Source organism: Oncorhynchus keta, chromosome 12, assembly GCF_023373465.1.
Source record: "Oncorhynchus keta strain PuntledgeMale-10-30-2019 chromosome 12, Oket_V2, whole genome shotgun sequence".
NCBI lineage: Eukaryota > Metazoa > Chordata > Actinopteri > Salmoniformes > Salmonidae > Oncorhynchus > Oncorhynchus keta.
This window is the reverse complement of record NC_068432.1, coordinates 5,865,001-5,924,058: the sequence shown is the minus strand read 5'-3', so window position 1 is coordinate 5,924,058 and position 59,058 is coordinate 5,865,001. Positions and strand designations below refer to the sequence as shown.

General features: G+C 42.8%; 2 protein-coding genes across 5 annotated transcripts; one reads left to right on the top strand and one right to left on the bottom strand.

Annotated features, from left to right (window-relative positions):
• Nucleotides 1-1,277: 1,277 nt before the first annotated feature.
• LOC118390903 (protein transport protein Sec24A-like) lies at nucleotides 1,278-24,755 on the bottom strand. 4 transcript variants are annotated; one of them, XM_035781649.2, is made up of 23 exons: nucleotides 24,640-24,755; nucleotides 19,580-20,125; nucleotides 14,408-14,569; nucleotides 13,487-13,561; nucleotides 13,190-13,362; nucleotides 11,113-11,294; nucleotides 10,883-10,985; nucleotides 10,409-10,535; nucleotides 9,973-10,082; nucleotides 9,599-9,711; nucleotides 9,237-9,355; nucleotides 8,969-9,024; nucleotides 8,570-8,776; nucleotides 8,179-8,302; nucleotides 7,787-7,945; nucleotides 7,351-7,524; nucleotides 6,873-6,983; nucleotides 6,158-6,333; nucleotides 5,313-5,450; nucleotides 3,528-3,632; nucleotides 3,181-3,273; nucleotides 2,830-2,933; nucleotides 1,278-2,462 (listed from the first exon to the last, which is right to left on the bottom strand). In XM_035781649.2, the coding sequence occupies exons 1-23, from the start codon at nucleotides 24,641-24,643 to the stop codon at nucleotides 2,348-2,350; spliced, it is 3,276 nt and encodes a 1,091-aa protein (XP_035637542.1). In that variant the 5' UTR covers nucleotides 24,644-24,755; the 3' UTR covers nucleotides 1,278-2,347. The 4 variants fall into 4 exon arrangements, with proteins under 4 accessions (XP_035637542.1, XP_035637543.1, XP_035637541.1 ...); XM_035781650.2 differs by lacking the exon at nucleotides 24,640-24,755 and adding an exon at nucleotides 24,348-24,521; XM_035781648.2 differs by lacking the exon at nucleotides 24,640-24,755 and adding an exon at nucleotides 24,106-24,519.
• Nucleotides 24,756-25,108: 353 nt separating this feature from the next.
• LOC118390904 (GTP-binding protein SAR1b) lies at nucleotides 25,109-40,700 on the top strand. The gene is made up of 7 exons (XM_035781652.1): nucleotides 25,109-25,292; nucleotides 36,167-36,242; nucleotides 36,977-37,096; nucleotides 38,178-38,243; nucleotides 38,331-38,434; nucleotides 38,742-38,873; nucleotides 39,118-40,700. The coding sequence occupies exons 2-7, from the start codon at nucleotides 36,185-36,187 to the stop codon at nucleotides 39,232-39,234; spliced, it is 597 nt and encodes a 198-aa protein (XP_035637545.1). The 5' UTR covers nucleotides 25,109-25,292; nucleotides 36,167-36,184; the 3' UTR covers nucleotides 39,235-40,700.
• Nucleotides 40,701-59,058: the final 18,358 nt, after the last annotated feature.

The following is a 59,058-nucleotide window of genomic DNA, read 5'->3' as shown; positions in this document are numbered from 1 at the left end:
TACGACAGGCAGCTGGGAAATATGAAACTTGGCTCCACCGCGGATGCAATGAACCACTTATTAGAAAAAAAAGCATTTTTAAAAATGCAATGTGTCCAGCCTAACATAGGAGTTTAACGAGCGCCATTAGCATTAGCTAGTTAGCAGCGCTAGCATGTTAGCGATCAAAGTGTCTATCCAGCAAGAATGTCGAGGTCAAAAACGAAATTAATCAAATAAATGTTATGTTACATACACATGTTTAGCGGGTGTAGCGAAATGGTTGTGTTTATACCGCCAACAGTGCTATGTTAAGCCATGCTGATTAATTTACTTTTAAGGCCAATCATACTGAATAGGCTGAACGTACATTTCTGTGACTCACTAGCCAACTTCAGCTTGCTAACTCAGTGACCGGTGCTGGGCGAGGAAATATACACCTTTCGGTTTAGTGTTCCCCATGGGGAAATCCGACTAGCCACAAAATTAACCCGTTTCCAGAATCATTACAGCCGGGTTGGTTTAGAAACCCCATTGACAATGCATGGAAAATGGTTGAGGTCAGTTTAGCCAAAGAATCACGGCTGCCGGGGATGGCGGTCAAATCAATGGTTGGTTATAAAAGTATTCCAGTATCGAGATCCATGATTCCCCTTCAAGTGAATATCAATCAATTCGAACTCATGCAATCAGGCAGTCAAAATGAAATATTTTAAGTAGGTACTCTATCAATTGATCCCTCTTATTTCACTAGGCAAGTCAGTTAATACAAATTCTTATTTATAATGAAGGCCTCGGAACTGTGGGTTAACTGCCTTGTTCAGGGACAGAAAGACAGATTGTTGTTACCTTGTCAGACCCGATCTCGCAACCTTTACGTTCTTAACCACTAGTCTACCTGCCGTTTCTCAGGCAAACTACTTCAACATCTATTAGGAATAAAACACGCAAACATTTTATATGACTATGGTTTAATTCTGGAAACTTCCACAAGAACAAATAATATCTTAAAACCATAGAACGAGACCAATACAGCAACAACCTCTGGCATTGTCAAATGTATAAACGTCAACAATTCATACCTTTCCTGCAGTTAAGTACAATAAGAGTGACACCTTTACAGTCACTATTTATTCGTCATTACTTAAGATATATCTTCTCTTTGTATCAGAAAACATTCTGATATGTTCGTATTCCTTTTCACACTAACTATGTTACGACAGTGGAATTTGAAAAGGTATACCATTTGAGACAACATCCATGTTAATCGTACTCTGCTCATTCATGACAAACCACAATTAAGTTAAAAAATTTCCGAACATTTTATTAGCGTCATGTCACCTTAATATGTTCATACTAAAATCAACAATTCTTTACCATAATGTAGTCTTTTCAATACACAAGTATCAATAAGCATGATTAAAAGATCACAATGGCTTTATGTCTGTATTCAAGAATGTCCCATATCCTATTATATTAAAATATTTCACATATAGCGTTTGTATTTAAACAGAGGTTTAATAATAAAAATGTCCCATAGAAGGCAATTAGAGAATTTAATCAGATCGGGATTCTCATATTTAACAAAGCAACGTCTTCAGAGGTGTCGAATGTCCATGACAAGTGAGAGAGAAGATAGACAGGAAATAAAGGTTGAGAGAAGGACAGACCAGACCCAAGAGATGACAGCATTGCATTGTTTCATCAACATTCAAAAGGCAGCAAATTATAACAAGGTTAGTTCGCCTTCAAACATCTACATTTCTGCCTTTGCATTAATCCTAGATTTGTTTGACAATAACCAAAATAAAGTACACATCTGTCCTTCACAACTAAAATCAGTAGATCATTATTATTGTAGCTGAGATATTCTTACGCTCAATCAAGGTGACATCCAATAATAAGTCCTTAAGGGCAGGCGATACTCCAACATTGCCTTTAGCATGATACTTCTATTATTTTATTAGCAAATACAACTATGCTTTTGATCAAAAGACTTGACATCCATAGCCAGAACTGTATATGAAAAGATCTAAGAAACCCTTGTTCTTCGAGAATAAACACTGATGTCCTCAATCATTGACGTAAATACCGTATCATGAGTTCCCTGGTTTCAACAAGTTGTCCCAGCTGGAAAATAGTCAAACTAGCAGCGAAATCAGACCTCGCTTAGTCACCTCTGTCCTTGTCCTGTTTACCACACAAAGTTTGATTCGTTTGAAAGTCTGCAGCTGGGGGAAATCTTCAGGAAAGGCAATGATACACACAAAAATTGGTGAGCCACAACTGAAGATCCTGTGAGAGGCAGCAAGCAGTCCCTGACAGGTTCCCACAATGATGTTCCCAGAACTGACTCAATATGCTGGGTTTACTTGGAGACTTGCTGTTGGATGTGGAGTAAAAACTCATAGTAAGACAAGGCAGACTCTGTCCGGTCCTCTATCATGTTCTGCAAGAAGCTGGCTTTCAGTGGACTCTCATCCCTGAACGGGAACAGAAAAGGAAGATTGGATCCACAACATTAACACACCGTCTCTTGCAGAATAGACCTGAGCCGGTTGACAGCTCAAAACTCCGTAGGCTGTCAACCATGTCAATGAGTTCAACCATATCTAAATACTAAGCATTCTATTTTGGCCTTTGTTTACCCAAGGAAATCAAACATTGTATGCAACCAAATTTCACCCTTATTCCCCATAGTGTGCACTACTTTTGACTAGAGCTCAACAGCCCTGGTCAAAAGTAGTGAACTCTAAGTGGAATAGGGTGCAATTTGGAACGCAGCCATGGCCTCTGAACTCTGGTGTGGCTTTACTAGACCAGAGCACTGGTACTGTTCCTAATGCCTACCTGATGACATGCAGGATGGGGAAGAAAGGCCTCTGTTCCCTCAGCCAGCCAATGAACGCTCTGGTTCTCTGGGACTCTGCAGTGTCCAACTCTGGGAGCATGTTCTGGGAGATTCAACACCATTATAATGAAATATCTTTATGGCACCCCTTTCAGGAAATCTGTTGTGCCGTTTTAAACGAGATGCACTACTAAATATATATAAATATATATATAACAAACAAACGATACTACCACATGTAAATACAGTATAATACACAGAGGTCCTGGTGAGCGATACAGAACCTTGACAGGAGCAGAGGAGCTGGGCTAAGAGAGTGAAAAATGGGAGCAGGTGTTTAGGTTCCTTACCATGTTCAGGGGCACAGCAGCGTAGTTTGGGAGCCCCAGGACTTGCGTGAGGAAGTTGGGGTTGCAGTTTCTTCCAATCCAGACATAGATCACCTGTTAGGACAAAGGAGAAGTCAGTCAAGATTGTGTTTATTTTATCCATCGGTCCGTTTCTCCAGAAAAATCCACTGTAGATATGGTTGCATGTCTATTTTAGGTTGTTCGCCAAATGACATTCCTAAAAAAAAATTGTAAATGAGGGCAAGCTAAAGCATGAGGGTGTAATGCATCAGACTCTGGATTATTCATATGTCAATGTTTGAATTGCATCTGTCCATAACAAATAAATGCATCATGGTCATATTAACCGAGCCAGCGTCCATGAGGAAGGCCCCATCTCTGCTCAGCTTCTCCACAGACAACTGCTGGACTCTGGGCTGGGGGATGGTGCGCTCACTGACGTTCAGGGCTCCCTGTGGTTGGAGAAGAAGAGGGAGATGCTAATAAAATAAAAGTTTATAAAGGGGAAACGTACAATATATCCACATGTCAGATGGAAGCAGAACCATGGATAGACAAACAAATGTGGACACCCCTTCAAATAGTGGAGTCGGCTATATAAAAATCCAGCACACAGCCAGACAATCTCCATAGACCAACATTGGCAGTAGAATGACCTTAATGAAGAGGTCAGTGACTTAACGTGGCACCATCATAGGATGCCACCCTTCCAACAAGTCAGTTAGTCAAATGTCTGCCTTGCTAAAGCTGCCCCGGTCAACTAGGTGCTGTTATTGTGAATTGGAAACGTCTAAGAGCAACAAGAGGCTCAGCTGCGAAGCGTGACACAGAACCCAAACCAGCTGCGCGCGTGAGCCTTCGTGCATACATTTATTTGTTTCTAGTCATCTCACCTCCTTCCAAGGTTTTTCATCGTTTAACTTATATGGTGATCGCATCTAAACTTTCATTGTATTACCACAACTACAGGCAAAACAGTTAGTCTTTCAGTCACCCACGTGGGTATAACCAATGAGATGGCAAGTGGGTACCTGCTTCTATAAACCAATGAGATGGGAGAGGCAGGACTTTCAGCGCGATCTGCATCAGATATAGGAATGAGTTCTATTTTAGCCCTTGGTGTCGCAGACGCTTGTTGGTGGGCGCTAGCAGTGTGGGTGCAATAATTGAATAACATTGCTTTCTTAATGTAATTTGCGACGCTCACGCACACGACGTGTCCGGTCTGGTCAGCATGTAAGGCCACAAGCTCACAGAACGGGATCGCAGAGTACTGAAGCTTGTAAAACCTGTCCTTGGTTGCAACACTCACTACGAGTTCCAAACTGCCTCTGGAAGCAACATCCGCACATTAACTGCTTGTCAGGAGCTTCATGAAATGGGTTTCCATGGCCGAGCAGCTGCATACAAACCTAATATGACTATGCACAATGCCAAGTGCCGGCTGGAGTGGTGTAAATCTCACCGCCATTGGATTCTGGAGCAGAGTTCCCTGGAGTGACAAATCACGCTTCACTGTCTGGCAGTCCAACGGACTAATCTGGGTTTGGCGGATGCCAGAGGAACGCTACCTGCCCCAATGCAGTGCCAACTGTCAAGTTTGATGGAGGAGGAATAATGGTCTAGAGCTGTTTCACGGTTCAGGCTGTTTAGTTTAATTGATAGGAAATATTAACCCTGCTGTAGCATACAATGACATTGTAGATGAATCTGTGCTTCCAACTTTGTGACAACAGTTTGGGGAAGGCCCTTTCCTGTTTCAGCATGACAACGCCCCCATGCACAAAGTGAGGTTCATAAACAAATTGCTTGTCGAGATCGATGTGGACGAACTTCACTGGCCTGCACAGGGCCCTGACCTCAGAATGGAAGCAAGCACCTGCAGCAATGTCCCAACATCTGTTATAGCAGCAAATGAGAAGGGGGGCGGAACCAACTCCCTATTAATGCCAATGATTTTGGAATGAGATGCTCAACGAGAACGTGTCCACATACTTTTGGCCATGTAGTGTATGCATTATATAACTTAAGACATGCTCAAAATATAACATTGTATAAACTATAGAGAATATAGCTTCTCATTATTGGCATTATCTATCTGCGTGAAAATCAGGGTTTCCCCTAGCCCTGACCTCGTCAGTCAGGTCGTCCACACGGTACAGCGCTGGGTGGATCATCAGCATGACGTAGGCCAGGGGCTGGTACTTCAGCTGACACATTGCAAACACACGGTCGTCCAGCCTGGTGCTTGTACCTGTTCGGAAGGCTTTCTGTGGATCAGAGAACAAAAACGACATATGAGCAAAGCATGAAGGAGAGAAACAAATCGCAGTAGCTGGGTCTTACATTATCAGTTGATATGACTACATTTCTTATGGTGTCTTGAAGCTGGTTTATGTTCCATAGCCTGTTTGGTGAGAGGTAGGTTTCCGTCCCAAATGGCATCCTATCCTCTTAAAGGTGCACTGCTTTTTGGGGGGCATTTCACCTCCTTTTTCAATCGTCTCATCGCTGCAACTCGCCAAAGACTTCGGGAGAGGCGAAGGTAGTCCTCCAAAACATAACCCACCTAACCGCGTTCCTTAACACCCGCCAGCTTATCCCGGAAGCCAGCTGCACTAATGTGTCGGAGGAAACACTGTTCAACTGGCGATCGGGGTCAGCACGCAGGCACCCGGCCCGCCACAATGAGTCGCTAGAGACAAGTAAAGGTCCACCGGCCAAACCCAGACAACTGGGCCAACTCTGCACCGTCCTATGGGACTCAGGCCGGTTGAGGCACAGCCTGGGAAATGAACCCGGGTCTGGAGTAAAGGCTGCAGCACTACATGCAATGCAGTGCCTTAGACCACTGCGCCACTCGGGAGGCCAATGGTGCACTGCTTTTGACTAGAGCCCTTGGGAACAGGGTACCATTTGAGACAAAGCTGTAGACTGCCAGGGGACTAGCCAGGGAGGGAGTGGGTGGATAGCGTACCTGTTTGAGCAGGGCGAGGATGTAGAGGGGGAACAGTCTGAGGCAGGCGGGTGCCAGGAGGCCAGGCTGCTGGATGGTGAGTACAGAGGTGCGGAAGGACGTCAGAGAGTCGATGGATGCGTTGGTCATCGCGTCCCTGGCGTCACTCAAACTGGCCGTCACAGAGCGATCCACAGCTGGAGAGCGAGAGGACACACATCAGGAAAAAATAACCAAACTCAAACCTCAGCTCTGTTTTTGTCTCAGGGATAGTGATTCACAAGTTACATGAAAGTACAGTACATGTTTGTAGTCATGGCCTTCATTTACAAAAGAGCAACCATTGGGTTAAATCATTTGTTACTTTATATTAGGGTAAACTATCAATAATAATGGTATAATATTACAGTAGTTTCTCTTTAACGACTAACATTTCATCAGTGAAGGAATAGACCTGGGTAAAACCGCCATCAACACACTATATGAAGATTAGTCCACAGTCAGTTTCATGTAGCCACTTGGATCCCACAAAGGTCACGGTAACCAGGCAACCATCTGATATCACTTACAACCATCTGTCCATGCAAATTAGGCAGCTATGGTAGGGTGGGGATGACAATCCTGCTCTCACTAAGAGACATTAACGATCACAGGATGATGGAACACACTAAGGACTTCACCGTGATGGTAATAAACATGCCTTTAATAACCACACAAATGCCAACAAACTACCTACCCATGCTAGCCAACAGGCAAGTGATGGCCTGGACATCAGCCCCAGCAAAGATGTCAGATAGGGAGTTGACAACAGGCAAACACATGGTGTGGACTCTGATTCGTCGCTCTCCTGTAGAAATACAACACCAAGCAACAAGTTACTGTTTCAGCATTACAATGGAAACAAAAAGTATTAACTCAATTGCACTTCAGAAAGAGCATGTTTACAATTTGGTATTCAGTTTAAAAAGTGTTCCATCTCACCCTTTCATGGCTCACGTTTACAAACATGGAATCCGAGTCCCAAATGGAACTTCTCTATATAGTGCACTTATTTTTATTTTATAGCCAGAGCCTTTTAAGTCCTGGTAAAAAGTAGGGCACTACGCATGGAATAGTGTGATATTTGGGACATATACAATGAGTCTCAACCAAGTAAATCCCACAGAAAAATAATGACACTTTTTGGTAAACCTCAGCAGCTCCAGACAGTATACCTTTGCTGGACGTGTAGAGCAAAGCAGCCTGGAAGGAGACAGACTGCATGTCCACCAGGTTCTCTTCAATGGACATCTGCACAGCGAAGCCTGCATCCGGGTTCACGTTGGGCAGAGACAGCAGGTCCGTGGAGCGCACAAAGAAGTTCCCATGGAACGTGTGGATGGACAAGCCTACATGGAGGTTAAGGGCTTTGAGTTGAATTCATTCCAAGTTAATCCTCCCAGATAAAGTAATCTACTGGAGCAGGGACAGACTCAAGTTCACAGGGTTAATATTATCCTCCATCAATGAGCATTGAGATGATCAGCAAATAATTTACACAGATTTCAGATGAAATAAGATGCATTTCCCTGAAGGGAAATTTGTTTCAAACAATTAAAGCTTTCACATAATACAATAAAACCAGAACAGTGAAAAAAAAAAAGTTGTCACCTTTAGAGCAGCGTATCCTCATGACAGCCTCGAAGCCGATCTTGCGGGTGAGGTACCTCTTGAGATCCTTCTGGAAGCACTCTACTCCGGCTGGATTGTGCTGCTGGTGGTAGGAGGGGTAGTAGTACACACTTCCCGCTGAGTACCTGGATATGCAACCTGACGGGAGGAGAGAGAAGATTGGCTGGATTCATGTGTAATCTCTCAAGGTATGATGTTCTATACACAAGGGGAAATTTGATTTGTCACCAGCAAGACACATACAGTAACATACACATACTGTAACATACATCAGAGACATGCACAGGGCACTGATTGCTTGTGGAATAAGGTGACTTCGTAAACAATCACACATTGTAGTGCAGGTGTATGCGGCTGAAGGCGCCACTCACCTAAAGAGGCCAGGTCACAGTACTGGGAGCTCAGTAGGAACAGATCCACAGCCACCTGCTGTCCTGAACAGTCCAGGGCCAGCTTCTTATAGAAGTCTGTGGCAGGAGAAAGGTGCTGGATATCCTGGGGAATCACCACACAACAAGCATCACAGACAATAGTTAAAAAAAATGGGTATAGTATGCAGAACACATTCCTGAAACCCCATCTTCGGGATTGAAGTTATCATGTTTCAACCATCACTGGACAAGAGGCATGCAACATGTTATACAACTAGAAATGTGTGTGCATCCCAAGTGGCACAGTATTCCCTACATATGGGACATTTTAGGGTGCAATTTCAGATACAGAATGTATAAACCAGTGTGAACCGGTCTCTCTAGTCTCTACCTTGGCAGAAGCCCTCTGGTTGGGGTCCTCTCTGGACTTGAGGGCCCCCACACCCAGACTGGGCAGCTGGGTCTGGAAGACGGACACACGCCCTCCGGTGGCCGATAGCAGCTTGAACGCTGCCTGCAGGGCTGGGCCCAGAGCACACTGGGTCTCCATGGTCTTGCCAAACATCTGGGGCAAGCTCCTCAACAAATCCTGCACCAGCTGCAAAAATAACACATTTACATAATGTTTTGAAATGCAAAACAGAGCTAAAGAGAGGCTTAGGCAAAACTAAGTTACCCAATGAGAGTGTGTCTTGATTAATTCAGGCAATGTGGTGAGTTGTTAGACAGATTTGAGTCACAACCTTTTCGTTTTACATTAGCCCGTCTCTGGGGAATATTAGCTCCTTACCTCCTTGCATTCATTGAGGTTCACTAAAAGGCTGTCTGGTGTCGGTAAAAATATATCTGGAGAAAAGACAGCACAGAAGTCCATTAGACTATTTTTTCAGTATTTGATCACTTCTAGGCGGTGAATTAGTCTACAGATGAAGCTTGTAAACGCTTGCGCCTCTTCGTTTTTTTCTTACAAGACAGAGCACAAATTGAACAGACCCCACACAACGCAATTTAAAGAGCTCCGGCCCATGTTCACAAACTTCTCTATTTTTCTCTCTCACCTTCGATGTCGGAGACTATGAGCATCTGTGGTTGGGACAGGCCCTCCTGGAGGTTGTAGAAGTGGATGGTGCTGTCAAATGTGATGAAGCCAATCTTTGTCCTCGAGTCCCCAGGGAGCCTGGAACACACAGGCATTCAGAAGGACTTGTTCAGCAGACAGTAACAGGACACTATTTTTTTTGTTAAAGCTACATTGTTTTGGGGTTATTGGAGACGAAACACTTTAAAGCTAGCAAGTTTTGACTAAAACTTCCGGACAATGTTAGTTTATGAAGCCCAGAACATAAGAAAATGGACCATGCAGCAAAGGCCTAATCAGCTTTTTTGTTAGTGTCTCAGTGGTGACGTTGATCATACATACGCATTGATGTTCTCTAGCAGTGACTGACAGACGACATCTAGGTATCCTGTTTCCACGGCATTGTGGGATACATCCAGCACGATGAGGTAAACAGCAGGCTGGGGGGGTCTCAGCTGAGTATGACAGGTTTCACCACGTCAATACATAGACTAACACGCAGACAAAACACGTAAACGTTTCCTAGAAAAACTGCAGCAAATTATTTAAAACTTAAGAGCATCATAAAGTCTGATGGAATCACTTCACGAACACAGCAGCACCCAGCTCACATTTGCATTTTATTAGCGGATTAAAGGGGGCAACATTCCACATAGATAAGAAATATTTTCAGGCAGAATATAGACAATCTTGAAAGACTACATATGTGAATTTACCATGTATTCTGATGGTGCAATGAACTCGAGGGTAGCATTCTGGACTTCAGGTCTTTTGTGTGGCTCGCCATACGATCTGCTAACTGGGTTGTACATGAACTCCTCTGGAACTAAACCAAACAAAGACAAAGGGTATCTTCAGTCAGAAAAGAGCAGCACCAGGCTTGTCCATCAGCACTAATATCGGCAGGTTAACGATATCCTGGACATTTAGGTCAAAGCGGAGTGCTTGAAAACCTTGATAGAGCATGGATGAAGTTAGTCCTTGTGGTGCTCGTGTGAATTTCCATTCTTTTTTTCAGCTTCAGACCAGCCCAACTTCACTTGGAACCTAATTTTAGTTTTTAAATAATGAACATTGGATCTGGTCAAAGGAAGTGCCATATATGGGGTATAGGGTGTCATTTGAGAGGAGCTTGGTGGCTGTGGTCCTCACCGTCGTTGACCCGGTAACACAGGTTACACTTCCATCTCCTCTGGTCCAGGAAGGTCACAAAGGGGTTGATGTACGTCCTGCAGGAGCGACACCTCACTATAGTGCTGGAGGTGACCACAGGCAGTTGCTGCAGTGCAGACAAACCAAAACAATTAAGGGCAATCTGGGATGAGTACATACATTTAAATGAAATACTGTATATGCACCCATCGGCTCTTGAATAATTTAACTTATAATACAACTAGTTGCTGCAGTGCACAGAGAAACAATAAGATTGTCATAGACTATCAATGCCAAGTTCCACACTAATCTTTAAAAAAAAAAATCTAATTACAATTCAGACATGATCACAGATGTGTAGATTGAAGAAAATTATTCTAGGCTATATGTATCCTTTGATCTTTCACCAGAAGTAGGATTGATTCTACTGAAGGTTGGGCATGTTTTGCATGGAGTGATTGGGCAATGTCTTACCGAGAGATCTTTGAAGGGGTGGAGGAGCAAGCCGAGTGGGAGCTTTGCTTTGTTTAACAGCGACTGGGTCTGGGGGATGCTGGTCAGGGTACTGCGGAAGACCCTGTAGTGAGAGGGAGATGCACAACCAGTACATATAGGGCCAAGTTCAAGCACATTAACACAAAATATTCAACATTGTGGTGGGAGGGTTGATGTTGAGAAACAACGCCAGACAAACTACTACGCACTCTGGGTGGCAGTTGATTTTCTGCAGGTCCTGGGGCAGGCAGGGCGTAGGAGGGGTGACTGGGCCCAGAGGGAGCAGGTTCCTCTCCTGCAGCAGGTTGACAACCCTCAGGGCCTCTGGGGTCTGAGACTGCAGACTCAAACCAGACAAGGAGGGGCTCAGTTGGGCTGGACCTGCAGAGGGCTGGGGAGGGAAATTAGGACAGTTAACCGGTGAATACAATGAACGAGGGCAGCACTTAACTTGGGTGCACCCTTGAAGGTCTGATCAAAAATTAGTGCACTTGTGGTGCATCCCTGGTCAGTTTCAATATTTCAGTCTATGCATGTCTTTTTTCAACATCGAGTTCATTTTAAAAACGTGTTCAATAGTCAGACATGCGCTAAGCTCTGACCGAATATCATACAGAAGGTTCAGCTATGAACTGTAGAATTTAAAGTGGAACTGACAGCATTTTAGCATCATGAAATATACAAATAAATTCATTTATACCAAGAAGTATTATTTTTTTAATCTTAGCACTTCGATATGGTCATTTTCACAAATCTATAGAATGTTTGGGAATGACATAGTAATAAGTAAGGCATTTGTGAAAATAGCAATAGAGTGGGAAAGCAGCTGTGCATTTGGACAATTAATAGACACTGCAGTAAATAAACCTAATAAAAACATCCGTCTTGATCAGAACCGGAGTCGACGCAGACCGGTGCGCCATAGCCAATCAGAGATTCAATAGGCATATATGCAAATAAGCCATTTGCAACCCGTGCCTTCCATCAATCACTTTGAACTGGACTGTGTGATTACAGGCAGTAGCAACACAATTTTAGATCAGAAAGCATTCGTCAAAAGCCACAAAATACACCTGAATGGATTTCTGCACATATGTAAATACCACGTAACCAAGTTACGCTCTCCTCCCCTCAGTTGCCTATGCACATCAACAAGATCAACAACTAATGCTAGCCAGAGCGAGATAGGGAACATAAGATAAACCCTCTAAAACATACAAAAAATAAATCAAAATAAAATATAGTTGGCTGTTCAAATTGCACTTTAACAATGTGGAATAAAATCATGCTCGTCCTTCTGCAGCTTGCCTGCCAATGCATGCTTGTACCAACCCACCTTTTGATAACTGAATGGGAAACTTGCTTCCCCTCTCATTTGATCGATGTCAAATACATTTGATTGACAACTAAAATAACTGTTATCCACAGTTAGCATTCATTCAAGCTCAGCATAGCTACCTGGGAAAGCGATGTACATTTCTTTCTAGCTAACCAAATGACACCTGCCTCTAGCTGTAGCCACTGAAAAAAGGTGAGGGGAAAAGGTCAGTCACACCTCCAATGACATGACATCCTCCCAGCAGCTAGTGTTAGGCGCAGGGTTTTTAGCTTACTAAAAAGATACACTAGCTCAGGGGAGTCAAACTCAATCGGCGCAGACATTTTGGAGAAAAAAAAAAGTGAATTTGCAGGTTAGAGATAGCCTATTTGTTAAAAGAAAGAAAGCAACTGTGTCCCAAACTGCCCATTGTTTTATTGGAAATACAGCCCTTTATGTCCACTTGTTTGATGCTGTATACAGCACTTTAATATATTGAAACTAAAGAGATGTGTCCAGCCTTTGCTGCTATGCTTGCAGATGTACATAATACTCTGCGGCCCTAATCAAAAAGGTATTTAGTAACTCCAAACAATCAAATCGTCACTATAGGTTTAATGCAACATTTAAACAAGTTTTTAATTTTTTGCACTGCATGGATCACCAGTGGGGTTGAATGCCAGGCCAGCTATGATATACAACGATAGATGGATAGTAGTACACGAATTATTGCTATAACTGCAGCCACCTATTCTCCCAACAATGCCTTACAGTACGTACATCATTAAATAGGTAAGTTATATTTCTAACATCACTTAGTTGGTTGAGGCATAAACTGGGATTTTGATATTTTTTTATTACTGATATTGTGATAGTCTGTTTCAAATCTGCAAAGTAGTTCAAACACTGTCAAACAAAATCCAAGACTTGAATTGGCAAAGCATAGAGATGGAAGTCTGGTCACTTACCTGCTGGTATGGCTGAGGATGGCTGTAAGGCTGCGTCGAGGGCTGCACGGGATGCTGCATGGTGGCGGCAGTAGGGGGTGCCGAGGTGTTCGTGTACCCCGGGGGTAAAGAGGGGTAGGATAGACCCATGTGTCGAGTAGGGGGGCCTGGCTGCTGGGGTGGGAGTGGGCCAGCTATAGGGACAAGCACCAAAACAAGACTCATGTCAGTTCTTAGTGTTGCTAGCAGTAAATCTAGGGGACTATAAAGTTATTAGTTATTCACTTCTGATTTTCTATAATGTAGTGGAGGACTGACCCATTTTAGGGCCCATCTCCAAGTGATCAAAGCTGTTGGGAACTTGAGCACCATTACCAGGTGTGGGCATGTGTCCTGTTACAGTGCAAACATAACATTTAGGGGTCAGAATAAAGATGCATTAAAACAAACAAAACACTACTACTTGTGTAAGCACTTAAAAGCCACAATCTGTACATTTGCAAAAACGTAGTAATTAGCATACATGTTTGTTATGTTTCAGGTCAGTTGTACTTTGTTTCAATGCCAAAGGGTTGAGAACATATGAATTATGCATTCAAGGTACCCAATTCACAGTCAAAATAACAGACAGTAAGACAATGTGATAAATTGGACACATGGGGGGGTGGAACAGACAGACAGACAGACAAACTTGGAAATAGTGTCAGATGTAAACAGGTGATATCTGAAATATCCATGGAAGTTCGAGGCCTTCTGTCCCTTACGAAACCATGTTAACAAATCTGATAGAAGACAATGGATCAAATGTGATCGTCATCAAAACTGCACAGGGTACACAACACACGGACAGCGACGGAACCACACCTGGACACTCAAAGTCATTCTCCTGGTTCTCGTACTCAGTGTGGGAAGCATAACAAGCATCACTCCCACACTGAGCTGGCATGGTGGGAAGACAGAAGGCAATGAGACCCAAAGGGGGTGGCTGTTGGGAGCTAGTTCCACTACTGAGAAATCCCACATTAGACCCCGCCACGCCAGAGGAAAAATAATAATATTTATACAATTATTGTACAACTACTGAACAAATAAACCACAGTACATATGTGGATAATTCAACAAGTAAGGTAAACAAACTAGGATCAGGTTCCCCTCTTACTCATTAAAAGGCTAAACTGATCACAGATCAGCACTCCTACTCAGACCTTTCATGCATTATCAAAACTGATATTTCCTTACCATCAGTTTTGGGGCCAAGGGGAGGGGTGGCATTGCCCATGGGGGGTCCAGTAGTGGGTGGGGTGGGTCTCACAGAGGGTGGGGGGCCGCCGTAGGGTGCTCTCATACCTGGCTGGTATGAGTGAGGAGCCGCCATGGGGTTCATCAGAACAGGGGCAGAGCCTGGACAACAACATTTAGCTACACATATCTCTTACACAGTATCCCATCACAACACCCATCAACTAAAACCTTGAACAATTGTTTGTTTGACATTTTGGGATATTACATCAATCATAGTATTGTGCTGCCAACCCAGACATCAACCTGGCTGTGGCACAATGGCTGTGGTCAAGGCTAACCTATTACATAACCTTAGACAAAACTGGCAACTATACATCATGACAATGTAACCTATAAGACATGGGGGTATATGAGAACTACCGTGCATTAGAGGGAAAACGTCCCGTGACAAGTAGCATTGTAACTAGAGGTCGACCAATTTAGATTTTTCAAATCCGGTAACGATTATTGAGGACAAAAAAAGCCGATGCCGATTATTGGAGGGCAAAAAAAACGATACCTATTATTGGAGGACAAAAAACCCTGATACCGATTAAAATCGGACGCTTTTTTTTTATTACATGCATTTGTGATAATGACAATTACAACAATACTGAATTAACACGTATTTTAACTGAATATAATACATAAATAAAATCAATTTAGCCTCAAACAATGAAATACGTTCAATTTGGTTTAAATAATGCAAAAACAAAGTGTTTGAGAAGAAAGTAAAAGTGCAATATGTGCCATGTAAGAAAGCTAACGTTTAAGTTCCTTGCTCAGAACATGAGAACATATGAAAGCTGGTGGTTCCTTTTAACATAAGTCTTCAATATTCCCACTTAAGTTTTAGGTTGTAGTTATTATAGGACTATTTCGCTCTATACACCATTTGTATTTCATATACCTTTGACCCAGCCCAGTCACTGACCAGGATGTCTTGCTCCCAGGCAGACTAAATAACTTTTTTGCCCGCTTTGAGGACAATACAGTGCCACTGACACAGCCTGCAACGAAAACATGCGGTCTCTCCTTCACTGCAGCCGAGGTGAGTAAGACATTTAAACGTGTTAACCCTCGCAAGGCTGCAGGCCCAGACGGCATCCCCAGCCGCGCCCTCAGAGCATGCGCAGACCAGCTGGCCGGTGTGTTCACGGACATATTCAATCAATCCCTATACCAGTCTGCTGTTCCCACATGCTTCAAGAGGGCCACCATTGTTCCTGTTCCCAAGAAAGCTAAGGTAACTGAGCTAAACGACTACCGCCCCGTAGCACTCACTTCCGTCATCATGAAGTGCTTTGAGAGACTAGTCAAGGACCATATCACCTCCACCCTTCCTGACACCCTAGACCCACTCCAATTTGCTTACCGCCCAAATAGGTCCACAGATGATGCAATCTCAACCACACTGCACACTGCCCTAACCCACCTGGACAAGAGGAATACCTATGTGAGAATGCTGTTCATCGACTACAGCTCGGCATTCAACACCATAGTACCCTCCAAGCTTGTCATCAAGCTCGAGACCCTGGGTCTCGACCCCGCCCTGTGCAACTGGGTACTGGACTTCCTGACGGGCCGCCCCCAGGTGGTGAGGGTAGGCAACAACATCTCCTCCCGCTGATCCTCAACACGGGGGCCCCACAAGGGTGCGTTCTGAGCCCTCTCCTGTACTCCCTGTTCACCCACGACTGCGTGGCCACGCACGCCTCCAACTCAATCATCAAGTTTGCGGACGACACAACAGTGGTAGGCTTGATTACCAACAACAACGAGACGGCCTACAGGGAGGAGGTGAGGGCCCTCGGAGTGTGGTGTCAGGAAAATAACCTCACACTCAACGTCAACAAAACTAAGGAGATGATTGTGGACTTCAAGAAACAGCAGAGGGAACACCCCCCTATCCACATCGATGGAACAGTAGTGGAGAGGGTAGCAAGTTTTAAGTTCCTCGGCATACACACAGACAAACTGAATTGGTCCACTCACACTGACAGCGTCGTGAAGAAGGCGCAGTAGCGCCTCTTCAACCTCAGGAGGCTGAAGAAATTTGGCTTGTCACCAAAAGCACTCAAACTTCTACAGATGCACAATCGAGAGCATCCTGGCGGGCTATATCACCGCCTGGTACGGCAACTGCTCCACCCTCAACCGTAAGGCTCACCAGAGGGTAGTGAGGTCTGCACAACGCATCACCGGGGGCAAACTACCTGCCCTCCAGGACACCTACACCACCCGATGTTACAGGAAGGCCATAAAGAGCATCAAGGACATCAACCACCCGAACCACTGCCTGTTCACCCCGCTATCATCCAGAAGGCGAGGTCAGTACAGGTGCATCAAAGCTGGGACAGAGAGACTGAAAAACAGCTTCTATCTCAAGGCCATCAGACTGTTAAACAGCCACCACTAACATTGAGTGACTGCTGCCAACACACTGTCATTGACACTGACCCAACTCCAGCCACTTTAATAATGGGAATTGATGGGGAATGATGTAAATATATCACTAGCCACTTTAAACAATGCTACCTTATATAATGTTACTTACCCTACATTATTCATCTCATATGCATACGTATATACTGTACTCTACATCATCGACTGCATCCTTATGTAATACATGTATCACTAGCCACTTTAACTATGCCACTTTGTTTACTTTGTCTACATACTCATCTCATATGTATATACTGTACTCGATACCATCTACTGTATGCTGCTCTGTACCATCACTCATTCATATATCCTTATGTACATATTATTTATCCCCTTACACTGTGTATAAGACAGTAGTTTTGGAATTGTTAGTTAGATTACTTGTTGGTTATCACTGCATTGTCGGAACTAGAAGCACAAGCATTTCGCTACACTCGCATTAACATCTGCTAACCATGTGTATGTGACAAAAAATTTGATTTGATTTGACTATTGGATGTTCTTATAGGCACTTTTGTATTGCCAGTGTAACAGTATAGCTTCCGTCCCTCTCCTCGCCCCTACCTGGGCTTGAACTAGCAACACAACGACAACAGCCACCATCGAAGCAGCGTTACCTATGCAGAGCAAGGGGAACAACCACTCCCAAGTCTCAGAGCGAGTGACGTTTGAAACGCTATTAGCACGCACCCCGCTAACTAGCTAGCCATTTCACATCGGTTACACCAGCCTGATCTCGAGAGTTGTTAGGCTTGAAGTCATAAACAGCTCAATGCTTGAAGCATTGCGAAGAGCTGCTGGCAAAACGCACGAAAGTGCTGTTTGAATGAATGCTTACGAGCCTGCTGGTGCCTACCATAGCTCAGTCAGACTGCTCTATCAAATCGTAGACTTAGTTATACATGACACAGAAATACAAGCCTTAGGTCATTAATATGGTCGAATCCGGAAACTATCATCTCGAAAACAAGACGTTTATTATTTTAGTGAAATACGGAACCGTTCCGTATTTTATCTAACTGGTGGCATCCTTAAGTCTAAATATTTCTGTTACATTTCACACCTTCAATGTTATGACATAATTACGGAAAATTCTGGCAATTTAGGCAGTCCAAACTGTTGCATATACCCTGACTGCGTTCATTGCATGCAAGAGAAGTGATTATTTCACCTGGTTAATATTGCCTGCTAACCTGGATTTATTTTAGCTAAATATGCAGGGTTAAAAATGTATAATTCTGTGTATTGATTTTAAGAAATGTATTGATGTTTATGGTTAGGTACAGATTGGAGCAACGACAGTCCTTTTTTGCGAATACGCACCGCATCGATTATATGCAACGCACGACACGCTGGATAAACTAGTAATATCATCAACTAGTGATTATGATTGATATATTGAAATCGGCCCTAATTAAAGTGGCCATTCCGATTAATCGGTCAACCTCTATAACCCTACACTGGAGGTGTCAGGTCTGACGACAGCTGATGAGGCTGACCCAGAGCTAGCTAATGTCAATGAACTGGAAGACACCGCTAGGTGACTACTGAGACTACACTGGGGCATTCCAAACAAGAGCAATCTGATGTTGCTTCCAATATCAAAGATCTGTCATTCAGAGATTGCAAGTAATCAAATCAACTTGAATAAAAACAGTAAACTGGACAGATTAGAGTGAATATTCAAACAGAAGTCAGGTAGACAGTTACGTCAGGCAGATAATGTGATATTTCTTAGACCACAATGTTGTATAATGCAATAATGGCTTTGGTCATGAATCACTGATGGCTTCTGACCAAAAATAAGCCACACACCACAAATACCGCTACAGTGGTGGTGGGGGTAAGTGGTGACTAAACTCAGAACTCTGGAAATGATAGATTTCCAATAACTTCACCAGAAGTTACTAAAACTAATTTGGCCTGTGAACAAGTATTTCTGAGTAGAGTGTCTGCCAAGGAGATAGGTGTTGCCAAACTGATCTGTTCGTGTGGGAACGGGAGCAGGAGGGGGCAATGTCCACTTTCAACATCAGTTAGCTCGACCACAGAACAAGGAGCCAGATGTTTCACCGGATGTGCAAATATGAAGCATCCGGGCAGGCATTTCCACTACCCACAAAATATGGCTGAGGGGAAGCCCAGTGGCTGACAGTGGGAGAAGATGGAATGAGATTGACTTCGGTCAACATTCTGCTCATCGATAGAACATTTAATCTCAATAGAGCGCTATTCACAAAACTAGAATCTGTTAAGAACGGAGTTAACTAAGTTTTGTAGACTTCAACCTTTGCCATTTTTTAAATATATTTTTTAAAAATGTGGTTTAGGAGTGCAAGGGTAAATAGTTACTGGACATGCCATGCTAGAAAGTGCCAATAGGATCTTGCTAGCTCGTGCTTGGCTCCGCCCACCTCCTTGCTTGTTCTGCCACTATGATGTCGTTTCCAGTGGGGGGAAAAAACGCAATGCTGTGGTCTGTCTTGGGTTAGTTCTAAAAAATCTTTGGCTGAACAACCACCGGGGAGTGTCATTACACAGACAAAACAACGATAACATTTCATAAGATCATAATGATATCTCAAGTTTTCAACAAAGTGCTCTTCATTGTGGAAACAAACAGCTGTGGAATATCTAACACTTAATCATGCAGCCTTTGTAATGCTCCATCCAGCACCGTTTTACCTTGCTGGGTGTATCCCTGGAGCGAGGTGGGAGGACCCAGGGGTTGCATGGCATTATGGAAGACAGGAGGCGTTGCGCGGTACTCTGCCGAGGAGGCCTGGGGGGTTGCCAGGCTGGGCGAGGAGGTCATGTGATTACCCACAGGCCGAAGGGGAGGCATGGCCATAGGAGGCGGTGCCCCCATTGATGGAGGAGCTCCCATCGGTGGAGTCCCCCCATACTGCCAGGCTGGGGCGTGCTGGTAGTTGTTAGCAGACGCAGGTGGAGGGGTGGCATGCGCAGGGGGAATCCTGAAGCCTGGGTTAGGGCTGGCAGACTGAGGTGGGGTCATGGAATGTTGAGGTCCCATAGGAGGCCTTTTTAACATGGGTTGACTTGGAAGGGCCTGGTTAGAGCTGACTGGTGGGATGGGCTGGTAGGGACCGGAGTTATAGAGTCCAGGGCCGGGCGGCAAAGGGCCCTTGGCTTGCATTGGGTTGTATGGAGTCTGGTGGGCCATGTAATCCGGTCCCGGTGGCTGCAGCACTACTGGATTCTGAAAGGGACCTGGAAGACAGGAAAATGACGAGGTTAGATGACTCCAAGCCAGTTTCACTTATAGACAAGCACCATACTCTGACATCCCACGTGAATGTCCCTATAATCTGCATTCAAACCAAGGAGGTTCATTTTGCGTGGCACAGTGCTTAGGGTGGGCAGAGTCTGCACATTATAGACCATTCCATTGGTCCTTAAGTGAAATCTCCACCCTCAGGACATGCTAAACAAACTACATCAATAATAGCCCACTGCCCCATTTGCATGCCAGTTAACGCTGATGAAGAAAACCTCACTCTATAACCAATGTTTCATTACTACACTATGAACTGCATGGCACTACTGATTGACTCTGCCTACAACCGTTTGTTTCTCTGAAGGAAGATATAGGCTAGATAACTTCGAGAACAGCAGCATTAGTATTCGGCTAAATGCAGCAAGGGAAATTAGGATTTAAATAGACTCCAGGCCTCCAAAATAAGGAAAACAATCTGTGAACAGACTGACAAAGCAATAACTTAAATCAACACACTTACAGAGAAGGACATAATCTTCTCACCTGGATTTAAAGCATGCTGCTCCTTTACTGACAGTGAGTGTGAACAGAGAGGAACGGACTGATTAGAAAACATCTCAATAGTGAAGACAAAAACCCATAATCCCAGCATTTCTAAGCAGCTCCGGGGAAATGGCCAAAATGAAACTCACGGCAGGCCACAGCTGTCATGTTGAGGGCTTCCTCCAATAACAGTGAACCTGGCCTGGGCAGAGTACAACTGCTCAACCAATTAAAGAGTAAGACAAGGCAAATGAGCACAACAGGAAAGAATAGGAATCACAGGAAGTAGATCCTGTACAGCAACGAAGGTCTATCGTTTTAAAGTGGAAACAGTAAGCAAAGTTAGATGAATTAAGCGGAGATTAAATCCACTTTGGCATGAACTTTAACACTTGAGTGCTAGCTTTTGCGACCAACAGGACGGGAATTTAGTGAACATACGGAATGCCTTCTTTTGGTAAGATGGATGTTTAATCATCTAGGTTTGATCAGAGTTGAAAGACCAATGTTGGAGTTGAGGCATTTAATTGCCTTGTATGCTGTTAGGAATTTTATTAATAAATGACTAAACAATATCTCCATTTCAAATAGAACTAACTAAGTAAACTTATACTCTTATTATATCTGATTAACAATATGAATTCATTAGTGAGGGATTGTGGAGCATATAACACGGGGGTAATGACATTAAATCAATATAATTCCAGCCAGGTTGGAGAAGATTGGAAGTGTTTTTTTTTTTTAAAGTAAGCAGAAAGGGTAATTAACCTATGGTTGAACCGACTCAATTTAGCACTGGAATGTTCAGATGAGGCATTGTGGATTTTCTTAGGTTTTCCATTAGCTGGAACTGTCTGCTGAAGGGTGATGGATGAAAAACCTTAAGTTCTCAAATTAACTTTTGAACTGTTGGAGAAAGAATATTTTATGACCTGTGACATCATATTTTGTATATAAACTGTTGTTCGTGGTTACATGGCAGCACCCTCCGAGAATAAATACTATTACCTATTTTTGATAAGACTGGTCTCTGTCTTTTATGCAAATAAGAATCTTGCAAATTCTCATAAAGTAGACTAAGTGAATACACTTAATGAAAACATATTGGAATAATTAAATTCTCTCACGTCACCCCGCTCCTCCGCTCTCTCCACTGGCTTCCAGTTGAAGCTCGCATCCGCTACAAGACCATGGTGCTTGCCTACGGAGCTGTGAGGGGAAGGGCACCTCAGTACCTCCAGGCTCTGATCAGGCCCTACACCCAAACAAGGGCACTGCGTTCATCCACCTCTGGCCTGCTCGCCTCCCTACCACTGAGGAAGTACAGTTCCCGCTCAGCCCAGTCAAAACTGTTCGCTGCTCTGGCTCCCCAATGGTGGAACAAACTCCCTCACGACGCCAGGACAGCGGAGTCAATCACCACCTTCCGGAGACACCTGAAACCCCACCTCTTCAAGGAATATCTAGGATAGGGTAAGTAATCCTTCTCACCCCCCCCTAAAAAGATTTAGATGCACTATTGTAAAGTGGCTGTTCCACTGGATGTCATAAGGTGAATGCACCAATTTGTAAGTCGCTCTGGATAAGAGCGTCTGCTAAATGACTTAAATGTAATGTAAATGTAAATTACACCAACAAAATGCAGAGATAAGGAAAAAACAAAGCCAAATTAACTAGCCTAGGGAGTTTAATCACAATAGCTCATACACCAGTAGGATTGTCAAACATTTGACAACACTTAGCACCTCTGAACAGTGTCAGAAATCAGAATTGCATGTTCACACAGCAAAGACCAAAGTCGTCAGCCACTCAGACTTGTTAAATACTCCAAGCCAGAAGGTGGCAGTAGCATTGTTTGGTAATGCATGCCCGTTTGGGTTGCTTAGTCTATGGTCTAGATTCTGATATTCTCTAGCTAGCTGTGCTAATGTTGCTATTTTGCCGAAAGCCCTTGTTGATACTTGCCAGATGGCCACAGCTATCTGACTACCTAGCAAGATTACTTAATTTAATTCTGTCTCCAGAATGCCAGTGCTAGCTCATAGCCAAATGTTTAGCTAGCACAAGAAAGTGCTTTCATTAAGTACACACACTGACTTTTCATTTTGTTGTGTTGCAGCCTGAATTGAAAATGGATTAAATTGAGATGTGCTGTCACTGTGCTGTCACTGGCCTACACACAACACCCCATAATGTCAGTGGAATTGTGTTTAATTTTTAAAATTTAAAATGTAAATCTAAAATGTCTTAAGTCAGTAAGTGTTCAACCCTTTATGGCAAGCCTAAATAAATTCAGCAGTGAAAATGTGTAACAAGTCACATAAATTGCATTGACTCAGTTTATGTGCAACAAGTGTTGAATAACTACCTCATCTCTGTACCCCACATATATATTTATCTGTAAGGTCCCTCAGAGCAGTGAATTTCAAACACAGATTCAACCACAAAGACCAGTGAGGTTTGAGCATGGTTAAGTTAATTACACTTTGGATTTTGTTTCAATACAGTCACTACAAAGACACAAGCGTCCCTCCTAACTCAGTTGCCGGAGAGGAAGGAAACCACTCAAGAATTTCACCATGAGGCTAATAGTAAGTTAGAGTTGAATGGCCGTGACAGGAGAAAACTGAGGATGGATCAACATTGTACATTGAATAATATGACAAATGCAACATTTTTACTGAGCTACAGTTGATAAGGAAATCAGTCAACTGAAATACATTGTATACGCCATAATCTATGGATTAACTCTAAAACTACATTGGAGGCAGTTTATGGTTGAAAAGGGAACATTCATTTCGCTACGATAAGTTAAAAGATACATCTACAAACATTTTAACGAAATACTGTAGAAGTCTATTCATTCGTATGGAGGACTGCTTTTCTGAGGAGTGCCAATATGGCCGACAGGTGGCTTCAAAGCCTCTTATTGGCCAATACGTAGTACAAGCAATCGAGGGTTTATATACACAGGTATGTTGACGAAGCATGTGAAAAATACAATTTGCTCTCGAATTGCCAACTAACTGAAATGTGTCTCTAGAGAACAACCAAGTTATGCTAGCTAACGTTAGCTAGTTAGCAAATATATCTGACGTGTGTCAACTATTCTGAGCCAGATAAATGTTAGCTACCGGTCGTAGTTGGGGAATCAAAACGCTAACTTAAAGCTATCCAAATAACGTAGCTATCTATATGAACATGTGTGCTTGTGTTTCGATAAGAGCAATATTAAATTAGCCCACTACTAGCAGCCATCATTCATGGCTAGCATTATTACCAAGACAGCAAGCTAATGTTGTAATCTGGCCATCTTGCTAACAAGCCAAGTCAGATAAGGTCGGATAAAATCTTATCTTACTAGCTAGTTAACGTTATTTTAGCTAGGTAGAAAGCCAAAAGATAGTTAACCCGTGGCGAAAGTACTCACCATTTGCGTAGGGCGGTCCTCCTGCCCCATTCTGAGAACTAAAATCTGTACTTGACATTATGAAATAGACACCAACCGTAATCAAATATACTGCAGAAATGCTTGGTTGACGAATAGCTAACTGCGTCTTACTTGGCTAAGTTGGCTGTTTAGCTAGCAGGGTAACGTTAGATGTTTGGTTAACGGAGCGACTTCACCACACAGGCTTTCAAGTAAAACAAAAAGTTAATTAGCTTGCCCACTTGTTAGCTATCACAGGACCATGATTGGGCCGTTCCCCGTCCAACTACGGGTGTAGGACTTGTCAAGACAATCATGTGAGGCCACTGAAATCACTTATCTTCTTGCACAGGAAGTTGGGATCACCCAGTAGATATTGGCTAGATGGGGTACAGATTATGTCCAAAATCATTTGTGTTGCATTTTAGCCAACCCTTGACATAACCTTAACCTAATTCTCAGAACCTGTTACGATTAATTATCCAAACCTGCAGTGTAAATTATATTAAAAGTAAATTATGACATAAACTGTACCCATTCTAGTCCCACCCAGCAGGCACAACGTCAAACCTCTTCAAGCATGCGCAGTTGGTACACGTGGCACTTCCTGTGCATAGTTGATTTCGACAGTACTGGAAACAGTGAAACGCTCACAATTTTGTACTGCCTTCGCTTCCTTTGATGTTTGAGTCCAAAAACATGGGATCAGTTCAATACACGGTGACAGACTGGCTTTTACAAATGAAATGAGTTTATATAAAACCAGACTAATGCTTAACGTTTTAATAAATACTTATCTCCAGCGCGATTTTTGCTGGAGATGAAGATTTTGGACTGGAAGTCGTTATTGTTCAGATCAGAAATGTGGACATACAAACTGCCCCGTCAGATTGTTTGTACAATATGGCCTGATGAACATAAGTATTGAAATGTTAACACCTTCTCATTACAGGAGAGCACGAACTTTATTAATATTGTTGTTCTCCGACCGGAAAGATGATTGTGAAACATAAACAGGAAGCGGCAAGGTCTGAGGACAGCCATTGCTGTGTCGTGGCTCTGTAACAAAACACGAAGGTATAGAGGAAGACGCGAATTGCGGACTCTCATTTCACCAGAAGGCCGATTTTCATGATTTTAAGAGAAAACATATTTAGTCAATTGATATACACTTAGATAGCTAACGGGTAAGTGTTTCGCATTAATTATTTCAAATATGTCGTTTGCGCCAGTGAGTTTATTTGAACGTACGGCAACACTGCTTGTTAACGTTAGCTTTACGCTAACGTCATTTGAGCAGGAAGCCTAAAACAAAGTGTGTAGTTTACGGCTGACGTTAGTTAGCTAACGTTTTGTCTTAATTTGAAATATAATGTGGTAACCTTAAATTAGGCCCATTAGTAGTATGTGATTTACTATCTTGAGAAATGTTCTCTAGTTGTAACAAACCGCTTTTAACGCCAATACAGCTAACTTTAGTTTTCTCCCTCCCACTACTAGCTCGATGCTAATGTCTGTAGCTAACTTCGAAAATGACACGTATCTATGAATTCAAATCCACTTAGCTAGCTAGAGGGCCAACCAATCGCTATGGCAACTTACGTGTGTATGTCAACGTTGTCGTTAGCTTGATTTTAATGTTAACCAGTTAGCTAAATGAGAATAAAACCAACTCCTCCTCCGCTGCCAGCTAAACGTAATAATACAATTTGTGACTTTCACAGCTCGCTATCCTTTTAGCATTGCTTCCAAACGTTAGCTAGCCAACTGGTCATAGTGGTCGTTGCTATAATATTCATCATGGTGATTTTGCACCATCAATTAAACAAATGCCTTAATGTCAGGTAGTTAGCGGATTGTAACGGGATAATGTGATGCTGTTACAGCATTGGTAAGTAAGTTACTGTTCGGCATAACACAGAACTTTCGACCAACCTTAACTTGGCTATACTACAGTATCTTCGTTCTCGATTCGGCTAAACGTGTCTACACCTGGTGGTGTATACACATTGTTGCCTTAATTCATTGAACAAAAAAGGGATTCGTTTTCATAATAAAAATGTCCTTCATTCAAACAGGACATATCCAGTAGCGGATAATGGAGCATCACAAGAGGCCGTAAAAATCTGATAGCTATGATCACCTTCGAGCTGAAATTAAATTGTTTTGGAGTCAATACAATCAAACTCTATATGTATTGATGACATAAGATTCCTTTGAGGTGTGTGAGTTGGTGAATTCTTGTGAGGTGCGCGGTACCTATGCAATGTTGAACCCAATTCCCTTTAGCCAAAATGTGTATTTTAATTTGAAGTCTGACACGTTGATACCTTAACAGAAATATCCTCTCCTCGTAATGTTAGTCACCAAACTATACATAACTAAATCAGTCAAATAACCCCAGATTCTCCTCCATGTTGAATTCTATTGGCCATATATTGAATCCCCCCTACTTCTAAATGATGATTGATTACCGTAATTGCTGGACTATTAAGAGCTCCTGAATATAAACCGCACCCACTGAATTATTAAAAAATATGTATTTTGTACATAAATAAGCCGCACATGTCTATAAGCCGCAGGTGCCTACCGGTACATTGAAACAAATGAACTTTACACAGCCTTTAAACGAAACACGGCTTGTAACAAAAATTAAACAGTGGCCTACCAAGAAAGTAATTGGTCACTATCTTCCTCCTCCTGTGCACTGAAACCATCTCCTTCGGTGTCAGAGTTGAATAGCCTCAGAATTGCTTCATCCGATGTTGGATCGTTTTCATTGTCGCTCTCGTCACTTTCATCCGGAGGCAAATACCCCGCTGAGCTCATGCTGCCCCTTCAACATGCAGCAGTCCAGCCTTTCGAAACCCGTTGATGATAGTGGATTTTTTGACAATGCTCCACGCTGTCAGGACCCACTGGCAGACTTGACCATAAGTTGCTCTTCGCATGCGGCCCGTTTTAGTGAAGGATATCTCCCCACTTGTCATCCAAGCCTCCCACTGAACAAGGAGCGCCACCTTAAATGCACGATTTACACTGATGTCGAGTGGCTGCAAATACTTTGGGCCATCTGCTTTTCTTCCCTCTGAAAGCTGTTGTTGTCTTTTTGCACTGAGTCAGTTCCTCGCGCTGCTTTCCAACGTCTTATCATCGACTCATTAAGGCCAAGCTCCCGTGCAGCAGCTCTATTTCCTTTTCCAACAGCCAGATCGATCGCCTTCAACTTGAAAGCTGCATCATATGCATTTCTCTGTGTCTTTGCCATGATGAGGGTGACAAAATTACTACCGTAATCAGAATGATGGGAAGTTTGAGCGCGCTCGATTTACGTCACATTATGTGACGGTGCTCAGTTTTTTGGCGGCATGAATCTTGTGAAAGCGGGAAAAATCCATAAATTAGCCGCGTCATTGTATAAACCGCGGGGTTCAAAGCGTGGGAATAAAGTAGCGGCTTATAGTCCGGAAATTACGGTACATGATTTAATTGATTAGATAGGAGTGAGATCAACAATGTTATGACAACTACTATTAATTAGTGGGCATTTGAGATTAATATATTTAGTGTCTGACACTGTGCAATTGTCTTTTGTCTTCTGATTATAACCATGACTGTTAAGCATTTCATATTAGATTGATACAGATTATACTTAAGCATCAAGGCATGAGAACATGGGAATTATCGTGTGAATAACTCCTGACTAAAGGCTGTTTTTAGGCGAGGTGAAGCCAAGGGCCGTGTAAAGAGCCCTTAGGGGGTGTTATTTTTGATAATTCCTGTGTTCGAGGGCCTTATTGCTTTTATAAAACGCTTGCCAACATGTTCAAAGATTTTATGTTTATATGAAAAACATTAGTTTTATTTTATTCTTCCACCATACGATGAAGGAAACAGGAAACCGCACACTGCTCTTGATAGTATCACTGATCTTTAATAAGCTTACGTATCGGCCTCCGTCAGAGCTTTTGTGAATTTTGTCATTTGCACCCTTATGTAGACCTAGTCCCACCCACATCCGTTCCACACATCGAAGGGGGTTGGAGGCAAAGGAAAAACGAATAAGTGCTACCAAATATAACAATATGCATTTAATTTATATTACAGAAGTGTATAAATAAGGTGTATGAAACACGTCTGTAAAACCACAATGAAGACATAAGTCATTGAGTCATCGTACGAAAAACAGAGTAATCTTCAATAGGCACATCATTCATGTTGAAATTCACAACATTACATACATAGGCATTTCATCATTAAGTCCTTTAGGAAATAATGTCTGGAGGGTGAAAATCGTTAATATGAAAAATATTATTATATTGAGTAAATTCATTTTATTTTATCCTTCCACCATACAAAATAGTCTGGGCAAAAGCCAGTCGTTAGTTTACAGATTCTCAAGTTGCTAGCCAAATAGACGGGTTGGTTGTTTATCAACAACTGACTCGTCCACAAATATGGTGCAAAACAGACAGGGTTGGCTTAGATTGTTGACAACGTGTAAGCTATATTTGGTCTCCAATAGTTTCAATAAAATATAAATACATTTGCACAATGAGCACTTGTTTCCTCTCAAATAAATACTTACAGTAGATGGTTGGCTAGCTAGCGAATTTGGGGCCCTATTAGCATTGACATAATCTGTCAAAACAAGACATGGTATCAAGAAAGAGAAGAAACGAGCCACTTATGATTCCCCAAATGGCAGTTTCTTGTCATTCTTGCTAGCAATCTAGCCACCGAGAATCACAACACCCTGACTTCTGCCCCATGGATGCGCTCACGCACATTAGCTGACAAATCATTAACATGTAGCTATGCAGGCTAGCTACTTCTCCTTTGCTAGCTTGCCAACTAAAGCTAACACAATCACATCAAGCAGCCGAAATGACGGCAAGATATGTGCGCTTTAGTTGATTTATTATGAAATATGTCTGGGGCGGCAGGTAGCCTAGTGGTTTGAGCGTTGGGCCAGTAACCCGAAAGGCTGCTAGATCGAATCCCTGAGCTGACACGGTAAGAATCTGTCGTTCTGTCCCTGAACAAGGCAGTTAACCCACTGTTCCCCGGTAGGCTGTCATTGTAAGTAATAATTTGTTCTTAACTGACTTGCCTTAGTAAAATAAAAGTTTTAAAAAAGTATCCTGCTAAATGAATTTGCCTGGCCAGAGAAGCTGTCAAAAAAACTGCAACATTGTTCCACAGGTCAGAGAAGCAGACAGCAAGGTTAAGACAACCCAAATGTTAGCCTAGTAGCATAGAGAAATATTGTCTCAATGCTTTTTTCCAGGGGAGATTAAGTTTATAAATTGACTGGCTGGGAATTGGGACAGTGGGTGTGCATTGATAAATGGAACCTGGAGAATGCTGAGATTGTGGTGCCATAACTCTGTGCTGGAGTTGTGGCAATCAGCATCCCAAAAAACTGTTTTATAATCTGGATTTGTTTATTGTATTTTCTTTCCCCCATGTATATAGTAGCTATGGCTTTTCTAGAGCAATCTGCTCTCACCTCAACTTCTGTTAGGGATAGAAAGCTTAGAGCTGAAAACAGTGACTTGATTGATCAGTGTTTGTAAGTTATCTCTAGCTGTCATAACCTGTAGGTTATGTTTGAGTTGAATTCACGTTCTCCTATTTAAGAGACTCTAGGAAAAAGGTGAGAACACGAGCCAGCTGGCCTGGTAAATAGATCTGTCAGGTAGTCTGATGTCCTACTGGAAGTATATTTTTTTATATAATCTTAGTACACTTCTGTTCCTGCACCTCAATGCCCTCTGGCCTTAATATTGAAATATCATACAACATTTTGCAGAGGTGTCACTACTTCTGATTTTTCTTTTGGCTAGGCTAGATGCTGTAAATATTATTGTTGGGCCTAGATTGATCAATTACATGTTTAAAAGGACTGATGTTCAGGGGAATTAACAGAATGAAGTTGAACATATAACACCATAGAATACTATCTCCATGACGACTACTGCTGTGACTTTTTTGAGCATCCATTGACGTAATTATGTAAAATCAGACTGGTATGATAAGTCAGAGGTTGTTTAGCGTAGGGCTCTGCTCTCTTGCTTTGATAGTTGGAAAATACTAGAAGCCGGTGTGGTACATCTCTACCAAATATCCTGGCTTCCCTGCTAAACTGTTCTAGAGTAGGGTATTTACTTGGCTGTGTTTACACAGGCACTCCAATTCAGAAATTTTGCCAGTAGATCTTTTGCTTCCACTGGATCACGTCACACACACATCCTCCAACCCACAGTGTGTCAGCAGCAGCCAGGGCAAAGGGGAGAGCTCCTGCTGATGTGTAGTTCAGTTGTATTTGCATGGTCTTGACCTTTGGCTCCCATATACTTTAGCCCTGGAGCTGTTTGCACGTTGCACAACTGGTCACAGGTCAGCCAGCCTGCCGGGCGCATTGTGGTGCACGCTAGACGGGGAGACAGTTGAGTCTGAGACAAAAGTCACAGTAAAATTACCAGCTCAGGCCTCTTTTTATTTCAAATATACAATACCAGTCAAACGTTTGGACACCTACTCATTCAAGGGTTTTTCTTTATTTTTGACTGTTTTCTACATTGTGGAATAATAGTGAAGACTTCAAAACTATGCGTTTGAGCCAACAGTTCTGTATACCACCCCTACCGTGTCACAACACAACTGAAGGGCTCAAACGCATTAAGAAGTAAATAAATTCCACAAATGTACCTTTAACAAGGCACACCTGTTAATTTAAATGCATTCCAGGTGACTACCTCATGAAGCTGGTTGAGAAATTGGCAAGAGTGTGCAAAGCTGTCATCAAGGCAAAGGGTGGCTACTTTGAAGAATCTCAAATATATTTTGATTTAACACTTCCTCTTTTTTTGCTGACTACATGATTCGACGTTATTATATAGTTAGGGTGTCTTCACTATTATTGTACAATGTGGAAAATTAGTAAAAAAAATAAAAACCCTTGAGTAGGCGTGTCCATTTTGACCTTTAAAAAAAAAATATATAAATCTCCTGCTCAGTGCTCACTGGAGGTATTTATGTAGAGGTGTTGGGAGCCTACCTTTTGACTGTGAATGGCATTTTATGTTGCATTACTGAAGCTGCATGCACATATATGGCCATTGGTTTGTTAGTTTAGTCAAAGTTTAAAAGGTTCCCTGTGCAGCCTTTCCATGCTAGAATGATTATGGCAGAACATTAGGTTTGTATCTTGCATGTATTTATTAATGGAAAGTATAATAGGCTAATGTTAGCTAACTAAACCTGATTGGGATTATCCATTTACAAGGCCCATGGTCCACATCATCAGGCTCTGAGTCAGTGTCGTTGAGGCCATGTTCATGAGCACGTGTCTTGGCTGTTAGGAAAGAGACTGTGAACATTGGTCTGAACTGTCTGTACTTCTGTCCATTGAGTCTCACTGGAACAAGATTATACTTCCTGAGGGTTGCCATTGATTGTAATTGTTCTTATCACATGTTGCTAAATCCTTCAGATGAGACTCTCCTTGCGACGATGTGACACGCACCGCGTTCCACATGCTGAACTCGGATTGCAGGGATTCTAAAGTCTTGTAGGACCTTGATTCTAGGATGGTTGTTAGTCTACTTTTGGAAACACAAATATAGGCTAATAGACTAATTATGCCAAATTACTTTGCCTCTGTCACTGATGCTTCCCCTGGTTCCAGATGTAGATTTTGTTACTCACTCAGATACCATATTTTATTTAACCTTTAGTTTATCAGGGAGTCATACTGACACTAAGGTCTCTTATGGATGAGTCCTGAATGACATAAATGACAGAAAATACACACATCAAAATGTAAATACAAAATGCAAGTAGAAAGAACAACATGGTCATAAACACATTCATCAATAATAAAGTCCTCAATTATCTTTTTGAATTGCACCGAAACATCAAATTTAGGAACATTTTAAATAAGGTGAAGGAAATTAAAAGCTGATTTACCTAACTCGATAGAGGAATTTCCATAGTTGGCAATCCCTAAGACCGGGTGTGGTAACTTGTATGCTTAAAGTTTTTAATTATGTTAGGTAACCGTGGGACTTTTTGTAAAAGGCCTTTATACGCAAGTTTGTTTTCACTTGTGGACACCCCTTCAAAGTAGTGGATTTGGCTATTTGAATTAAACCTGTTGCTGACAGTAGAATGGCCTTACTGAAGAGTTCAGTGACTATCAACGTGGCATAGGATGCCACCTTTCCAAAAAGTCAGTTCATCAAATTTGTGCCCTGCTATAGAGCTGTCACCGTCAAATGTAAGTGCTATTATTGTGGAGTGGGAACGTCAAGGAGCAACAATGGTCATCCGCTATCTGGCAGTCTGACTGACAAATCTGGGTTTGTTCGGATGCCAGAAGAAAGCTACCTGTCCCAATCCATAGTGCCAACTGTAAAGTTTGGTGGCGGAGGAATAATGATCTGGGGATGTTTTCCATGGTTCGGTCTAGGCCCCTTAGTTCCAGTGACGAGAAATCTTAATGTGACACTTTGTGGCAACCGTTTGGGGAATGTCCCTTGCTGTTTCAGCATGACAATGCCCCGTGCACAAAGCAAGGTCCATACAGAAATGGTTTGTCGAGATCTATGTGGAATAACTTGACTGGCCAGCACAGAGCCCTGAGCTCATTCCCATCGAACACCTTTTGGATGAATTGGAACACCGACTGCGAGCCAGGCCGAATTGCCCAACCTCACTAATGCTCTTGTGGCTGAATGGAAGCAAGTCCCTGCAGCAATGTTCCAACATCTAGTGGAAAGCCTTCCCAGGAGAGCGGGGGTTGTTATAGCAGCAAAGGGGGGACAAACCCCATAATAATGCCATGGATTTGGAATGAGATGTTGGATGAGCAGGTGTCCACATACTTTATTTTTTTTAATATACAAGTTATATACTGAACAAAAATATAAACACAATTTACAATTAATCTATGGATTTTACATGACTGGGCAGGGGCATAAGAGGGCGTAGACCCACCCACTTGGGAGCCACGCCCAGACAATCAGAATTAGTTTTTCCCTGCAAAAGTGCCTGGGTTTGCGTGGTCTGAGGCCAGTTGATCGTATTGACAAATTCTCTAAACTGACGGAGGCATCTTATGGTAGAGAAATGAACATTAAATTATTGGGCATCTGACAGGCTAATTGACATAATTTGAGTCAATTGGAGGTGTACCTGTGGATGTATTTCATGGCCTACCTTCAAACTCAGTGCCTCTTTGCTTGACATGGGAAAATCAAAAGAAATCAGCCAAGACATCAGAAAAAAACATTATAGACCTCCATAAGTCTGTTTCATCCTTGGGAGTAATTTCCAAATGCCCGAAGGTACCACGTTCATCTGTACAAACAATAGTACGCAAGTATAAACATCATGGGACCACGCAGCTGTCATATCGCTCAGGAAGGAGACGTGTTCGGTCTCCTAGAGATGAACGTACTTTGATGTGAAAAGTGCAAATCAATCCCAGAACAACAGCAAAGGACCTTGTGAAGATGCTGGAGGAAACAGGTACAAAAGTATCTATATCCACAGTAAAACGAGTCCTATATCGACATAACCTGAAAGGCCGCTCATCAAGGAAGAGGCCACTGCTCCACAACCGCCATTTAAAAAAGACAGACTACGGTTTGCAACTGCACATGGGGACAAAGATACATACTTTTTGGAGAAATGTCCTCTGGTCTGATGAAACAAAAATAGAACTGTTTGGCCATAATGACCATTGTTATGTTTGGAGGAGAAAGGGGGAGGCTTGCAAACCGAAGAACACCACCCCAACCGGGAAGCACAGGGGTGGCAGCATCATGTTGTGGGGGTGCTTTGCTGCAGGAGGATTTGGTGCACTTCACAAAATAGATGGCAGGAAAATTATGTGGATATATTGAAGCAACATCTCAAGAAATCAGTCAGGAAGTTAAAGCTTGGTCGCAAATGGGTCTTCAAAATGGACAATGACCCCAAGCAGACTTCCAAAGTTGTGGCAAAATGGCTTAAGGACAACAAAGTCAAGGTATTGGCGTGGCCATCACAAAGCCCTGACTTCAATCCTATAGAAAATTTGTGGGCAGAACTGAAAAAGCGTGTGCGAGCAAGGAGGCCTACAAACCTGACTCAGTTACACCAGCTCTGTCAGGAGGAATGGGCCAAAATTCACCCAACTTATTGTGGAAAGCTTGTGGAAGGCAACACAAAACATTTGACCTAAGTTCAACTATTTAAAGGCAATGCTACCAAATACTAATTAAATCTATGTAAACTTCTGACCCACTGGGAATGTGATTAAATAAATAAAAGCTGAAATAAATTATATTCTCTCCTATTATTTTGACATGTCACATTCTTAAAATAAAGTGGTGCTCCTAACTTACCTAGACAGGGAATTTTTACTAGAGTTTAAACTGAGTTTAAATGTACTTGGCTAAGGTGTATGTAAACTTCCGACTTCAACTGTATATGGCCACTCCCCCCTTCTGTAATATGTTACATTTAAATACATTATAATAATGGTGTCTTATACACTGAGTATACGAAACATTAGGAAGACCTGCTCTTTCCATGACAGATTGACAAGGTGAACGATATCATCGCTTATTAATTTCACATATTAAATCCACTTCAGTCACAGTGTAGATAAAGGGGAGCAGATGATTAAAGGATTTTTAAGTCGTGTTACAATTGAGATATGGATTGTGTATGTGTGCCATTCAGAGACTGAATGGGCAAGATGCCAGGCGCACCGGTTTGTGTGTATCATGAACTGAAACACTGCTGGGTTTCAAGCTCAACAGTTTCCCGTGTGTATCAAGAATGGTTCACCATCCAAAGAACATCTAGCTAACTTGACAACTATGGGACACATTGGAGTCAACATGGGCTAGCATGCCTCTGTGTAATGCTTTCGACACCTTGTAGTGTCAATCCTCAATGACTTGAGGCTGTTCTGAGGGCAAAAGGGGCGCAACTCAATATTAGGAAGGTGCCCATGACTGATAGATTGTTGATCAACAGTTTTGGAATCCGGGATAACTAATAGCCTTATCTCTTCACTGTTGGGTCATGCCGCATTTAAAACAACTCTGAAATTTCCAACTTCAGTGCTTTCAAGACAACTGGGAACTCTGAATAAAACAAGCTCAGACTGGGGGGGAAAGTAGTTAACGGTTATCTAACTCGGAATTCCATCTAGGGAACTCAGGCCTCTTTGTGGAGCTTTCCGACAAAGATCACTGATGTCATGATTTGACCTTGTATTTTTTCCAGAGTTCCCAGTTGTCTTGAAAGCACCAACTATTTTTTTTATTGTTGATCTAAAATGGCTCCTTATTTGGGGTTGATTGGGGAAACTGCTCTTGTGTTCTAGCTTCCAGTAGGCCTAGATCTTAATATTTTTTGTTTCTAAGGAAGATCAGGGCCAAGTAATTAATCAAACGTTTTAACATGTACTGTTCTTACATGTCTGTTGTTCATAGCCTCTGTTCTTGCATGCCTGTTGTTCATAGCCTCTGTTATTGCATGCCTGTTGTTCATAGCCTCTGTTCTTGCATGCCTGTTGTTCATAGCCTCTGTTCTTGCATGCCTGTTGTTCATAGCCTCTGTTCTTACATGCCTGTTGTTCATAGCCTCTGTTCTTACATGCCTGTTGTTCATAGCCTCTGTTCTTGCATGCCTGTTGTTGATAGCCTCTGTTCTTGCATGCCTGTTGTTGATAGCCTCTGTTCTTGCATGCCTGTTGTTCATAGCCTCTGTTCTTGCATGCCTGTTGTTCATAGCCTCTGTTCTTGCATGCCTGTTGTTCATAGCCTCTGTTCTTGCATGCCTGTTGTTCATAGCCTCTGTTCTTGCATGCCTGTTGTTCATAGCCTCTGTTCTTGCATGCCTGTTGTTCATAGCCTCTGTTCTTGCATGCCTGTTGTTCATAGCCTCTGTTCTTGCATGCCTGTTGTTCATAGCCTCTGTTCTTGCATGCCTGTTGTTCATAGCCTCTGTTCTTGCATGCCTGTTGTTCATAGCCTCTGTTCTTACGGTCTTACAGGATTCACCAGCTCCGGATATGTCCTTCATATTTGATTGGATTTATAGTGGTTTCAGTAGCGTACTGCAGTTTCTAGGTAAGTACTATCTAAACTTCACCTATTACACTTTCAATACTGTCCTCTGAATGGCTTGTATAGGAAGATGGTTCTTAAGCTACTCAGTACTGATACCTTTTCTGTTTATTTCTTGGTTTTCCCAATCGCCACCTGTTCTAAAGAATGCCAACGAGTGTGGTACTGTCTGTCGTTCCTTTAAATCCATCTTGTCCCTCTTGTGGTTGAACATGGTAACTGATTTTGAGTAGTATAGGACTAGGCCTAGGTGTTTGACAATGTGCCTGCCCACTGCCAAGCTACAGTGAAACACAAACAAGAGGCTGCTGCTACAGCTCGCTTTAGCCTCCCTCTCTAGAGCCCTCTAGTTTCTGTGACACTAGCTAGCTCTCATCCCCGAGAGGCGTGGTGACACTCCTGCTTAACTTGTTAAACAGGTAGTGCTGATGTTCCAGTGGTGTGGAGTAATGATGACGGCTAGGCCTCAGAGCTCACTCGGATAGAAATGACAAAGCTTGTTCACTATAGGTTATGCATACCTGACAGCAAGTCTAAACTTGTTACTTCGACACTTTCAAGTTTGACTTATTTTGTTGCTGAGAAGAGTTTCCAATGATTTGGTTTCATTGTGAATACATTGTTAGGCAAAGGAAAGTCAACAATTATTGACAGGGCAAGGTGATAGGAAGCTTCTTAACTTTCAATGTACAAAAACATTTCAGAAATATTTGTTTGATACATTTATTATATTTTAGGACTGTACAAGAAATCGGGCAAGTTAGTATTTCTTGGACTGGACAATGCTGGCAAGACAACGCTACTGCACATGCTCAAAGATGACAGATTGGGACAGCATGTGCCAACTTTACATCCAAGTGAGTAAATCTTTTATAGTCACATTTGTGTAATTTTCCTATAAACGTACCCATCGAGAGCTATAAGGAAACAGACAGTTGCTTATGAACAGGCCTAATAGTTCAACAATCAATCCCAAGTATGATCTTCTCCTCAGTGATAATTCCAACAAAAATAGTGACTAAAATATTTGTTCAACACCTATTTTTTTTTCTTTTTATAATTTGTGCTAATTGACTAGACTATAACTGACTAAATAAATAGACTGACAAAAATATAAATGAAAATGATTTTTTTCCTATCAGTTGACTGAGATGAGACTTCTCTGTGACTAAAATCTGACTAGTAAGTGGACTGGACAAGAGTTTTTCTGAGAGATTAAGAGCTTTTCAGTGATGAGTACAATGTTTTTGATTTTAGCAGCACAGATGTGCTTCGCAGTTCTGTTCAGCGGCGGGAAGGACGCGCACAGCCTACATCGGCTGGGGAGCAAGCGATGAATATGGGCAGACATGCTCCGCTCGGCCTCCGATTAGACACATTGCGAAGGCGACTCTCTTCTTTCCCCATAGCTAACCAGTCACACAATACTTTGCCATCTGGTGATTGCTCCTCTCTCTTGTCTGTCTCTGTGTTTTGTATGTAATGTGCAATATCTATGTAGGCTACAATAGGAATTTACATGGCCAGATTTTTCTTATGTTTGTCATATTTCAGCTGTTGGGAAGAGAATCTGATGTAATGCAGAAAAATATTGGTAGGACAAGGCTATGAAAGTCAGTGATTTATGTTTACTCTCGGTCATTGAGGCAATACACATGTAATGTGACTAAAATGAAAGGGCATTTAGTTTACTAAAATGGCGCGCTGTTTTCATCGTTTTGACAACTAACACCAAATCATAATTCAAATGACAAAAATGTGACATAATGACAAAGACGACTAAATCCAAGAGTGCCAAAATGAACACTGCCCCTCAGATGTTCATAAAAAGCTAGCGCTGGCTACTTTTACTCTTGTCCTACCTATTTGATGGTTACCCAGTTGACCGAGCTTGTGTAGTAGTTTTCCAATGTAACTATGACCCATTTTACCCACCAGCCTCGGAAGAGCTGACGATTGCTGGCATGACCTTCACCACCTTTGACCTTGGAGGCCATGCACAAGGTATGTATGACTGTCTGTGTGAGAGAAAGTCGATCTGCAAAACTGTACTGCGCTAATTTATTTTGCTTTGTGCGCTTTGTCAAACAGCTCGCAGAGTGTGGAAAAACTACCTCCCCGCCATCAACGGCATCGTCTTCCTTGTGGATTGCTTGGACATCCCGAGATTGGCCGAGTCCAAAACAGAACTTGATGTGCGTAATCATGAATTTCACAACGACATTGAAAAGGCCCCATGAATAAGATAAATGGGCCTGAAAACGACTTCAACTTAAAAACCCACCGTACATGTTCTATCCAAACAAATGGCCTTTTCATAAGCAGTTCATCAGTTTTGTACTGATTTCTTTGGATATGTGCGACGAAAGAATGGTTTCTTTACCGTTTCCAAAGTCGTAACTGCTAAAAGTTTCATGGGTAGATCATGTCTTACATCATGACATGTTTGGTGTGGATTAATGTGATAACTAACCAGACATCTCCGTCTTGTGGTACACACAGGCACTAATGACAGATGAGACCATTGGAAATGTGCCGATCCTGGTCCTTGGCAACAAGATTGACAGACACGAAGCCATCAGCGAGGAGAGACTGCGTGAGCTGTTTGGATTGTATGGACAGACAACGGGCAAGGTGAGGAGATCACTGCACTAACCCACATCTACTGATACTACTGTGCCACCCAACAAATCACAAGAGTTTCACCCTGTCAGGTCATTTTGGGGAACTCTTGGCCCGAGCAGTAACCAAAGCAATATCCTGTTGAACAGCCTACCTCTTAACATAGATATGATTTTTAAAACAAAGGAAGAACAAAAACAGAGCCACAGGTGGTTAGAACAACCATGCATTTGAATGATGTTTGTCTGGTCTCCAGGGCAACATTCCCATGAAGGAGTTGAACACGAGACCACTGGAGTTGTTCATGTGCAGCGTGCTGAAGAGGCAGGGCTACGGGGAGGGCTTCCGCTGGCTCTCCCAGTACATCGACTAGAACCCCGGCAGGAGGAGGCGCGACAGGGAGACTCCCCACTTCTACCACCACCGCCACCACACTCAGTCCCATGTTTGGTTTATAAAGTCTGCCTCCACTATCAGAAAAAAAACAGTACAACTTGAACCCAATAGACTTTTATTGGTCTCCGGAACATTTTTTGTGTGGCTTTTTTTTCTTCCTTTACTCTCTTTTTCTAAGAGAATTAACATAGCATTGATTCTGCAGAACCGTTGAAAAAAAATTCTAACTGATGAATCTTTTCTATTTTGTTTCAATCTTTTCGCCTCCCCCCGTGACATCTGTTGGTGTGGTAAATGCATTCTAACTCTAAATCTGTACATTAATCTAATGGTATAGGCCCACCGTACCCTTCCGTCACATTTTGAGCAGTGAGACAGAGCTGAGTAGTTGTACACGTCGCAATACATATTTTTTTAAACTTGAAAGAAAACATGCAGATGTGACTCGTGTTTAATCATGTTTCGTTCATTTTTGTTTCTTTATCCTATATTTTTTTAAACATTTATTTCAGTAAACATAGAAAGAAATGTAGACCACCGTACTCGCCCTTCTGTGGCTCTGTCAAACTCTTATAATACAGAGCCCTGCATTGATCTACATTAATGTATTGGGGGAAAAGTTACATTCCTTAAGATGTCACTTAATGGCATTTCAAGATCACATTTCATCAACACTGCAATGACTATTCCCAGGCTCCAGGACATGAGTGTAGGTAGGCCAACGGGTTGTAGGCAGCATGGCCCTCTCGTCGCACCATGCCTGAGGACCACAAGATAGTAGAAAGGACCATGGATCACAATGGGAAGAAGGAAAAGGAAAGTAACTATTGGCTATATAACAATCTCTTTTTGAGTCTGAGGTTCGAAGTTGAAATTGTTAGCTAGCAGACAAGATCAGAAAGATATTTAACTGAATTAAATGATTGAAAATAACATGCAGTAAAAAGTGGTTGGTTTCATGTAACATCTCGTAGTTGTCAATGTTATAAAGCCATTTTACTGATGAGTTCCCTGAGCAGACACGAACAGGATGAATATATTGACCAAGTAAGATATGAGGAATAGTCCATGAGTGGGAATGGATAGGCATATGAAAACCTATAAGAAAGAATGTACATGCCCACCATAGATTTTTTTTTTTATACGCGGTTTCCTTGATCAATGTGCTTTATAAAAAAACTTATGCATGCCTTGTTCTTTGATTTTGAATGACCATCTACAGAAGTACAACACGAGGGAGGAAATGCCAAATTACAATGTTAAGAATTGAGTGCTTATCTCAAAACGTGTTGTTTTTTCTTCAGAACCATAATTGAATGGCGCATAATATTTTTTTTTGTTCTATCTCTTTAATCTCTCGTATTCCATGAGCTGTTCCGATAAGAGAGAGACTCTGTTTGCATCATAAATTGTAATAAATGTTTGCAATGAATAACAGGTTAACAGTGGTCCGTAACCAACAGTTATTTTGGAGTGGCTCGGTCGCTTGACTGTCACTAGAAATGACACCTTCGTTTTCTGGGCTGTCATGGAAGTTGACAATTTAAATGGTAAGGGTTTATGGTGGGGCTGTCCCAAGGATCCCGGAACTAATTGAATCTCACTTTACGTTGTACGAGCAACAAGGGATTGGTGGTTGTATTCGCTAAAATATGTTATTAAAAGTATACATTTCGGAAGCACGCGGAAGAGGGCACTTGTATATGACAAAGAGGTACATGTAAGTTTTTTTTTTTACAAGAATCGACTGATGGTGGCTCGTTGTTGCTAGCAACTTCAGCGTCCAAACTCAACTCCGCCTTGAAATAATCGAGTTGAACGTTACTCCGCTGCGGTGTGAAAAAAGGTTTCTACCACGTCAACAATTGTAATTGGCTGAAACAGAATTTATTGCCGGAAATAGACCTTTCGCTCTGTGTTAGAAGGGATACCGATTGTGTTAAAATGGCGTCATAGTCCCTTCTGCTCCACTCGTAGCGTGAGTTGTCTCAGGAATTTTGTAATGGCTCATTTACAAGGATGGTGGTTAACACTGCTGATCTTAAGTATTTTACTAGCCTACAAGCTTTCGAAGACCATCTAAACCATTATAAACAGAAGACAAGGACCACATGTATTGTAAACAAAAATTGTACAGCATCTGGACAGAAGGCTGAGTTCGAATTTAATCAAGAAGTGATATTAATCTTGGTCGTTACCTAGTAAAATAGCTAACTCCGTTGACTAACGTTAGTAGACAGACGTGTGTGTTATTAATCGAGTTTAGATTAGCTATAGAGTAACTGCTATTCTAACTTGTCATTTGTTTAACACCTCAGATCTCGCATCGTGAAAAACTTTCATCGGGAACTCATGTTCCCCATGATGGAACAACCTTCCTGGTGTTCGGTAGGAGAACCTACTGTACGCCATGGATAAACACGCGAGTGATAGTAAGAGGGAAACACAAATGGTACGTTAGCTAATGTTTTACAAAGAGGCACAGTAAAGGTGATTATGATTGACTGATGTTGTGAGGAGGGGATGTCGTTCAGGAAGGGAGAGGTGAGAGGTTGAGGAGGGTATGTGTTAGAAAGGGAAGAGAACCACAAGATGCAGGACTCCTTGTTCCCCAAATATCCAAGAAAACAGATGGATACGGGGCTTTCTCCTACAGAGTTCCTCTTTTATGTGAGAGTCAGTCTTGGTTTCAGTCTTGTAAGTGACGTTACGTACCTAAGCCTTGGACAAATAATCCTCATCTGAGCATGAACGATGTACAAGTAGCCTGTTCCCTAATTCCTTAAAGATGAGAGCCAAGCAGAGAAGCATCAGGTCCCAGTGCACTGGACTGATGAACCATACCACTGACTATTATGGGGGAGTCCCTGGCTTGTAGCACTCAGTGGTGGCATTGGACGGGGCCACATCGTCTCTCGATCCCCCTGTCCCAGTCTCTATAGTCTATAGTTTTTTTATTTGCCTAGGGTCCATGGTCAGCTTGTCTCATCTGGTGTACTGTACTGTGTCTTATCTGATGTACATAAGTAGCCCCCTTCTTTTGTCCTTTTCTACATTTACATTTAAGTCATTTAGCAGACGCTCTTATCCAGAGCGACTTACAAATTGGTGCATTCACCTTATGACATCCAGTGGAACAGCCACTTTACAATAGTGCATCTAAATCTTTTAAGGGGGTGAGAAGGATTACTTTATCCTATCCTTTATACATCTAATAACTCCTGGACTTGCCTGGCCCTACACCTACCTGGACATGCTGCTGATCCTGGACTGTGGCCGAGGACCCCTAGCTCCTCCCCTGGGTGTGTCTAGCCCTAGCTCCTCCCCCCTCCACTGGATCTGCCTACCCCTAATGAGATTGAGATTATTCCAGAATACAATCATAATGAAGATTGTTTTTTGTGATTATCTACGGTACATTTAACATTTCCGTTCTACAATATTTTTCTCAAAATGGTATTTTTGGTGTGGTTTGTCTCCCACAGAACATGAGGCAGAAGAGAAAAAACTCACAAAAACCCAGACACTGGGTACAAGGTAAGAAAATGGAAGGGAGAGGAGACAGTAGAGAGGGGAGGGGAGACGGTGGGGAGTGGAGGAGACAGTAGGGAGGGAAGGTTAGACGGAAGAGAAAAAAAGGGAGAGGAGACCGTAGAGGGGAGAGGATAGGGTTCAACTTTATGTTAGGAGAGTGAGGGTTCCACTCTTTTTAAAGTTCCACATATTTGCTGTATTTTGTGTTTTTAATAGAAAAACTAAGAATAATTTAAATCTAAGCAACCAATGATTTTCTTTTTGGCATCTCTCATGCCATATTCCTATTGCTAGCGTTATAGTTATTGCAATTCCATTACTTCAGTTCCATTGCTGTAGTTTCTGTAGTCTGGTGGCCAGTTAGTATATGAAAATAAAGAATAAGACAATATTTCCATTCTTTACATCACGGACTGGTAGAGCTGGGACACCAGGTTGGTGCAATAATAATCAAGTAGAACAGAAAAACTACTCAAACTCTACATGGACCTCGAACCACTGTCCTCTTAAGTTCCACAAGGGCAAAATTACTAGCTGATAACACAAATAAATATATTTTTTTATTGAACCTTTATTTAACTAGGCAAGTCAATTACGAACAAATTCTTCTTTACAATGACAGCCTACCCCGACCAAACTTGGACGACGCTGGGCCAATTGTGCGCCGCCCTATGGGCCTCCCAATCACGACCGGATGCGATACAGCCTGTATTCGAATTAGGTACTCTCGTGACGACTCTTGCATTGAGATGGAGTGCCTTAGACCACTCCACCACTCTGGAGCCCATGAAGTAATGTAATGTGCTCCGTAGAAAGTACCCCAATAGTTCTGCTAGCTAGCGATCCTGTAGAAAATCAAGTCCAGTCTGCTGTAGAACTCGCCGATGTGTAAAACGCAAACTCGTAGTGAACAGGACTATGACAAAATCGGTATCCCTTCTATCCATGACGCAAACTCTGGTAGTGAACGAGAATATGACGTAAATTTGACAGTATCGGTATCCCTTCTAGGCATTACCATAATTGGCATTATAAACTGGATGGGTCTTAATCCTGAATGCTGATTGGTCAAAACCGCATCCCAATCGGTGTCTATTCCAAATTTGCATATTTCCTCTGCTCTGTCTGACTGGCAATCCATTGTCGTTAGCCCAGCCAGGCAATTGATAAACTTGATCTCCACTATGAAAAGCATCTGAACCTAGACATGATCTCAAATGTCACAAGAAAACATCTTAAACAAATGTAAATGAAGCTAATTTGTTGTTATTCTGGCTGCACTGTTTGACTTGACTGTAAATTCGCCGAGGTTGGCAAGCTAGGAAGCAAAGGATAAGAACGCTGCCAGCCGGTATGGCAATATAACATTTAAAAGGAATGACTGGGTCGCGTCTATAGATACATAACAAAAACACTTAGCCTGGGTCTCTGGCAACCGAACCGATAGAACGACCAGCCAGCTTGGGTAGCAACCCTATATTTGTGTCGGGACTATATCTTGTGGAAGGATGAAATAGTATGAATAAATTAATCAAAATAACGTGTTTAATGAAAATATGTAAAGTGATAATGCCCTCGAAACCGGAGTGTGTCGACTTCGTCTCGGGCCTAACAACACCCGTGCCAATATATCCTCCAAATACCGTCTTCTCGAGCATTATCACTAAAATAATCACATTCAGCTGTTTTTTTTAGCATTATGGCATAATTATGGCTAACCCCCGTGCCTATTTCTACAATTTATATATTTTTTAAAATCAGATTTTAAACCACCGAACCTTAATGGTAACCACACTGCTAACCTTATGCCTAACCTTAAATTGCGACCAAAAAGCAACAACAAAAAGTATGCATTTTTACGATCATTTAGACTTTGTGGCGGTGGTAACTAGTGACAACCAGTAAGTACGCCAGGATATGGAAAATAGCGTTCTATCACGTGCAAATACGTCAACAATTTTAATTGGCGGATGCGGATTTTGAGAAGGAGAAACAGTTTACATTTAAATTGTTTGTAATGTTCGGAAATATGTATCCAATATTTCCACAGGACATGTTATTCTTTTTCTACTGACTCGATGTATCCGTCCCAAATAGCACCCTTATTCCTTATATAGTGCACAACATTTGACCAGAGCCATTGTGACATTTGAGACACTCAATAATATGTTGTTCAGATCAGTTGTTTTTTTACCCCGAGGAACTGTATTGACTGAGAAGAGTATATTGTCCCATAATCTCACGCTTTAAACATATGCAGTACACAGTGATTTCCATTTTCTTTTCAAATGAATTCATCAATCGAGTATGTGTCCCTCTCATCCAGCTTACAACATTCCCCTTTAACAATGTTGACCATGCAGACTCCCACTGACAGGAGAAAACAGCCAAGACTAGCATCAGGACCATGAGGCCACACTTCCTACATCGCCTCTGGCCTTTGTTGATGTTTACATATCTTGCATCAATCATCTCATATGTATATACTGTATTTTAAATACCATGTACTGCATCTTGCCTATGTCGCTCTGTCATTGCTCATCCATATATTTATATGTACAGTATATATTCTTATTCCATTCCTTTACTTATATTTGTGTGTATTAGGTAGTTGTTGTGGAATTGTTAGATTACATGTTAGATATTGCCGCACTTTCAGAACTAAGAGACACAAGCATTTCGCAACACTCGCAATAACATCTGCTAACCATGTGTATGTGACCAATAAAATTGGATTTGATTCTGGGCACATCTGTCCCTCTCAGCCCTGCCCCCTCCACAGTTCCACTCACAGCGGCACCACCAACCCCACTGCCCCCTCACAGGGTTGGACAGTTTTTGGGCTGGGAGATGGAGGTCCTCCACACTTCTGGCTCTCCTTAATGGGAACCCTGGTGGTCTTTCCTCCTTTGGCTGGTCTGATGCAGAATCCCCTGATGGTCGACTTCTGTGTTACACCGCTCAAGTGTGTCGCTGGCCTCGGTCTGTCGATGGTTGAATGATGTTGAAAGGTTTGATTTGAAGATTAAACAGAACACAATTATAACTTCATTGTCTTCACAAACCAGCTCTACCGTCTCTATACACATGGCTTATCGTGTACATAACCTTGTATGTGTGCAAACTAGTGATTACAATGTTTTTGTCATTATTACAGAATGACATGTAAAGGACCCTTAAATGTTTTCATTTCAAATTGTTTTAACTGGATAAGAATGGATGATTTAAAATGTGATAATTCATTATACAAAGACCAAAAGCATTCCCACTGACCTCTGCGTGTCCTCTGCTCTGTTGTGGAGCATAGTGTGGCTGCTGTGATGCTGTCTTCACGGTGACAGCACAGGATATATAAAGTGATTTCCAATTGCTGATGGCATTACCTCTGTCCCATTTCTGATCAAATCAGCATTAAAACAACTTTCATACTAACAACAATGAGAAGAGAGCACCATCCGTCCTCCACAATTCGCACTGTCTGTGTTTTATTACCAAATGATATTGGATAAAAAGGTCATCTCTGAAACCCATGAATACATGAGACTCATCATTAATGGTTGAACGTAAAAGACACATTAGCTATATTTCTTTAATACATCTTTGAAATGTTTTCCTCTTTTTCCTTGTGCTGACGAATGCTGTATATATGTACCTACTTACAACTTTATTTCTATATGTTCTATAAGTATAACGTAGGATGACCTCACCAGTGAGATGACGACCATTCAGTGCCAGACATGCTTTGCTGTCTGGGGAGTCATTTGATTGATCTCATGTGTGCCTCTATACTGTACTCTTGAGCTTGGATTCAGTCTGTGCGCACACACACACACACACACACACACACATGGTTTCAGTAGCTGATTGATCTGGTTCTAGTTGATGGGTGAGAAGATAACAGGCAATTCTGGCATGTGTCCCTTGTTCCCAGTTCAACAAACCAGACACAAACACAAGTGACTGGAATGTTAGAGGAAGTGCATTAGATGGTGTCCAAACGTGAAGATGACACTTGTGTGAATGATTGTTCCGTCTAGGTTTGTGATGACAAGTCAATTCTGTATGGGAATAAGTCGCTCTGGATAAGAGCGTCTGCTAAATGACTTAAATGTAAATGTGGAATGTAATGATGAGCCTGTGGTTTATTGAGCGAAATTAAGTGCTGCATTGTCAAAAGAAAATTCATACATTTGACGGTGTGGGTATGACTTTCATTTTGTGGCATTATCAAATACCTTTGATTTGACTTGAGCCTAACCATTTGCTGAGGCAAAAGTAGGAGAACATATTGGATCAAAAAGCCTATTGTCTTGAATAACTGATAATCATAACTATAACCTGTATTTCAAGAGATTTGTGAGTTTGCACATACTATACTTATTTCTTGATGGGAAAGGCCACTGTACTTCACTGTATTTCAGTGAAGGCTGGCAGTCAATGTTGGCATAAGGGGCCAACACTACAAAGACAGAGAGGCCGGACCAAGTCTTTACGACGCACATAAAGACATGCCTTCTTGCCGAGCAATGAAATATAATGACAGAATGAAGTTCAGACTTTTACAACTTTACATTAGGTGAAAAGTACATGCGTGCACACACACACACACACACACACACACACACACACACACACACACACACACACACACACACACACACACACACACACACACACACACACACACACACACACACAAACACACAGCACCTATTCTCTGTGTAGAAAAACAACAGTGGACCCTTTTGGCTGGGATCCAATCTTCTACTTCCTAGGTTTTGTACACCTTGTGCTGAAGTATGTGCTTGAAGCCAGGACCCATTTGAAAACTGGGAGCCGTAACCAGAGAGACAAAACTTAATTCACTCCAGGGGCGGCACTGATTTTGCCCCACAGTAACCAAAAATAGACATGAAATGTTTACAGACTTGGAGCAATGCTGTCTGACTGGAGCGGGAGAGAACGACTTAAAAAAAATTAAATAAGAGAGAAGGGAACTTAGAGCTGCGATGGTGCTCGGAATAATGCTGCCTGCTTTTTCTCTCTTTCACACAACACACACGCACGCACTCCCAGAGGACACAGTCCCTAAATATACAAACTTAAACAGTGGAGTCAGTGATAGTGGAGGGGGACTCGGAGCTCTGTCAGCCCAGACACACTTCAAAAAGAGCAGAAAAGAAGGAGAAAGCCCCCCGGCTATGACAGAGGATAATGCAACCGGCTGAAACACCCTCCCCTGATAATAACCTGAGAAGGAGAGACACTGTTGTTCATTGTTAAAGATCTTTCCACCAATTCATTAACTTCTAAAGTGTAAAAATGTTAACTTAATTTCACCTAATAACATTGTCACAAAACAACTTTATATGAATGTACAGTTGAAGTTTGAAGTTTACATACACCTTAGCCAAATACATTTAAACTCTGTTTTTCACAATACCTGACATTTAATCCAAGTAAAAATTAGGATCACCACTTTATTTCAAGAATGTGAAATGTCAGAATAATACTAGAGAGAATTATTAATTTAAGATTTTATTTCTTTCATCACATTCCCAGTGGGTCAGAAGTTTACATACACTCTATTAGTATTTGGTAGCATTGCCTTTAAATTGTTTAACTTGGGTCAAACGTTTCGGTTAGCCTTCCACAAGCTGGGATAGTGTTCTTCGGCTTGCAAGCCTCCCCCTTTTTCCTCCAAACATAACGATGGTCATTATGGCCAAGTAGTTCTATTTTTGTTTCATCAGACCAGAGGACATTTCTCCAAAAAGTACAATCTTAGTCCCCATGTGCAGTTGCAAACCGTAGTCTGGCTTTTTTATGGCGGTTTTTGAGCAGTGGCTTCGTCCTTGCTGAACGGCCTTTCAGGTTATGTCGATATAGGACTCGTTTTACTGTGGATATAGATGCTTTTGTACCGGTTTCCTCCAGCATCTTCATAAGGTCCTTTGCTGTTGTTCTGGGATTGATTTACCCTGATTTGCCCCAGGTCATCTTAGGTTTCATTACATACAGTCGAGAAGAACTACTGAATATAAGAGCAGCGTCAACTCACCATCAGTACGACCAAGAATATGACTTTCGCGAAGTGGATCCTGTGTTTTGCCTTTCACCCAGGACAATGGAATGGATCCCAGCCAGCAACCCAAAAAAACGACTTCGTAAAAGAGGGAAACGAAGCGGTCTTCTGGTCAGACTCCGGAGACGGGCACATTGTGCACCACTCCCTAGCATACTTCTCGCCAATGTCCAGTCTCTTGATAACAAGGTTGATGAAATCCGAGCAAGGGTAGCATTCCAGAGGGACATCAGAGACTAACGTTCTTTGCTTCACGGAAACATGGCTCACTGGAGAGACGCTATCGGAGTCGGTGCAGCCAGCTGGTTTCTCCACGCATCGCGCCGACAGAAACAAACATCTTTCTGGTAAGAAGAGGGGCGGGGGCGTATGCTTCATGGTTAACGAGACGTGGTGTGGTCACAACAACATACAGGAACTCAAGTCCTTCTGTTCACCTGATTTAGAATTCCTCACAACCAAATGTCGACAGCATTATCTACCAAGGGAATTCTCTTCAATTATAATCACAGCCGTATATATTCCCCCCCAAGCAGACACATCGATAGCTCTCAACGAACTTTATTTGACTCTTAGCAAACTGGAATCCATATATCCTGAGGCTGCATTCATTGTAGTTGGGGATTTTAACAAGGCTAATCTGAAAACAAGACTCCCTAAATTGTATCAGCATATCGATTGCGCAACCAGGGCTGGCAAAACCTTGGATCATTGCTACTCTAACTTACGCGACGCATATAAGGCCCTCCCCCGCTCTCCTTTCGGAAAAGCTGACCACGACTCCATTTTGTTGCTCCCTGCGTACAGACAGAAACTAAAACAAGAAGCTCCCGCGCTGAGGTCTGTTCAACACTGGTCCGACCAATCTTATTTCACACTCCAAGACTGCTTCCATGACTTGGACTGGGATATGTTCCGTATTGCGTCAAACAACAACATTGACGAATACGCTGATTCGGTGAGCGAGTTCATTAGAACGTGCGTTGAATATGTCGTTCCCATAGCAACGATTAAAACATTCCCAAAACAGAAACCGTGGATTGATGGCAGCATTCGCGTGAAACTGAAAGCGCGAACCACTGCTTTTAATTAGGGCAAGGTGTCTGGTAACATGACCGAATACAAACAGTGTAGCTATTCCCTCCGCAAGGCAATCAAACAAGCTAAGCGTCAGTATAGAGACAAAGTAGAATCGCAATTCAACGGCTCAGACACAAGAGGTATGTGGCAGGGTATACAGTCAATCACAGATTACAAAAAGAAAACCAGCCCCGTCACGGACCAGGATGTCTTGCTCCCAGGCAGACTAAATAACTTTTTTGCCCGCTTTGAGGACAATACAGTGCCACTGACACGGCCCGCAACCAAAACATGCGGACTCTCCTTCACTGCAGCCGACGTGAGGAAAACATTTAAACGTGTTAACCCTCGCAAGGCTGCAGGCCCAGACGGCATCCCCAGCCGCGCCCTCAGAGCATGCACAGACCAGCTGGCTGGTGTGTTTACGGACATATTCAATCAATCCCTATCCCAGTCTGCGGTTCCCACATGCTTCAAGAGGGCCACCATTGTTCCTGTTCCCAAGACAGCTAAGGTAACTGAGCTAAACGACTACCGCCCCGTAGCACTCACTTCCGTCATCATGAAGTACTTTGAGAGACTAGTCAAGGACCATATCACCTCCACCCTACCTGACACCCTAGACCCACACCAATTTGTTTACCGCCCGAATAGGTCCACAGACGATGCAATCTCAACCACACTGCCCTAACCCATCTGGACAAGAGGAATACCTATGTGAGAATGCTGTTCATCGACTACAGCTCGGCATTTAACACCATAATACCCTCCAAGCTCGTCATCAAGCTCGAGACCCTGGGTCTCGACCCCGCCCTGTGCAACTGAGTACTGGACTTCCTGACTGGCCGCCCCCAGGTGGTGAGGGTAGGCAACAACATCTCCACCCCGCTGATCGTCAACACTGGGGCCCCACAAGGGTGCGTTCTGAGCCCTCTCCTGTACTCCCTGTTCACCCACGACTGCGTGGCCACGCATGCCTCCAACTCAATCATCAAGTTTGCGGACGACACAACAGTGGTAGGCTTGATTACCAACAACGACGAGACGGCCTACAGGGAGGAGGTGAGGGCCCTCGGAGTGTGGTGTCAGGAAAATAACCTCACACTCAACGTCAACAAAACTAAGGAGATGATTGTGGACTTTAGGAAACAGCAGAGAGAACACCCCCCTATCCACATAGTGGAGAGGGTAGTAAGTTAAGTTCCTCGGCGTACACATCAGACAAACTGAATTGGTCCACCCACACAGACAGCATCGTGAAGAAGGCACTGCAGCGCCTCTTCAACCTCAGGAGGCTGAAGAAATTCAGCTTGTCACCAAAAGCACTCACAAACTTCTACAGATGCACAATCGAGAGCATCCTGGCGGACTGTATCACCGCCTGGTACGGCAACTGCTCCGCCCACAACCGTAAGGCTCTCCAGAGGGTAGTGAGGTCTGCACAACGCATCACCGGGGGCAAACTACCTGCCCTCCAGGACACCTACCACCACCCGATGTCACAGGAAGGCCATAAAGATCATCAAGAACAACAACCACCCGAGCCACTGCCTGTTCACCCCGCTATCATCCAGAAGGCGAGGTCAGTACAGGTGCATCAAAGCTGGGACCGAGAGACTGAAAAACAGCTTCTATCTCAAGGCCATCAGACTGTTAAACAGCCACCACTAACATTGAGTGGCTGCTGCCAACACACTGACTCAACTCCAGCCACTTTAATAATGGGAATTGATGGGAAATGTAAAATATATCACTAGCCACTTTAAACAATGCTACCTAATATAATGTTTACATAGCCTACATTTTTAATCTCATATGTATACGTATATACTGTACTCTATATCATCTACTGCATCTTTATGTAATACATGTATCACTAGCCACTTTAACTATGCCACTTTGTTTACATACTCATCTCATATGTATATACTGTACTCGATACCATCTACTGTATCTTGCCTATGCCGCTCTGTACCATCACCCATTCATATATCTTTATGTACATATTCTTTATCCCCTTACACTTGTGTGTATAAGGTAGTAGTTTTGGAATTGTAGTTAGATTACTTGTTGGTTATTACGGCATTGTCGGAACTAGAAGCACAAGCATTTCGCTACACTTGCATTAACATCTGCTAACCATGTGTATGTGACAAATACAATTTGATGATTTGATTTGGACTTTTCGCACCAAAGTACGTTCATCTCTAGGAGACAGAACGCGTCTCCTTCCTGAGCGGTATGACAGTTGTGTGGTCCCATGATGTTAATACTTGCATACTATTGTTTGTACAGATGAATGTGGTTCAGGCTTTTGGAAATTGCTCCCAAGGTTGAACCATTTTTTTCCCTAAGGTCTTGGCTGATTTCTTTTGATTTTCCAATGATGTCAAGCAAAGAGGCACTGAGTTTGAAAGGTAGGCCTTGAAATACATCCACAGGTCCACCTCCAATTGACTCAAATTATGTCAATTAGCCTATCAGAAGCTTCTAACGCCATGACATCATTTTCTGGATTTTTTTCCAAGCTGTTTAAAGGCACATTCAACTTAGTGTATGTACATTTCTGACCCACTGGAATAGTGAATTATAAGTGAAATAATCTGTAAACAATTTTTGGATAAATTACTTGTGTCATGCACAATGTAGATGTCCTATATGACTTGTCAAAACTATAGTTTGTTAACAAGAAATCTGTGGAGTAGTTGAAAAATGAGTTTTAATGACAACCTAAGTGCATGTAAACTTCCAACTTCAACTGTATGTACGTACAGTCACTGTGGGGACGACGTCCTCGATGCACTTATTGATAAAGCCAGTGACTGATGTGTTGTAACTGAGTAACTCAGACATGACTGAGATGAACAATGAATCCCAGAACTTGTTCCAGTCTGTATTAGCAAAACAGTCCTGTAGTTTAGCATCTGCTTTATCTGACCACATTTTTTTTGCCCGTGTCACTGGTGCTTCCTGCTCTCATTTTTGTTAGTAAGCAGGAATCAGGAGAATAGAGTTATGGTCAGATTTGCCAAATGGAGGGTGAGGGAGAGCTTTGTACGAGTCTCTGTGTGTGGAGTAAAGGTGGTCTAGAATTGTTTTTCCTCTGGTTGCACATTTAACATGTTGATAGAAATTAGGTAAAACTGATTTAAGTTTCCCTGCATTAAAGTCCCCGGGCCACTAGGAGCACCGCCTCTGGATGAATGTTTTCCTGTTTGCGTGTGGTGGAATACAGCTGTGTGGTTTTAATGCAAGCCTCAGTCTGTGGTGGTATGTAGACAGCTACGAAAAATACAGATCAAAACTCTCTAGGTAGATAGAGATACTCTATCTCTATAGACCACACTACCTCAGGCAAGCAAAACCCTGAGACTTCCTTAGATATTGTGCACCAGCTATTGTTTACAAATATGCATAGGCTGCTGTTCTATCCTGCCGATAGTGTAGAACCCGCTGTATGTTCTTAATGTCGTCGTTCAGCCATGACTCTGTGAAACATAAGATATTACAGTTTTCAAATGTCCAATTGGTAGGATATAAGTGCTTTCAGTTCGTCCCAATTACTTTCCAGTGATTGAACGTTAGCTAGCATAACGGAAGGCAAGGGCAGATCGCCACTCTTCGCCTGATCCTCACAAGGCATCCTGATCTCTTTCCGCAACACCTACGCTTCCTTTTCCAGCGAATCAAGGGGATCTGGGCCTGGTCGGGTATCCGTAGTATATCCTTCGCGCGCCCAACTCGTTGACGAAAAACTCTGTGTCTAATTTGAGGTGAGTAATCCCAGTTCTGATGTCCAGAAGCTCTTTTCGATCACAAGAGACGGTAGCAGCAACATTATATACAAAACAAGTTACAAACGATGCGAGAAAACAAACAAGTAGCACAGTTGGTTAAGAGCCGATAAGATGGCAGCCCTACCCTCCGGCTCCATCCAGCCCTACCCTCCGGCTCCATCCAGCCCTACCCTCCGGCTCCATCTAGCCCTACCCTCCGGCTCCATCCAGCCCTACCCTCCGGCTCCATCTTCGCAAAACACCAGAAAATAGCCAAAAAGAGTAGAACCAGTTAAACCTGCTTTTCCACTGATTTTACTCACAAAACTCACAAAAGCTCTGACGGAGGCCGTGAGGCCGATACGTAAGCTTATTAAAGATCAGTGATACTGTCAAGAGCAGTGTGTGGTTTCCTGTTTCCTTCAAACTGATTTTACTGACATTGATTTTACTATTAATGTTCAATATTTATTTCGTATGTAAAAAGGAATAGGGTCACCATAATAAAATGAGAGTTCAGTTCACGTAACAGCGTTGACCTTAAAATGAGGGACAGACGTAAATGAATCGCTCATAACATAAATGATCATCTTCAGAAATGACTTTGTCAAAGCCAAAAAATATCTAGGGCTTCCTGGGGTTAAGCGGGTTAACACTTTCCTAGATGTCATGGAGGGACAAGTCAGAATGCTGAATTTTGGCACTGAAGCAAGTCTTTATTCCTGTAAAAAAAAAACAGAATCCTCTATGTGGTCTATATTAAAGGGCACTTCATTAAATATGTTATGATGTGGACTACTTTAAACGTCTTCTTTTTCAGAAACGCTGGACCTTATTAGGTATGTTTAACCTACCGATGCATGTCTTTAAACACAATATCTTCCAATGTTCTTGCTCAACCAAGATGGCCGCTACAAACCAATGAGTCTGTGGGATTTATTTTTATGTCTGACATCGCCACCAAAAGGCCAAAATGAAAGACACTCTCCAGGTTAGCTAGACACATCATCGAACATGTGTGCCAAATGTAATCACTCGGAGTCAAACCGATCAAGAGATATAAACATGTGCCAGTTATAGCGCCAGCGTGTGATCGATCTGAAAGTACTTGCATATGTTGAGTCTTGACACCGTTTGGAACATGTGTATCTACTGTTGTTATATCTGTGTGTGATTTATATGCGTTTGTGTGCTCGACCACGCCCACGTGAGTGGTTATTCATATGTACTGGCCATCTTGTTTGAGATGCTAACCTGGAAAATGATGTGGTCAGAGACCTTGGTCCACAGATGCTATATGTTAAGCTTTGTGTAGATCGGTCATTCAGTGACAGAATAGTACTGTTTTAAGTGCTTTTCACAAAATGTTTAATAGCAGAAGATCCATCTTGGCAGACCTTATGGGTCCATGAGGCAAATTTGTTTCTTGTGAGGAGAGGGATCTATGTACCGAATTTCATGACGGGGTGAGGGCCATGACCTTTCAAAGTTTGCTTTAAATTGCTTGTTATAGCACCACCATCTGGCCAAACGGCATCACATGAGAGGCTGAGGCTCGTGGGCCTTTACCATCATGCCAAGTTGCACCCTTCTAGGCCTTACCATCTCACAGGAATTAGCATTTTGTTTTCCCACAAAATTTGTGGAGAACCAGAATAATGAACGCCAACAAGTAGTGTTTCACCCAGCTTCACTGCTTGAACCCGTAAATATAAAATGGACTCAAAAGGCACTCTTCGTGGAACGACCTGTTGATCTACAGCTTAATAAACACTTTGACTTAAGTCTACAGGGACAGCCATCTTTGAAAGTGTTAGTTTGGGTTAACAATATAGATCCAGTATCGGATTTGTGATTGTCAATAGAGCTCCACTCAAAATTAGGACAAGATTGTAATTGTCCTCAATCGTGTACTGTTACTGTAGCCTAGTGAGTAATTAATTTTGATGTAATTTAATATGGCCACAAGAGGTCACTCGTTGAGTGTTTCACTGTCAACTCCTCCTGTCCGGCTTCCACTCTGCAGATCCGCTCTGGCAGAACAGTGTTCTCTAGTTGCCTCGTCTCCTCCAAAACGGTTTAATATGCTGGGCCATAAAGTCAGGCCGGTTGATGTGGACATCATGGTAGCAGCCCCTCCCTCCCACACCGCCATGTTAAGGGATGCCCAGCCGTAGCATTGACATAAATTGGCAACTAATGCCCCTCAGAAGTGAGTTTTTTTCCAGCTGTCCACCTGCAGGAGACAAAATGACAGCTGCCCCCTCGTGTGGCAGGATGACTCAACTGCAATCTGTTTCTGTATTGGACAGAACGTTACAGACGAGTCAGAAGAGGTCATGGGGGATTATTCACCAAAATGGCAACTGTCCACATTACAGTGACATAATCATATCACATTTACCAACTGTTTCTTCATTTTAATTTTTTTTTAAATTTTTTTAACCTTTATTTAACTAGGCAAGTCAGTTAAGAACAAATTCTTATTTTCAATGACGGTCTGGGAACAGTGGGTTAACTGCCTGTTCAGGGGCAGAACGTCAGATTTGTACCTTGTCAGCTCGGGGATTTGAACTTGCAACCTTTCAGTTACTAGTCCAACACTCTAACCACTAGGCTACCCTGCCTCATACAGACAGACATAGCTAAGAGGTAGCAATGAGTCCAGCAGTGATGGTATCAAATAATTATTTAAAAATCAAAAAAATATTTAAATGGTGGCCTTATGCTTTTGTGCGACTATCAAGATACCACTACTTTTTAAAATCAACCAACTTTTAAATTGGTCTTTTCAATTCACACACAAGTTTTCCCCCAATATAGCTGCTCTACTACTAGTTTTCAAAATGTAGATTTGATCGACAGCACTCTCCTGCCATGGTGGATATTTACTGGGGAAGTAATACAGCACGTGACTTACAGCAAAGTGCCCTGGACCCAAGCCATGAACAACAATAAACTCTCTTTAATTTCCTGCGCGCTGGTGGGTAGGACACTTTAAACAAGTCCTCCACAAAGTCAACGCTTGTTTCTTTAAGAGCAGCGGGAGACCCTAATTCTTCCCAGAGAACACTGAAGGTCACGCTCTTAACATTCGGCTTTTGAGGAGGGGAACAGACGATTTCGGATACTTTAAGGATGATTTGGATAAACTACCCTTTGGGTCCGTCCCAAATGGCACCCTATTCCCTATATAGTGCAGTGACACAGGGGTCTGGTCAAAAGGAGTGCACAGGGAATAGGGTGCCATTTGGGATGAAAATGTTTCCTACCCAGTTATTCTGCTTACTGGATGTCCTGGGAAATGAGTTGTAAAAGTGTCTAAAAGTGGTGCACATTTGACAGGAACACGGCAGCAGTCCATGAACATTTTGTTAGAAAGATTCTCTCTGCTTCGTCAAGTCTTTAAAGGACGCCATGTTTTTGGTTTTGATGTTACCTGGAAATGTTAACGGTTGACATAGCTCAATACTGTAGCTCACTATACCATGTGCCTATCAAACACAGAGGAACCAGCTGTACAAGGATACTATGGTTGTTCGCCTGAAGATGAATGTGTTAATAGCAACTTGTTCATCACCTTCAGCTACAACTTGGGATGTTTCATATATAATAGAGCGTTTTACAATTAGTACATTCCTCTTAAGATAGCTAGGTGAAGGGGGAAGGGGTGACTTGGGGTTTAAGATCCTTTTTGAAGAGGTTTCAGAAGTTTTAGGAAGGTTGGCAGGGACTCTGCTGTCCTGATGTTAAGGGGAATCTTGTTCCACCACTGGGGGCAGCTAGGACAGAGAAAAGCTTTAACTGGGCAGAGGTGACCCCTGTAGAGGTTGGAGGGCCACGAAACCAGAGTTGTGTGGATTGTGCCCGGCTTGGGGAGTAGGGATTGAGCATAGCCTGAAGGTAGGGAGGGGCATTCCCTTTGCAGGTCCGTAGGCAAACACCAGGGGATTCAACTGGAAGCTGATGGAGTAGGCGGAGGAGCAGGGTGACATGGGAGAACTTGGGGAGGTTTAAATCCAGGCTGGAAGCTGATGGAGTAGGCGGAGGAGCAGGGTGACATGGGAGAACTTGGGGAGGTTTAAATCCAGGCTGGAAGCTGATGGAGTAGGCGGAGGAGCAGGGTGACATGGGAGAACTTGGGGAGGTTTAAATCCAGGCTGGAAACTGATGGAGTAGGCGGAGGAGCAGGGTGACATGGGAGAACTTGGGGAGGTTTAAATCCAGGCTGGAAGCTGACGGAGTAGGCGGAGGAGCAGGGTGATATGGGAGAACTTGGGGAGGTTTAAATCCAGGCTGGAAGCTGACGGAGTAGGCGGAGGAGCAGGGTGATATGGGAGAACTTGGGGAGGTTTAAATCCAGGCTGGAAGCTGACGGAGTAGGCGGAGGAGCAGGGTGATATGGGAGAACTTGGGGAGGTTTAAATCCAGGCTGGAAGCTGACGGAGTAGGCGGAGGAGCAGGGTGATATGGGAGAACTTGGGGAGGTTTAAATCCAGGCTGGAAGCTGATGGAGTAGGCGGAGGAGCAGGGTGACATGGGAGAACTTGGGGAGGTTTAAATCCAGGCTGGAAGCTGATGGAGTAGGCGGAGGAGCAGGGTGACATGGGAGAACTTGGGGAGGTTTAAATCCAGGCTGGAAACTGATGGAGTAGGCGGAGGAGCAGGGTGACATGGGAGAACTTGGGGAGGTTTAAATCCAGGCTGGAAGCTGACGGAGTAGGCGGAGGAGCAGGGTGACATGGGAGAACTTGGGGAGGTTTAAATCCAGGCTGGAAGCTGACGGAGTAGGCGGAGGAGCAGGGTGATATGGGAGAACTTGGGGAGGTTTAAATCCAGGCTGGAAGCTGACGGAGTAGGCGGAGGAGCAGGGTGACATGGGAGAACTTGGGGAGGTTTAAATCCAGGCTGGAAGCTGACGGAGTAGGCGGAGGAGCAGGGTGATATGGGAGAACTTGGGGAGGTTTAAATCCAGGCTGGAAGCTGACGGAGTAGGCGGAGGAGCAGGGTGACATGGGAGAACTTGGGGAGGTTTAAATCCAGGCTGGAAGCTGACGGAGTAGGCGGAGGAGCAGGGTGATATGGGAGAACTTGGGGAGGTTTAAATCCAGGCTGCGACCTTCTGGATAACTTTCAAGGGTTTGATGGCACAAGCGTCACCTTTTACTGTCCCTTTATCTCTCAACCTACAGTACATGTAAAATGGAGTATCTAGCCTAGTTACCTCTGGGTCCGTCTGTAGAGACCCAGATTGATTCAACACCGTCTGACTGAATCAAACGAGGCAATCTGGGATTAGTACATCCATTTTTTAAAACTTTTAATT

Excerpts from the sequence above, each read along its gene's own strand:
- LOC118390904 (XM_035781652.1), top strand. The coding sequence starts at position 36,185 with ATGTCCTTCATATTTGATTGGATTTATAGTGGTTTCAGTAGCGTACTG. Across the intron at positions 37,097-38,177 it reads TGTGCCAACTTTACATCCAA|CCTCGGAAGAGCTGACGATT; the intron begins GTGAGTAAATCT and ends TTTACCCACCAG. Across the intron at positions 38,874-39,117 it reads ATGGACAGACAACGGGCAAG|GGCAACATTCCCATGAAGGA; the intron begins GTGAGGAGATCA and ends TCTGGTCTCCAG.
- LOC118390903 (XM_035781648.2), bottom strand. The coding sequence starts at position 24,163 with ATGTCAAGTACAGATTTTAGTTCTCAGAATGGGGCAGGAGGACCGCCC. Across the intron at positions 14,570-19,579 it reads CCAGGGATACACCCAGCAAG|GCTCTGCCCCTGTTCTGATG; the intron begins GTAAAACGGTGC and ends GTTGTTGTCCAG. Across the intron at positions 9,356-9,598 it reads CTGCTAGAGAACATCAATGC|GCTCCCTGGGGACTCGAGGA; the intron begins GTATGTATGATC and ends TGTGTGTTCCAG.